The sequence below is a fragment of the Juglans regia genome, chromosome 6, assembly GCF_001411555.2.
Source record: "Juglans regia cultivar Chandler chromosome 6, Walnut 2.0, whole genome shotgun sequence".
NCBI lineage: Eukaryota > Viridiplantae > Streptophyta > Magnoliopsida > Fagales > Juglandaceae > Juglans > Juglans regia.
In genome coordinates, this window is record NC_049906.1 from 8,421,478 (window position 1) to 8,493,566 (window position 72,089).

At 35.3% G+C, this 72,089-nt stretch overlaps 4 protein-coding genes and 1 pseudogene across 5 annotated transcripts in view; 4 read left to right on the forward strand and 1 right to left on the reverse strand.

The window, feature by feature from the left end:
* Positions 1-1,940: 1,940 nt before the first annotated feature.
* LOC108992265 lies at positions 1,941-11,563 on the forward strand (annotated as a pseudogene).
* LOC108992266 (probable serine/threonine-protein kinase At1g01540) lies at positions 4,617-7,806 on the forward strand. 2 transcript variants are annotated; one of them, XM_018966767.2, is made up of 7 exons: positions 4,617-5,466; positions 5,714-5,818; positions 6,199-6,321; positions 6,414-6,584; positions 6,695-6,824; positions 6,922-7,131; positions 7,433-7,806. In XM_018966767.2, the coding sequence occupies exons 1-7, from the start codon at positions 4,775-4,777 to the stop codon at positions 7,583-7,585; spliced, it is 1,584 nt and encodes a 527-aa protein (XP_018822312.1). In that variant the 5' UTR covers positions 4,617-4,774; the 3' UTR covers positions 7,586-7,806. The 2 variants fall into 2 exon arrangements, with proteins under 2 accessions (XP_018822312.1, XP_018822313.1); XM_018966768.2 differs by lacking the exon at positions 6,199-6,321.
* Positions 11,564-14,732: 3,169 nt separating the features above from the next.
* On the forward strand, positions 14,733-16,207 carry LOC108992264. The gene is made up of 3 exons (XM_018966766.2): positions 14,733-15,451; positions 15,550-15,735; positions 15,842-16,207. The coding sequence occupies exons 1-3, from the start codon at positions 14,963-14,965 to the stop codon at positions 16,124-16,126; spliced, it is 960 nt and encodes a 319-aa protein (XP_018822311.1). The 5' UTR covers positions 14,733-14,962; the 3' UTR covers positions 16,127-16,207.
* A 15,528-nt stretch (positions 16,208-31,735) lies between these two features.
* LOC108992254 (heat stress transcription factor B-4-like) lies at positions 31,736-33,466 on the forward strand. The gene is made up of 2 exons (XM_018966750.2): positions 31,736-32,176; positions 32,308-33,466. The coding sequence occupies exons 1-2, from the start codon at positions 31,928-31,930 to the stop codon at positions 33,148-33,150; spliced, it is 1,092 nt and encodes a 363-aa protein (XP_018822295.1). The 5' UTR covers positions 31,736-31,927; the 3' UTR covers positions 33,151-33,466.
* Positions 33,467-71,994: 38,528 nt separating this feature from the next.
* Positions 71,995-72,089, reverse strand: part of LOC109022269 — a 1,122-nt gene continuing 1,027 nt past the window's right edge. Inside the window, exon 1 of the mRNA XM_019005131.1 lies at positions 71,995-72,089. This exon is cut by the window's right edge and continues 1,027 nt beyond it. Within this exon, the coding sequence (XP_018860676.1) occupies positions 71,995-72,089 (95 nt within the window).

Consider the following 72,089-nt stretch of genomic DNA (forward strand, 5'->3'; position numbering starts at 1 on the left):
GTGTGATATCATATTTTTTCATGAGTGTAGAAAATGGTTTGTTACAAAAATGAGAACTCCCATCACTAATGATAGCTTTGGGCATACGAAAGCGAGCAAACAGAGATTGCAAAAATTTTAGGACAAGACGATGGTCATTTGTTTTGCAAGCAACGACCTCCACCCATTTTGAAACATAATCCACAACCAATAAAATAAATGTATTTCCAAATGAAACCGGAAAATGTCTCATGAAGTTTATTCCTCAACAGTCAAAAATTTCTAAAGTAAGAATAGGAGAAATAGGCATCATGTCTCTTTTGCTAATGGATCCCAATTTTTGACAAAACTCACAAGTCTTACCAAAATTATAAGCATCTTTAAATATGGAAGGCCAATAAAAATTGTTTTGTAAAATTTTAGCGACTGTTTTCTTTGCTGAAAAATGACCACCATACGCACCCATATGACAAAATCTCAACTCAGAAGAAAACTCATCATCAGGAATGCATCTTCGAATCAATTAGTCCGAATAATATTTGAAAAGGTATGGATCATCAAAGTAAAAGTGTCGTACCTTAGAGAGAAATCAACGCTTATCTTGGGTGGACAATTCAGAAGACATTCACTCAGTCATCAAATATTGACTATATTAGCATACCAGGGAGCTCTATGAATCACAAAGAGTTGCTCATCCGAGAAACTATCATCAAGAGGAAGGCTGACATTTGAAAAGGAGGATGATGACAATCTAGAGAGGTGGCCAGCTACCACGTTTTCAACTCCTTTCTTATCCTTAATGTTGATGTTAAACCCACTGTGAGCAGTTTAAGCACTTCCTCTTTGACAACTTTCTTCATGGTAGGATTAAGTCTACGTTGAGCATCAAGAACCGGTCTAGCATCGTCTTCAAGATGGATTTTGTGGGTACAAATAGTAGCATCAATACCTTTAATGTCCGCTATTGTCCAACCAATTGCACCTCAATGCTTTCTTAAGAATTCAATCAACTAGACTTAATCCTTCTGATTTAACTTTGAGGAAATCACCACAGGAAAATTGTCATCTTCAGGACCAAGAAATACATACTTTAAATCTTGAGGAAGTGGTTTCAGTTCTAACTAAGGAACTTCTTCCTTTGAAGATTTAAGTATGTTTGGTGGTGGTGGGGTTTCAAACTGTGGTTATTATCTTGCGTCTGCAAATTGTATTTCAAGTGGTAAAGAATAATCTACAAAATAGTCCAAAAATTCAAGAACATTTTCATCAACATGGTCATTTTTTCATCAAGTAAAAATTCATGTGTCCGAAAAATAGAATTATCATCAGAGAAAGGAAAAGTTGAGCAAATAAATTATGTTGGTGACAAACTCTCTATATCATTCAAATCACTTGTGTCATCAAAATGTGCTGGCATCTTGCAAGCATTGAAAATGTTTAACTCAAGTGTCATGTTCCCAAAAGTAAGCTTCAAAATTCCACTTTTGTAATTAATCAAAGCATTTGATGTAGCTAGAAATGGTCTTCTAAGGATGACATGAGCTTGGTAAATTGTGGATGTAGGCTGCTGCATATAAAAAACTATAAAATCCACTGGGTAATAAAATTTGTCTACCTAGACCAGCACATCCTCTACAATACCCCTCGGCACCTTAACTGATCTATCAGCCAACTGTAACATTATGAAGGTCTTTTTCAACTCACTCAATCCCAACTGCTCATACATTGAGAAATGTTGCAAGTTTATACTAGTCTCCAAATCAAGTAAAGTTCTCCCAATGTGTGACTCACAGATCATAATGGAAATGTTGGAAGAGCCAGGATCTCCTAACTTCTGAGGAGTTTCGCTCAATATCAATGTACTGACTTGCCCTGTTAGGAAATCTTTCTTCTTTACATTCAACTTCATTTTCACTGTGCACAAATTCTTTAGAAATTTTGCATATGAAGGAAGTTGATGTATGGCATCCAAGAGGGAAATATTAATCTTTACTTGCTTGAAGATCTCCTGAATCTCAGTGTGGCATTTATTCTTTTGGATAGCTGCCAATCTCTAAGGATAGAGAACCACATGTTGATACCCCTACTAGTTTCAGCATCTGCATTCACAGGCTTCTTCGACTCTGGTCTCACTACCTCTAGTCTCAATATTTCGGTTGCGAAAAATATTGAAGGGCACTAAACTTAGGTTATCAATATGGGTGGGCTTTGACTCCGATTTTGATCAGAGTTCGGAATTGAAATTCGGAACTCTAATCGGAGTAGAAAATGGGCTCGAGCGAATAATCTGTGTGACGTTCGCTCAAGTGTGTTATCAATAGGGGTGGGTTTTGACTCTAACTCTGATCGGAATTCGGAGTCGGAATTTAAAGCTCCAATCAGAGTAGAAAATGGGCTCGAGCGAACAATCTATGTGACATTCGCTCTAGCCACACTCGAGCGAACGTCACCTAAAACAAAAAAAAACTCAAGTTTTTACTAAAAAATGGGAGTTCGGAGACCAAATGTGCTTGTGATCAAAATGTGACTCAAGCTAGTTGTGATTTTTGTCTAGTGCAAATCTAAGCTCTAGTGTTTCTAAAAAAAATGCAAAACTTTGAAAAAAAGAAAGACAAAATCATAAACCATTATACACAAGCTAGGTGACAATAGTAACGATTAAGGCTCCTTTTAGATGTTGAGCTGAATTGAGATGAGTTGAGTTCTTTATAAATAATAGTGAGTTGAGATAGTGGAGTGAGTTTTGTAGGACCCACCTAAAATGAGTTTATATATGTTTAGATGTTAAGATGAGTATATATGTATTTTTGAGAAGTTGAAAAAAGTTATAAGTCTTGTGTGTAAAGAGGTTTTAAGTTAAAAAATGTTGTGTCTCTCTTTCTCTTGTTGTCGCGATATGTTTCTTCTTTGATATGTTTATATCCCAACTTCTTTGCTTTGATGTCTAATTCAACTGGTTTTGTTCTCTGATTGGTTGTAATAAATCAACACATGTTTGTTACGGAATAAACCAAACTAGCAAGACCACATGAAAAAAGGTTGGGATGGATTTTTCCTCAAGTTGATCCTCTCATGCACCAAAGAAAAGGGTTCTATTTACATCCCAAAATTTATTAATTTTTCCTTTATGAGTGTCTTAATTATTATTTTCTTATCATTTTATAATTTGATATCAAATAATTGATTTAGATATAAAAAATCTTTAATTATTTAATATTTTAAATAAAATAATGGGAAAATAATGATGAATGGGACTACGGGTATCATTATTCAAGAATTCTATTTCATGATGCGTATTTTTGTCTGGTTCCCGAACATTTCATGTAAAGAACAAGGCATAGAAAGAGACAATAGTGGAAGATAGTCAAACACTCTTTTCCAGCACATATTAAAACAAACGAAACTGAAGCTCCAATAAGCCAAATTTATAACACTATTCTCACATAATATATGCTTCCATCATCACCAGAAAAATTCATTAAAAAATAACCATTCCCATTAATGGTCAGAAGAATGGACAAAACCCACTGAAGAATATGACACAAGATTTGTTGGGATAGGGAGATGAAGATAAGATAATTTTAAAGAGATAAGTAAAATATTATTTTTTAATATTATTATTATTTTAAGATTTAAAAAAATTAAATTATTTATTATATTTTATATAAAAATTTAATAAATATATAATGATGAGATGATATGTCTAATCATCAAATCAAATCTAGACCGTACCATACATTTAAACATATAATAATAATAATAAATTTTTCTTTTTTTAAATTTGAAAGTTTTTAGTAAAAAAGCTAGATACATATAACAAATTTATAATATTTATTACTATTGCATTAGTTTTTTTTAGAGGAGAAATCTACATAACATTACTTACTAATTTTTTAATTTTCTAATAAAAATAAAAGGTAAGCCAAATTAGCTTGATTATTCGGTATTGTTTGTTTCCACGGTTTATTTGAACTTATCTCATCTAATCATTACAACTTTTTAAAATTTTTACATAATATATAATAAACAATTTAATTTTTTCAAATTTTAAAACAAAAATAATATTAAAAAAATATATTCTGACAATATTTTATTTAACTTAACTTTCATCTCAACTAATTTTATCTCGTCTCATCTTAAAAAACAAACGAGATCATCCTCTCTCAATTAATTTTTGAGAAGTGTATAGAAATTTTGATCCGATATTAATAATATAATTAAAATTACGAGTTATTTTATTTTTAAGTCGGTGTGTAGGGCATACTATTTATTTTAATAAAATATCTTATTATTTAAATAAATAATTTAATAATTTTTTTAAAAAAATTATTTTATTAATAAATTATAAATAAAATATAATAAAGTTTTAAGGGTATCTTTATTATTTATTTTTTTATATTTTTTGAATTAGAATATGAGAGTTTCGAAATTCCAACCTTCATTTTAAAAACTAGAAATTAAGATGCCATTATTCTTTATTAAATATACTTTACTCGCCGCATAAAAATAGAATTTTGGAAATTTTCTAAAACTACCATAGATTCGCATTTAACGTCAATGTCCCAAGTCCCGAAAATATTATATATATATATATATTAGTGGGAGTTTCTGTATTCAAAAAGTCCCATCATGCCAGCTTTATCTGTAGGAGTGTGCACTGTACAGTCCATTTTCCAATTTGACTCATTTACTAATTTTGTTCCTTCTTTCTGCTTCTGCTTGATTTCTATGGTTGTCTCAAAGTAACGACCGATTTGACAGTAAGTTCAGAGGAGGGTGAAGGACCAAAGGAACCATGACTGGCTATCTGTTCTTCAACGATCAACTATCAAAGCGTACGTCGATTTTCGGTCTCCGTTTGTGGGTTGTGCTTGGTATATGCGTAGGAGCAGCCATCGTTCTCATACTTTTCCTTATATCTCTCTGGTTCACGTCCAGACGCAAGAGCTCTTCTCCTTCTCCCGCTTCCAAGTCAGTTAAGAAGGCCTCTCAGAATCCCACCATCCCAAACATCTCTAAAGAAATCCAAGAAGTTCGAGTCGACCCTTCCCGGAAACCAGCTCACCCCCACCCGGACCCCAACACTAATGCCTACCACCACGCTTCTAACCCCGACCCATTGCCGGAATCGGAGCCGTTATGCAGAGCTCAACCCCTGCTTATTCAGCAAGAGGAAGAGAGCCTGGTGGGTGGCCGGAACAGAATTCACATAGAAATCGGGAAAGATCACCGGATTTCGTACCCGGAGCGGGGTGGAGGGTCTTCTCATTGCAGTGGAGAGGCTCGGTCCGGCGACCAGGCGATGATTGTGGCCCCGGAGGTCTCGCATTTGGGCTGGGGGCACTGGTACACGCTCAGAGAGCTTGAAGTCTCCACCAATGGGTTTGCTGACGAGAATGTGATTGGTGAGGGTGGGTATGGGATTGTGTACCGGGGTGTGTTGGAGGATAATAACATGGTTGCTGTCAAGAATTTGCTCAATAACAGGTAATAAACCGTTACCGTTGCATGTCTCTATAACATCCTCAAATTCTTAATTTTTTTTACTTGTTATGTTATTAGTTATGGACCCAGTTGGGAATTTGATGCATTGGGGGGATTTGCTTTTTACTATATTAGTATGTTGTTACAATTCTGTGAAAGGGTGGAGCCTATGTTGACCGAGTGTTGCATGGACTTTCTATTGGGGACTTGTGACAGAGAAAGCTTAATTGGGGCAGTTGTTTTGCTTTAGGGGACAAGCTGAGAAGGAGTTCAAGGTTGAAGTTGAAGCAATTGGACGTGTTCGGCATAAGAATTTAGTGAGGTTGCTCGGTTATTGTGCTGAAGGAGCTCATAGGTATTTTAATCTTCATTGGTTACAGTTTGTCCTTCTGATCTTTAATATTTATGCATAACCCTACAAGTTATATGTTTTCGGACTTTATAAAGTAAAGGAGTGGAAAAAATGATTTAACTAAGGTGGTATGGGCTTCCATTCCCTTCGTTCCTTTAAAAAGCATGGGAATGGTGGGACTTACCATTCCCTTTCCATTCCGTTCACTGCAATCCCTTCGATCCACATGGGAGATGTTGATGTTTATAATTATTGGATTTATTGCCTTCTCATCGTTTTAACTTAAAATATAACTTTTTTTTTTTTTTTCAATTTATCCTTAGAAAAAGGGAACAGAAAATATTGTTGTCTTACATGGGTGTGATGTACTTGAATTGTTATAGGATGCTTGTCTATGAGTATGTTGACAATGGAAACCTAGAACAATGGATTCATGGGGATGTTGGGCCTTGCAGCCCTCTTACTTGGGAGGTTCGAATGAATATAATACTTGGAACTGCAAAAGGGTATGTGTTGAGTTGAACAATTTTATTGAATTAAGCTTCTCTTTGTTGGATTGTCTCTCATCTATCATAACCGAACTTAATTACAAAAATAGGTTGACATACCTGCACGAGGGCCTGGAACCAAAGGTAGTTCACCGTGATATAAAGTCGAGCAATATTTTGCTTGATAAGCAGTGGAATCCAAAGGTGTCTGACTTTGGCCTAGCAAAGCTCTTGGGCTCAGAAATGAGTTATGTGACGACTCGTGTGATGGGAACATTTGGGTCAGTTGAATCTCTGTTAGTTTAAACATGTTATAGTCACATATTTTTCTGACCTTCAGGGTACTAGCTGAGCAAATTAGAATTATATTTTTGTGGGTTCTGTCGTGTAGATATGTGGCTCCAGAATATGCCAGTACTGGCATGTTGAATGAAAGAAGTGATGTATATAGTTTTGGTATTCTTCTTATGGAGATAATCTCAGGAAGAAACCCAGTAGATTATAGCCGCCCTGCTGGAGAGGTATGTATTCATTGATCAAAGTTACTTCACATTGTAGAATGAGCAGCTCAAGATAAGCCTTCTTCTTCTGATATCAACTAGCAAATCAAACTTTCAGGTCAACCTAGTTGAGTGGATTAAAACTATGGTTACGAATCGAAATACTGAGGGGGTTTTGGATCCTAGATTACCAGAGAAACCTTCATCAAGGGCACTGAAGCGAGCTCTGTTAGTAGCTTTGCGCTGTGTGGATCCAAATGCTCAAAAGAGGCCAAAGATGGGGCATGTGATACATATGCTCGAAGCTGACGAGTTCCCCTTCCGCGATGTGAGTTTGCATTTGCTTCTCCCTAATTTATCTTGCTGATTGAATCTTTATCTCCATTCCTTATCTTGCTGATGCAATACAATCAGAGATGATATTATTAGTTCTTGCGACTTTTTAGATTTGGGCTTTGCATAGAGAGATCAAGTGCACATGTTCATATCAGGTTAAAGAAAGTGAGAAAAAAATTACAAATTTTTAATCCCATTTTTTCGCCATGTGAAAAGTGCATCAGTTTATGTTTTACAATGTGTTATGCAACGTTTCCTGTCTGGAATTAACTTCTGGTTGCAATTATTATTAGGACCGTAGAGCTGGACGGGTTCAGCATGATGGTATTATGAGGGACACGTTGATGGAGAAGCAAGTAAATGAATCTGGTGACAGTAGTGGATATGAAAGTGGTGCTCAAATCAATAGATCTTCGTGGAGAAAGCAGGGACCCGAAGAGCAATAGCTTCTCCCTAATAATGTAAAAGGTGAAATGACATACCTTTTCTTTTTCTTTGCCTCTTTATTTCCTTCCAGAACTGGATTGTGCAGTATCATTTACTTTGCCAGCATGTCATTCGTCTAATATGAATTTAGTTTGTAGATTCCATATCATATTGTACCATACACTTTATACCTATTGAATTAATTAGTGTCTGAAACACAATTTGTCCTGATGCCATCCGAATTTTGTAGGGGAAATGCTTTTTATTTGATAGGATTTTCCTTTGTCAATCAATTTTGCTGATCTATTGACATCTTACTAAGAGACTAGGACTTTGTCAAAGTGAAGTGGAAATATTTTTAATCAAGTTTCCGTTCTATGGAAAAACAAAATCAACTCATCTCATATGCCTTGAAAGCCTGAAGGAATTCCCTCATGAATATTATGAAATTAGGGTTCTTTTGCAGAAGCTATGCCATTATAACTCATATTATCATTAAAAGATTTGTTCAATGAGCAAGTAGGAAGTGAAACCCCAATCATCTTTTGCGTGTATATATATATATATATATATATATATATATGTATATATATATTACGTATGTAAGCATGTACATGTTTTAAGTATCTTGCCAATATGACTTTATCACATTTGAAGAATTACAACATTGGTATCCAGTCAATGGCCAAAGATGGAAAGGTCAGGTAAATTATAACCGATTACTTCATGATCCATAAAGCAACATGATTATCATATGCATCAGGATCAAATTCCCTTGATTAAGGGTGGCTAATAAAAAATATTTTTTTCGTGCAAAGTTAGGAAATCATGGGTTTTAAAATTCTCAGGCATCACTACTGCATTCTACCGTAGTTCTTAAAGGTGTGGGTGGGGAAACATTGACAGGAGAATCTTTGGTACAACTCTTCTCTTTTCTGCTTTGCTGTTTCGATTCGAATAGAATTGTTGTAGTAAGGATCTTATCTCTTTCTGCTATTTGCTTTTGACCTTTGGTTCCCTATTAATACATCCACACTCAGCATTCTCAAATCGAAGTTTTGGTGGTTCTGAAATTAGGAGACCGTCTAACGTTTATTAGCTTTTCAGTGATAAATACTCCAAAGCTTTTTTATGTGAAAGATAAGACGAGGTAATATAATTAAGATTAGCCTCTGAAAGTTAAGAGGGCATGACTTTTTACCTTTTGAACTGTTCTTTAAAGTTGCCCCCCACATCCCTAAATCATTGGCATCTAAATATGTCAAAAGCTTGAGCCAGCCAGAGATAAAGAGCACAGCACTGCACAATTTTGGGGGCACTAATTGATGAGATCTAAGACCACCGGCAGGCATGTGAGAGCAGTTTGGTCTTTGCTCTTCTAGATGATGAAAATCTGCATCCCCATGCTGGAATGCCCAGAATGGGACGTACGTTGTTGAGTGTCAACTGTAATTTCAACTTATCGAACTGCACAGCGCATAGATAGATGTATGGTAGGGGAATGAGAATTTGTTATAACCAGCTCGCATTCAAAAATGGGCTCGGAATGCTCAGAATAGTAGGGAAAAGTTGCAAGTTTCCTCTGCTAAAAATAGACGAGTTTGGTCGATAATAATAGGGTGAGTATGTATATATACTAACAAGATTCCCTTCTCATCTTGCAATTTGTGTTCCGAACTATGCCTAGCCACTGCCATAATTCCATGGCTTCTCATGCTATCCCCTTGCATGTGTGCTTTCTCTTTTTCTTCTTTTCCCACCTCAGCTCCACCTTGGAAGCATCTGAAAACTATATCATTCAAATGGATGTATCAGCCATGCCTAAAGCCTTCGCTGCCCACCATAACTGGTATATGTCCACTCTTGCCTCGGCATTCGAAACTTCTAAAATTAGCACCACTGGTACGACCACAACCACAATCAAACCCTCTCCTATTATCTATAGCTATACTCATGCTCTAAATGGTTTCTCTGCAAGTCTTTCTCCATCTGAGCTTGAGGCCCTGAAAAGCTCTTCAGGTTATGTTTCTGCAATTCGGGACTTGCCCATTAAACCTGACACGACTTACTCGACCAGTTTTCTTGGTCTTAACGCCAACTCGGGTGTATGGCCATTGTCATACTATGGCGAGGATGTCATAATTGGGGTGGTGGATTCAGGAATCTGGCCAGAAAGCAAAAGCTTCAATGATAACGGCATGTCCAAAATCCCATTAAGGTGGAAAGGAGAATGTGCAGGTGGCCGCCAGTTCAACTCTTCTTTGTGTAACAAGAAGCTCATTGGAGCTCGGTTCTTTAGTAAAGGTCTAGTTGCTAATGATCCTGATGCGAGAGCAACTATAACTAATTCCGCGCGAGATAGACTAGGACACGGCACCCACACGTCAAGCACAGCTGCCGGAAATTATGTTGATGATGCGTCGTACTTTGGCTACGCCCCAGGAACCGCTAGAGGCGTTGCTCCGCGAGCACGGGTTGCCTCGTACAAGGCAATTTGGGAGGAGGGTGCTTACACATCAGATATTATTGCAGCTATTGATCAAGCAATTATTGATGGTGTGGATGTCTTATCATTATCATTAGGCCTGGATGGTGTTCGTTTGTATGAGGACCCAGTTGCCATAGCCACATTTGCAGCCATAGAGAGAGGTATTTTCGTCTCTACATCAGCAGGAAATGCAGGGCCATTCCTTTGGACCGTACATAATGGTGTGCCATGGGTTCTAACTGTTGGTGCTAGTAACATGGACCGTGACTTTGTTGGAGTTGTTACTCTTGGAAATGGAGTTTCGGTGAATGGTAGGACTCTGTATCCGTTGAATTCATCGTTCAACCAAACCCCAATGGTTTTCATGGGTGCTTGTGACCGCTTGAATGAATTGAAGAAAATTGGGAACAAGATTGTTGTATGCGAAGAAACTAAGAATGCATCCTTGCATGTGCAAATTGATAATGTTAAGCAAACCAAAGTGGCCGCCGGTGTCTTTGTAACGAACACTGCTGACTTGGGATTTAACCTCCAAACCCCAATGCCGACAATGTTTTTGAACTCAACGAACGGAGAAATTATAAAAAACTACATCAAAATCGACTCCAATCCAAAAGCAAACCTGAAGTTTCATAATACAACTCTTGGTTCGAAACAAGCACCAGTGGCTTCTGCCTTCAGTTCCAGAGGACCATCTTCAAGCTACCCATATATCTTGAAGCCTGACCTAATGGCTCCAGGTGATTTCATCTTAGCTGCATGGTCCCCTACATCCCCAGCGACCACGGTGGGGAAGCAGAAACTATATAGTAACTTTACTGTCTTGTCTGGAACATCCATGTCTTGCCCACATGCAACAGGAGTGGCAGCTCTTTTGAAAAAGGTGCACCCTGAATGGAGCCCCGCCGCCATCAGGTCAGCCATGATGACTACATCTGACAACATCGACAACATGCACAGCCCCATCAAAGACATTGGCCGATCTAACACGGTGGCTACTCCTTTGGCCATGGGTGCTGGGCAGATAAACCCCAACAAGGCGATGGACCCTGGACTTATTTACGATGCCAAATCACAAGATTATGTGAATGTTCTGTGTGCACTAAATTACACCAAACAACAAATTCAAACTATCACCAAGTCGGGTTCGAACAACTGTTCCTCCCCGTCCTTAGACCTCAACTACCCTTCTTTTATTGCATTCTTCAACGCAAATGACACGAATCCTGACGCGATAGTAGCACAAGAATTTAAGAGAACATTGACCAACGTTGGGGAAGAGCAGTCAACCTACATTGCAAGCTTGACACCCATTAAAGGGATTCGGGCCAGCGTTGTGCCAAACACATTGGTGTTCACGAAGAAGAATGAGAATCAAAGTTTCAAGCTGAGATTAGAAGGTCCACGAAGGCTGAAACAAGATGAAGTTTTCGGCTATCTCAGTTGGGTTCACACTGCGGGTAAATACATTGTTAGGAGCCCCATAGTGGCCTCAAGGCTTACTCTGTAGCACAGCGAACTAATTGCCAGCGTGAAGCATTATCATTTCCATTTTGTACCTCTGTTTAAGCATATTATCATTATTAATTAGAAGAATAATTATTTCACCAAAACAGCATTGAATTCAACAATTGGTATTTTTTGGATTACATAAAAAATAGGTCGATGAATCTTCTAAATTCGTACTGATTTTTACCATGAAAAATGTCAGTTAGTCCCCTCAAGTATACCGTTCAAAGTTACTACTAATGCATTTTATTTTTGTTTATTAAATTTATTACTAATGAATTTGTGTGTGTTTTTTTAAATGATTAAAAATATTTTTTTAAAAAAGGAAGAATGAATTAGTGGTCACGCCTAGTCGTAAGAGAAATGCGGCCAACTAGCAGGACCCTTTTACAATTTGTTCCTTACAGTCGCATTTCAACAATTGGTATTAGAGCCATTCAATTTGTGATAGCGGAGTTGGGTTGCACTGATCTTCAATTCTAGTTTAAGAATTACCATCTTGCTATAATAAGAATAAGCCTATCCCTCTTTTTTCTTCTTTTTTATGTGATGTATCTGTTGGTTTTAGAATGATTGTAGGAATTTTCACCCCATTGAAAAACTTGTATCATGTAATTCGTTAGTTTATCTATAAAATGCTAAACTTGCCTAGGAGAGAGAGAGAGAGAGAGAGAATGAGCCTATCCAATTTCCTAGAGAAGCGACTCTCACCAAGAAGCATTCAATAAGTAAAGATTAAGAGAAACGCTTAAGGGTTGGATGCAGTGTTGAGTGGAGATTTACACCATCCAATGATATTGTGACATGTATATTTTTTGCCAAAGAATAGAAGATTTTGGTTCAACTTTTGTTCAATGTTTTTATGCGAAGCTTAATATTGATCAGTGTGTGCATGAGAGAGATATCTATCCATTGAAGAAGCATTCTTGCATTAGGAAACTACGTTGGCAGAAACCATAGTCATGAATGAAGATGGGTGCGTATCTCTTTATGTTGTGACGCAGGGCAGAATAAAAATTATTCTGAATACTAGTTAAACAATAAAAACTAGGGATTAAGTATGAAAAAAGATGCAAAATAGAGAGAAAAATCTGAAAACTATTAACGATAAAATTTGAAATTATTATATGAAGCCTACAAGCCAGACTTAAATACCTTCAAAATTCAAAATTATGATAATTTTGACAAAAAGTAAAAATCTAAATTATTGCATGATAATTAAATACATAAGTAAACAAGAATCATACAAAAAAAAGTTAGCCAAAATCGAAATTAGAATCACTTCCAAAACTTGAAATGAAATATTTTCTATGAAGGAAAAAATGAACGTAAATAGATGATTTGGGAAAAAATAATAATTGATATTGCCCAAGTCTAAGAAATATTAAGCTTTCCTTGCCATATTTGTGTAGATTCACATTCTCAAGATAGTTTGGCGCATTTAATATAGAATTTGAACCCGGATATCCTATGTCAGTTTAGGTTTGCATTATTTTCATCGGGTTTGAGAGAATTAGTCCTCAAATTCTAAACTTTCTTATCTCAATCTTTTGAATGTCTAATTAAACCCATATTTATTTTTCTTTTTTGTAGTCTCGTCCCAATGATCATAGCAAAATTGAAATTGATTTGACAAGCTCAAAATAAAATAACATTGAGCACCTTATAGTCCAAAATCAATTCATTCTCACATTTCAAATCCAAAAGCAATATTTTGCATACAAGAAATTGAAAGAAAAATTCTAAACTCCAAGAAAATCAACACAATTAATTGCCTCAAAAGTTATTTCATCTTCAAATTTCAAAATTTTCATCATTATTTTCGTTTTTAAAATTTTCTATGTTTTCAATAAAATAGTTACCTCCTCCACTAAGTTATTCGTCTAGATAGGCATTATAAACTCGTGTTTAGGGGTGATACCGGCATGGTGCCGGGCGGGGGGTGCCCTCCCCCGCTCCCCGCCCCCGGGAGGCGGGGGTGGGGAAAAAAATTCAATCCGCCCCGCCCCCCGCCTAGGCGCCACGTTGTGTTTAAAAAAATTTTTTTTGGTCTAAAAATATTTTCTTAGACCCAAATTATAATATAATTTAAATAATAAATTAAAATATATAAATATAAAAAAAACTTAAACTCATTAGAATTAGATTTTGGATTGATTTGGCCTCCTAAACCAACCTTTATATAAGAGGCCAAGACAATACAATAGTCATCCTTAAGCAATTGGTTAATTGATCTAAAACCTTTTTTCAATCTTTTAGACCAACCTTTATTGGTCTAAAATAGGCTAGAATCGGTCTAAATTGGTTGATTGAAGTAGTTTAGTAAAAGATTGAAAAAATTCACTAAAACCGATTCAATTTCTTATCATTTCAATTCGAATGGGTTGAATCAACCTAATTTCAACCATTTTTTTCGAACCTTCGTTAAACTTGTTTTCCTTGCGAGACTAGGGTTCGTCTAACAATACAACTATTTTCAAGTATTCTGAGATATATCCTTTCCAAACATCACTCAAACACATAATATTTTTCAATTTCAAATCATCAACTTTTTGGTCTAATAATTACCAAATCATTATAATTTTTCTAAACTTCTAAAAAAAAACAAAAACTATTTTTTAAAATTTCAAAACAAAAATAATATATTAAAAAATTTTAATTCAACTTTTCCAATTTTATAATATTTTTACTAATTTTTTTTTTCAAAATCCAATAAAACATTTTAATTCAAGAGTTCTGCTTGTCGACCGCTAGTTCATTTTTCTTTTTTCTTAAAATATATTTTTAAACATAATTTAAACATTTAAAAAAGCGCACACAAATTCTCTAATAGTAATTTTTTCGACATTTAAAAAGAATACACTAGTGATAATTTTAAATGGTATATTTGAAGGAACTAACTAGTATTTTTTTTAATTTAAATAATTTTATTACTATTCATAAATATAGTAAAGTAAGACATTTTAAATATGGAATCATATCCTTAAAAACAAACTTGTTATTGACCTTTAGCAAGGAAGAGAAGTTAAGAATAAAAAAACGTGGATGGTTCCCATCAGACACTGAAAGAGAGGCGGTGATTTTGTTGGTGGACTCTTGAGCTCTTTGCATTGCCAGTCTGTCCATGAGTGTACATTTCTGCTATAAAATAATAATACAAACATGCAAAACGACACACGCAGAAACATATAATTCTGGTACTCCACACGTCGTAGATTTAACCAAATTGCAATTACATTACTTTCTTGCTTAAACTCTACGAGCAAAAAAGCAGCCTTCCGCGAAAGAAAGTCAGCAGCTCAAACACTTTCCAACCCCTGGAGGCCGGAGCAATTTCAATCGGTTCTTTCTCAAATCTGAAGGAAACCCATAAGTGGGAGTGATCTGAGAATACCAGAGAATGCATGCGAAGACGGATTCAGAGGTGACGAGCCTCGCTGCTTCGTCCCCTACCAGATCTCCTCGCCGGCCAGTCTACTATGTACAGAGCCCGTCGCGGGATTCCCACGACGGGGAGAAGACAACGACGTCTTTTCACTCTACGCCGGTCCTTAGCCCCGTCGGATCTCCGCCTCATTCCCACTCGTCCGTCGGCCGGCACTCGAGGGAGTCCTCCACCAGTAGGTTCTCCGGCTCTCTGAAACCTGGATCTCGCAAGATCTTGCCCAAGGACGGGTCCCGTGACGGCCACAGGAAGGGTCAGAAGCCCTGGAAGGAGTGCGATGTGATTGAGGAAGAGGGCCTTCTTGAAGATGAAGAGCGTCGAAGGGGAATCCCTCGTCGCTGCTATGTTCTGGCTTTTGTTCTTGGTTTCGTTGCTCTCTTCTCTGTATTTTCCTTGATACTATGGGGTGCTAGTAAGCCTATGAAACCCGAGATCGTCGTGAAGGTATAGCATTTTACCAAAACATTGTAGTTTCTCCGTTTTTCTATGCAAATCTTGTGAAATGGGTTTTGATTTCCGTATCGATATTCTTCTTCTCGCAGAGTATGACATTTGAGCAATTCAAGATTCAAGCTGGTTCGGATTCTACGGGGGTTGCCACCGAAATGATCTCGGTCAACTCCACGGTGAAACTCACGTATCGGAACACTGGCACATTCTTCGGAGTTCATGTCACTTCAACTCCTTTCGATCTATCTTATTCCCAGCTCACAATCGCTTCAGGAACAGTAAGTAAAAAGACCCTCTCTTTCTCACAGTCACTGCCCAAGATCTTAAGATATTTTGTCTCAAATCCTTGCACTTTCTCTAATCCGGTGAACTGGGTTATTGCAGATTAAGAAGTTTTATCAGTCCAGGAAGAGCCGGAGATCATTCGGTGTGACAGTGAAGGGCGACAAGATTCCAATGTATGGAAGTGGAGCCGATTTGAGCACTTCCACCGGCACATCGATTTTACCGGTGCCGTTGAAGTTGAACTTTGTGATCCGATCGAAAGCCTACGTTCTTGGGAAATTGGTGAAGCCCAAGTTTTACAAGAAGATCGAGTGTTCCGTTACATACAATCCCAAAAAGCTCAACGTCGCAATCTCGCTCAAGAATTCTTGCACGTACGATTGAATCACAGGAGCACGGCGTTGGGCTTAAAAAAAAAAAAGGAATAGTTATTTATTTTTTTAATTAATTGTTGAAATTTTTTCTTGGTTTTTTTTGTTTCAATTATTAAAAATAAGTGTGAGAAACAGCTAAGCGGGGGCAGCTTTTGGGTGTGTTTGTGGGAACATTGGGCAGGGAGGAAACGCGGTTTTGGACTTTTTGACTGCCCAATCTGCCCGAATTGTTGACAACAGGTTGGATTCCATTGTAACTTTTGGAGTTATGCCTTTTGCTTTTTGTGTAATTTTCAATTTATTGTAAAATTAATTTATAATTTATAATTTAAAAGTAATATTTTAATAATATTTTATGATCTTAACTTAACTCAATTCAATTTAACATCTAAACATAATCTTAATCTCATGACACACCATATAACATACTTAATAATGATATTAGATTAATATAAGAGTAATACGAAATATTAAGATATATAAGTTTCACATATTTTTTAAAAATAATTTATTTTTATATAAATTTTATATTTAATTATTTTTTTTAAACGAATACGTAGTGGTTATATACCGTAAAACTGTAATTAGTGTTAGTCAAGATTAATGTTCATATTTTTAGGTTGGGTTGGAACTTTGAGCTTTGAGCCTTCAAAGTGTGAATTAAGATTTTCTAATTTTTAGAATTTTCGTTATGATTTTAAGATTTATAATATTTAATGAGCGTTTAATATTATTAAAAAAAGACTATATAGACATAAGATTATTATTTTTTTTTATGTGTATATCTCTCATAGATCTTAGAGTTTCGACAAAATCTCTTAGAAATCTTACATATCGTCATTTGTAAAAAGAAGTAAAAAAGAAAAAAGAAAATATATTGTTCATGGTTTTCTTATTCATTTAGGTGCTGAATAAATTAAAACCACTTGATCATCTATTATCTAGCAATCTATGATTTCTCAACAATCACTTGTGAGGAAAACTGGACAAAGCAGTACGTACGAACCTTTTTTTTTTTTTAGCCGCCTCCTCTCTCTCTCTCTAAAAAAAAAAATAATAATAAAATATAAAAGGCTCTAAATCCGATTTTCGTCAAAAGGGAGGGAGTCCCTCTCTTTTATCCATTCACTCATCTTGTTTATCAAGATTTCTTTTATTTAGTTTTATTTTACTTTTTTTAAGGTAAAAAAAAATAGATTTATAACTTTTGACAACTCTCGACAGACACATTCAATACAAACAAATTCACAGATCAAAAATTATTTGGAAGAAAGTAATGATTTTACAAAAATCACTACGCATTACCCACATTTGCGCGTGGTTCTCACACATTGCCCACATCTGTGCGTGGTCCTCACTCGTCACCCATTTCGGCAACTCTTCTCAACACGCGCCTGATCACCAAACTCGCCACCACCAAACCTTTCAGATCTAATCTTCGTAGCTGAAAAGAGACAAGTGTGTTGCCTTTACAGGCCATCACAGATTCTGAAGTCTACCGGAGTTAGTCCAAACTGTAATCCATAATTTTTCGCATCTATCTTACTACTTTATTTTTTTATTGTTAATTAAAATAAAAAAAGAGTTCACCTTTCAGACTTTTTTCTGTAGAGGTTGAGTCATCTCTTTCTATAAAGAGTGAGGTTGAGTTTTTGTTTAGGTAGAAAGTATTATCTCTTAGACATTTGTATGTAGAGAGCGTTAGAAATAATGAAGATCAAACCAATCACAAAAGGAAATATGTATTGGTGGAGCTCCAAATTCATTATTTTGGTTTATGATGTCAAGTTTGATATGAGGACATCCTATAATGTATCCGGTCATATATGTAAGTTTTTCTGATGAATAAATGATGATAGTTTTCCTTTAAAAAAAACAATCACTTGTGAGAAAATTAATTAGTAAATATGTTCTTAAAACCGAAGACTTTATTGGTGGATTCATGGGTCCAATAGCAACCAGCTTATCATAATTTTGATGGGCTTTAAAGATCATTAATTAGGTTCACGGACAATGGTGTGTATACCAACCGATTTGTACTTCTAAGATTTATGAAGATTGAAGATAGAATATTACAAGTATCCTTGGGATCATGATTTTATATTTTCACACATTACATTTGTTTCCTTGTCTTTGGTTTGATCATTTATTATCCAAAATTGGTGCACATTGGCAGCACCCCCACAACAAAAATAATGAAAGCTAAGCAATTTATTTGAGTCTAAAATCTAAAGAAACACACCAAGGGTATTGGTTTAGTAGTATTTATGAATACGATACTAAAAAGATGAGATTCATACTCAGTATTTCTATTCGAGTTATGCTATATGTAATCATAGAGTGTGCAAGTACTGTATAATCTTTTTGAAAAAAAGTGGATTTTATTATTAAAAAAATAGTTTTTTTTTTTTTTTTTTCGTGAGGTCCCATATTAACTTACTTTTTTTAAAAAAAGATTACGCGACGCTTGTACACCACAATTACAAATATGATTTCTCTTTTTATTCACTGATTTAACACCCTTTTTCCTTTGTAGGGGTTAGGAGAAACTAGTTCAAGTCCATTTGATAGAATGTTTGCGACAATTTGTTTATTATGATCTTAATGTAGACTCTACAATATATATATATATATATAGAATGCTACTATATATAGCTATATCCAAATATAATGCGTCAATCTTTACTCTTACCATTACTTTTGAAAAAAAAAGGACCTCTAAAAACCCGGGACTCATGATGATTGAGATATGATAATTGAAGTTGTTAGTTCGTAAGTACGTGCAATCACTTTGAAAAAAAAATAAATAAATAAGAGATTTATCTAAAAAGAAATTAATTTTTTAATAATAAATTTTATTCTTTTTTAAAATAACTATATAATATTTATATATTTCACAACTGTACGTAACTTCATAAGATTATGGCACAAATTAGCAAACAAGGGTTGGCAATTATCAGGCCTGGCTGAGAGAAAAAGTGTGTCGAACTGGACCATGCTTTGTCAGTGCAGTCAAGTCCATTTTTCTCACTAAGAACCTAACAATAGAGGCCACCCAAAAAGGCAGCCCAACTTGAATATATATTCGTTCCAGGATCTTTATACTTTAAAGCCCAAAGGCATATCCAACTTCAATTTGGGTTGCCTTTCGGGTTCTCTGCATTGGCGGACTATTTTTAAGGAAACTTTTGGGATTTGAACATTGCATCATAAATATGGAGAGTTACTATTTATTTTTAAATTATTTTTTGTTAATATTTTATTTAACAAACAAAACAAACTCTTTTTTTAATTTTCTATATTTTTTCTCATGCTAAAATTTGTTATAGTTGAAGTTTGGCAAAAATGTCACCATTGAGATAATCTAATTTTCCTAAAAACAATTTGACCATTTATGCAAATATGATGTTTTTAAATATTGTTATTACAAAAGCATTGATTTTGAAAATATTACCGTTTAGAGAGATAAATAATTTAAAAAAATCTCATTACAAATGAAAAGTCGAAAACACGGGTACAACAAATAATTAAATAATTACAAAAATGTGAAAAAAATAAATTCAAGAATTTTCTTCTGATCTTTTTCCCAAAAGAAAAAAAAAAAATTGAATAGTTAAAGATGTACAAAGAAATGAGTAAAAAAAATAATAAAAAAAGAATAGAGAAAAATTATTTTAATAGAATAAAAAAAGAATAGGGAGTAAAATGTAGGAGATTTTGAAAAGATGAGCAGATAAAATAGGGAAAGATGATTTTTGGGTAAAATTTAGGAAAAAATTTGGTCATCCCAATGTGGATACTCTTAATGAGAAAAATGGACTGAATGATAAATACATGTTTTAGAATGTGCAAGTTACAGGCAAATACTTTAAAAAAAGTGAGATCTATTATGAAAAATTGAGTTTCTTCATAGTGGGTTCCATTTTTTCTTAATGGGTCTCACATTTTCTCAAGGGGACTGCACGAGACTTGCACCCAGCGGCCTAGGTCTATACAAATAATTTTCCTGTCAATACTAGATGTCTATATAATTTGAAAAAGAGAGGCAGTAGAAATGACCAGTACTCGGTTGAAATTCGCATTCTAGTTCTCCTTTGTTAAAAAATAAAAGATGCCTTACCATTAGGGTGATCGAAAAGCTAGAAGGGCAAAGGAAGTTGAATAGGAAAAACCGTAAAAATCCATTTTAATAGAGTAACAATGCAGAGAGAATCGTAATGCCATTATTACAGTGAAATATTAGACCATACTCAATCATCAGTGATTGATCGACTCTAGGATTATTAATGCAATCTTATACCCTTTGAGCATAACCAATAGAGAAATGATACTTGCAGTCGTGAGCGTGCAGTCACCGTGCAGTCGCTTTGAAAAAAGTGAATAAATAAGGGACCCACCTGAAAAGAAATTAATTTTTTAATAGTAGATCCCACTCTTTTTCAAAGCGACTGCACGGCGTTTGCGCATTCCACGACTGTATGTAGCATTACTCTAACCAATATATATATGATATTTCTTGCCGATGTTTACTATAACGTCTTGATGACATTTGTCAAGGGATGTTTGGGGATCGAACATGTCACACCAGCCAATATGTCATATTTTAAGTGATTATTATTTGTTTAAGTGGTTATTGAATTCATTTAAAATATTCAACATTAATTAATCGGTGTAATTAAAGACGATAAAATTAGAAAGTAAAAAGTAGTATGGCTAACTACAATATTAGAATTCGAGAAGTGTTATATGCATAAAAAGATTTCATAAAAGTAAATTCACAAACTGACGTGATTTCATGTGAGATGTGAGATGTATATTTATATAATAAATTAAGTACTTTACATTAATATGACATACAATATCTCAAAGCTAGGTCAATTTGTAAATTTATTTTTATAAAATTTCTTTGTAGATAAAGTATTTCTTAGCTTAAAATTCACCTATAAAGTTTCTCGATCTCCTCTACTGATCAATATTATATTTAGTGCGGTAGAAGTCTTGGGAAGCAAGCTTTTGTTTTGGTGTTGTATTGAAGAAAGTGATCAATAACATGAGGGTGTGATATGGGAAATGCTTTTCTTTTAGGGGAGGGAGAAGATTGATGAACTTTTTTCTAATCATGCCTTAGAAAGTGATGACAAAGAGGAAAGTGAATATGCTTCCCCCATGATTACAAACTCTCTTGCAATCCACTATATATTATGATTATAATTATAATTATTTTTATTTTTATTTTGTATTCCAATGCCACCATGCACCCTCCACTTTCACCTTCCACTGCAAAATCCAGCCGATCGATCTAAGTCATGTCATACTCATACCGGCCTTTGCCTTTTTCTGCTCATGATCTCTTTTCTTTCTTAAAAGGAACCATCGAAAAAACCCTATTCCATAAAAATATATATATATATATATATAAATATATAAATAATTTTATTCCCCAATCAATAAAATTTGATCAAGGAAAGGATCAAGAGTATAAGTTTACTTCAGTTCAATCATCCAAAACTCCCCTCCATATTCCCTATAAAGCTGTTTTCTCCTTTCCTTTCTCTTTGTGGGGTCTTTGGCCCGCCATGCATCTCAAAGGCTTCCTTCCACTTTGTATCTCTTTTGCGTGCTTTTCTTAGATATTGCATGTACATCATGATCATGATCGGTGAATATATAATTTGGTACTCCTCCAATAATATATTTTCTTTTTCCATACTCTTTTTTAATCAAATTCAACATGATATTCATGTGATCACTTCTGTTAGTTTTTCAGTAGTATTTTTTTCTGCCATTCTCTTCTCTTGGTTTTGTAATATCTTATTCAAAAATATTATATAAATATATAATATTATATTTGTGACAGATTATTTACGACAATAACGACTATTTACAATAAAAATAAACTCATTTTGATAAAAAATAACCAGTAACAATTAAATAATTTTCTTGTAATAATATATGTAGTACGTACGTACCTTAATAAGAAATTCAAATACATAAGCACTTTTTCCATTTTCTCTTTCAGTACAGAAATTAGAATTGGTAGCATTTATCTTGCAAGTACTACTTCTGCTGTTAGTTTTGGAATCTGATCCAAAACTTCAGCAGCTAGCTAGCTGATCTCTATATATATAATATAATATTAATAGACATATATGCCAACTAATTAATGGTCCAACTCATTAAAAAAAACGATAATTCTCCGATCTCTGCATGCATAAATCTTCACGATCTAATTAATAATAATTCATCCACTCATATATATTATATATAGAGTACTTTTGAGTGCCCCAATTAAACTTCAATCAGCTCCCTGAGACGGTTTGTCTCATTTGCTTGTATGTATCGTGTGTTGATCTATAGATCTTTTTTGCTTTTTACTATTAGTATATATATTATTACAAACGTATGATCCATTCGATGATCTTCTGGGTGGGACGTGATCGATCAGAATATATAGCTTCTTCATGATCGATCGATCCTTCTTGTGTAAATAAAGCCAACAGCACACGAGAAGCATGAGTCGTATACCCATAGGCGTACTTGGTTCCACTTTTGGCAAACAGTGGTACTGGTGGCCCTAGAATTAGAAAACCCACCACCTTAACTTTCACGTCCTTGACCCAGCTTTAGTCCTCCAATTCTGATCACTTTCCTAGAAGATCAGTACTGGTCATATGTATTAAATCACTGATCTTGAATGACTAGAAGCACGGTAACATGAGTTGTGTGTGTGTATATATATATATATAGGCCGGGTAGTGGGGCTATCTGTTAGTTAATTATATTATATAGTTCTTCTACTTGAATGTCGGTGTATATCAAAACATTGATATTAGGGTAATGCTAGGCTACCGCCCAGCAATGACCGCTCGGCATGCCTTCTAGCTAGGCAAAGCCAATCCTTTTTTTTTTTTTTCATTTTTTCTTTTCATATTTTTTGAACATCTTTAAACACTTTTAAAAGATAAGAAAAAATATCAATACACTAATTATAATCACTTCCTTAATCAATAAATAAAAAAAAATTAAATATATGAGCGGTCAAAATGATAGGACAAGATGAGAGGACAAAGTAGCATTTCTCAATATGATGATATATATATCATGTAAACCACACCGACTTGTAAATAGAAGAATGATAATCATTGTTTCCTTCACGATCTCGATCGATCGATATATATATCATGATGAACTACTGAGTGTTTGGTGAGGGATGAACACCTAAAAGGTTAGTCTTGAGTTAAAAACAAAAGCATGGTAATATCATGTAGTTAATCCTATTGATGTAAAATCGTCTTACAATATGATTGGAAAACAAGAGAAATAATAATAGTTGTTCCCCTGTAATTGGGGAATCCTTAAAATTACACCCTAGCTCTCCCCCTAAAAAAAATATCATACTATTGGGGAATGATATCCTAATTAATTAGCACCTCTGTTAAGGGGCGCGTGAGAAGAAAACATGATTAATGGGAAAGGATCCATTGTGGACCTTTCAATATTCTGCAAGCTCTAGTTGAATGATCAGCATCAGATCATGACTTGCAGAACTTTATGCTTGACATGATTGAGTAGCCAAAAGGGGTTTTCTTAGTGGATAATTAGTTGGCAATAATATTAGTATGATTATGGAAATTATATGTAAAACTAAAATCAATGAAAACTAGGCAAGCACATGAGTCGGTATCAACCCTGCAAACAAATGCAAATAGTTTTACGAAAAAGGCATATATGCATGGTAATAAACCGATGATCAGTACTCATAATTGTGATAATTTGCACCGAATTTCGAGGAATTCTATCGATCTAAGGGATTGCCATGCATTTTTATATATCTTGCATTATTGGCTGTCATCAGAACCGAAAAATTGCAACTTTAAGAGCATTTGCTTTGTAAGTAATGGGCGTGAGAGGTGGGTCTTCTATATATGCATGAAATGATGGTGAAGATGATGGAGGGACCCAGATTGGCTTGATCATCACACGCAATCCCTTGGATTATGCAGCGCAGCTAGCTAGCCTTGAACATTGGGACCCTTTTTTTTTTTTTTTTTCAAAAAACACTTTTTTCTTTCTTTCTTTCTTTCTTTCTTTAACGTTCATCAGCCACAGTATAAAAAGAAGAGAAGAGAAGGAGAAAAAGAATGTGATGTGCATGTGATCCAACAGCCTTTATGTTCCCCTGATCTTCTTTCTAACCAAAATACATGAGGCACGAAACCACCATTAATCCTTCTTCTGTCTTTTTTGACATTCGGTGACTAAATACTACTTTTCTTGATTAATCATGTTTTAGGTCATATATAGATGTCTATGCTTTGTACTAAAAACTTCATTTTTGGGTCCCATCTTTAGACATGCGAGGTCGGCCATGGTGTGATCTGATCATCGACCACACCGATTAAAAAGCATGTTATTAGTGGAATTCAAAGGCCCCAAATATCACATCAAGATCAGGATTATATCATGTTTATATATAAAACTTCTTTATTTTGGAGCAAGAGTACTCCTTATACATTTCTTCTTGTAGAATATACTACTGTATTGATTGCAAAGATTCTGATATTTATAGAATTAAGGATATCCTTATAATTTTTCACGTCGAAGTTTGAATTGGTACTACTCATGTCTTTAACAAAGACAGAGAGGAAAGGAAAAGGGGATCATCGAGGGAAAAGAAGAAAGAAAGTGAAGAAAGATAATGGAGGAAAGACATCTCTTGTTGTTCTCTCCTTTTAATGCAACTCTAAAGTGAGTTAAAATGTGCTTTATTTATTGACATGAAACCATATCCTGCCATGCAAGTGATGATCTACAATATTATTTTTCTTTAATATTATGGAAACCCTTTCGGACCTAAGGTTTGGGGTAATTAGCTACCTAGCTAGATATTATACTTTGAGGAAGGAAGCTGCTTTTGAACGTCTTTTTTTAGGGGGGAAAAAAAATATACTTTTGCATGGAAACAAGATCCTCCATTTGTAAATAATCTATTCTTAATTTGAAAAGATGCCTTCGAATTATATAATTAATTAATACCCTCTGCTTTTTACTTCATTTGAGACAATGACTTTGTCAAAAGTGATAGCTAATAATTAATTATAACTTGCAAGAAAATTTGATCTGATCTGGAAATGGAAAATGCTAAATGTACTTAAGAAAAACTTATAAAAAATTTATTCCTCCACATGTCAGTTATTGATATGCTGAAAATCATGAAATTTGAAATTCAAATTTGAAATTAAAAAAAAAAACTAATAAAATAAATCTTGTAAGTAAAAGTGTAAGTAAAATTGTAAGTACTATATGTAGAGCACTACTCTTTGAAAATTATTTTGTGGGAAGAACAATTAATTACGTAGACAACATATTTATAAGGTAATTAAAGCCACAAATTTATAAGTACATGTACGTGTGTGCAACCTCTCATTATGAGCTTCTAATTCATGATCATGAGTAAACTTGCACACAAGTGTGGACATTATCATTGGTGTAAACATTTAATTAATTAGTCTATAATAATTAATTAATTAGTGATTAGAGAATGGTTTTGTTTCAGTTTCTTCTTCTTTCGGTTTTGAAGGAAAGCAACTTTTTTCTTCTTTTTGCTTTATTTGATTGAAGGTAACTAATAGGGTAAGTAGGAGCTATATACCCTTATCTTTCGGTCAACCTCCTCCTCATTAATTACAATGATCACTTTATTGAGAAATGCATGCATGTCCTTGAAGTACTCTAACTCACATGGAGGAATTGGGTTCATTTACAGACAATGTATGAACATAAATACCTCTTTTGCCGATTGAATCAGATCAAACTTTGCTTAGAAAATAATAAAAAAATTATAAAAATTATAATGAACATGTGAATATTTTCACATTTTTGCATGTATAAAATGCATGCAGCTAGCTGCCTTTCCTCAATGGGACTGGAAGAGGATTGGCTGATCATCTAGAAGTACAGAGATGCCAATCTCATGCACATTGGACAAAACCTGGAGCTGGGTACATTAGTGCACACAAGAAAGACAAACAGGTATCTTGTCCCGTCCATTATTACCAGATGCCATTTCCTCATGTATGTGGGATCCAAAACTCAAATCCCCTCGTGAACCCTTAATGACGTTGTTTCTCTTACTTTCTTACACTCAAAAAGTTAAAAGCTCCCCTGAAGAATTTGAAAATCTCTTTGACTCGCCCCCCACTAATTTCTTCCCTGCCTACATAGCTATCTCCATTAATATAAGTACCATAACCACGATGAATATATATTTATATATATATATATATATATATATCTATATAGCTAGCATTGCTTTTGATCCTCAGTTTAATTAACTATATATATATAACAGATCATGAGAATCCGAGAAGAAAGAAAAAAAAATAGAGCAAGAAAAGATCGATGTTTGTGTTTCTGGTATTGCAGAAAAGGGTCCAATGAAACGGACAAAAGGGATTGCAAGAAGAGACAGAAGAAAGAACCTTGTAGCTTGTCGTACGTGTAGAATACTTGATTCTTTGATCACTTTAGAAAGAGTGAGAGATCATAAAGAAAGTGTAAGCTGTGTAATATAATATATATCTGCCAATATATACTCATTTAGGTCACCGATTGTTTTTTTAATCAGTATTCGCTCTATGTTTCAAGCTGTCTCTCCTTGAAATTCTCATTCATATTATAAAAATACAGTAAAGCTGGGTGCCTACATGCAGTTGATTTATTAGTAGAGAGAGAGAGAGAGAGAGAGTGAGAGAGGTGCATTTTTCGAAAGAAAGGTATCGGCGGTGGTCATGTGAGGGGGGAAGGGGGAGGTGTGTGGGGTTTGGTTTTCACTTTCACTGCGTTTTAGAAATTAGAATAGAATCTTCTTGGCTCTCAACCCTGTGCATGGGAAAGAGAAAACAGGGAAGGGTTTTTTTTTTTGTGTTGTTTTGGGTGATTTTGCTTGTGATCATCATGGTGGTGTGGGGCTCTTCAGGATCTGTGTGAGCTGCATACTGACAAGATCAAGCTGTGAGGGAAATCAGCCTTTGTTTCTAGATTTCCATACTCTCATCTGGACCCCTCCATCACACTCCAACACAGATGTCTTGCATTATTCAGGCAAAAAACACTTCATAAAAATTAATTACTACTCGACCGCTAGCTTCTGATCATGCTTGCTAGCTGATCATCATCATCATCATCAACTGTATATTCATGCTTATTTTACGCGCACCACGCTTGCTTGCTTGCTTGCTTTCTCTGGTCACCATCAATATTGAGATGATCATCATGTATAGAATATGATCTTTTCTTTCTCCCTCTCATGATTAATATATAATGGAGTACTATATATGATCCATGCAGCTTACATAATGGTTATTAATTCGGCTTCGGAGCAAAACCAGAATATTATAGATTATAATTAGTCTTGTTTTTTTATAGTAATTTTGTACGAATGTAAAAAAATATTTATACGTACTTTTATAGAATGCATGCATCTCTTCTAAGAAATATTAATTAGATGGTACTGGTGGAAATAAATATACGTGTCGTTTTGGAAGAAAAAAACAAAACAAGAATCACGAGAAGGGCATAGCTGCAGATCCGTAAAAATTTAAAGGACTAGGACTAGTACCACTACACCATACTGCCTCCTCGAAAGCCGCTGCAATTACTCTGTAGTACTGCATGCATGCAGATTGCTAAGGGCCGTGTGAGTCGAGGAGTTAATAGGGAAGGAAAAAGAAAGTAATCTAAATAAACCAATAGACATATATATTAATTAGGAGAGATTATATAAAACATTAATCTATAATTAAATAATTTTATATGATCCGGCCGTTAGATATATATTATAATAAAAATTTTGTAAGATCTTCTATTTTATAATAAAAATATAATCTTACCCATCGCATCAAATTGTCAATTTATAAATTTATTTTTATTTAATTTTTCTATTAGTAAAGTATTTCATATATATATATATATATAACTGTTATAGACATGGATTTACGTAATACGTTAGATCTATTTTACATTAAAAGTAATTTTATAATCTGACGTATTGCATCAAACTACGTCAGTTTGTAGATTTACTTTTGTGTAATTCTTTTATGATTAAAGAATTTATCAATATATATATATATAGGAAAATTTTATACATCATACTACTATCTTACTTTCATCCCACTAAGTATAATGTGACACATTTATCATCATTAAATGATTATTTATTGCATGCTTCTTTATCATCTGATGGTGATGAATGTGCCACATACTACTTAGTATGATCAAAATAAGATGAGAGTGTGGTGTATAACATTACTTATATATATAAGAAAATTCTATACACCATACTACCATCTCACTTTCATCCTATTAAGTAAGATGTGACACATTTATCATCATTAAATGATCATTCATTACATGCTTCTGTATCATCTAATGGTGATAAATGTGTCACATACTATTTAATATGATCAAAATAGGATAAAAATGTAGTGTGTAATATATATATATACACACATCCATGCATGCATGTACGTATCATGTCTTCTCCATTTTCCGCTCCTATAAGTGAATATCGGAACTTAAAGCTGACAGTGGTGTAACTTAAATATTCGTGCTAGCTTCTAATTTCTCTCTTCAATTTTTTCCCCAAGGAAAAAAAATGTTACCTGTTAATGCTAATTTCCTGATTGAATTTTATAATTTTGCTCAAGGATTATTTATGCAATTTCTGGCTTAATATTAATTGAACAAATATATTGCTTTAGAAATTTCCTTAATGATTGGAAGGAAACCAAAAAACTTAAACGTTTTACATTTATATATAGGAATGATATTATAGCATTTTGGAATCATTATATTCTATATATCAAATACATATTTGCATATCATATTGATTGAGAAATAATATTGCTATCATTTTCTGTAATAATATATATTATACGTTACTGTTTCTTTAACCACTTATCATTATTATTGTTAAGGTAAAGAAAAGTCTGGGATGATCAGTACTACTATATATGCATGGGTTTAAATTGGAGACTTTAATTGGGATATAATTACTAATACCAATATCATTCCAAGTTTGATTTTTGAATATGGAAAAAGTGAAGAGAACATGTAAAAAAGTGCGAAATTTTATGGTGGGGAACCAGCCGGACAGTTTAACTTTGTTCTTCCAATAATGAGAATCACAGGCATGATCAAAATAATCAGTTCAGTATCTGTGTGAAATAATTAGTCATCATTTTCAGCTTATTCTTTTCACTCAGCTGGCTTGCTTCTCATGTCCCTACGTACCCCCATGGCTGGCAGGCAGGCCTCTTACTGTTACTCACTTATCACTCAATGAAATCCATGATCTCCTGCTTTTAAAATTGGATCATCCCTCATTAATTAATCAGTACTACTTATTGCAATGGTTTTCATGCAATCTTGTTCAAATTCTGCCACCTGTTGCATTTCTAAAGCAGAAGTAGCGGACCTTAATATACTACATATGTACTTACAGTTTTACTTATAAGATTCATTTTATTAATTTTTTTTCGAAATTTAAATTTCATGATTTTCAGCATATCAATAACTAACACGTAGAAAAAAAAGTAATTTTTTATAAATTTTTCTTAAATACATTTAATATTTTTCTATATATATTATGTTTCCATGATCTCTTTCTCATGCATAATCTGTCGTTATATGATCATTAGAAGCATGCATGGCTGCACTGCCTCATATACAGGGAAGAAGATGAGAGAGATGGGGTTGAGTCATGAGGATCGATATATGTAATGTGTACTTATATAAAACCAATTAATACTTCTTGGGCCATTAAAAAAAAAAAAAAAGTTGTAAAATTTTTTACTGTCATTGGGAAAAAAATAAACTTTTGAGGCCAATAATTCAATCACCTGGCAGACACGTCAGCATAAAAGAAGCCAAGCCGAGGAAGAGCCAGATCTAGCTAGTGCAGTAAGAGGCAGGCTTAAAAGGGTTAGAGAGAGAGAGAGAGAGAGAGGTATTGTAAGTTTGTGAGTAAAGGTAGTACTGGTGGCCAGTGAGCATGACCCTATCCCATATATGATATTGAAGTTTGGAATATTGCGAGAGAAAGAAGTAGAAGAAAGATGGAGAAGAAAAGTTCAGAGAGAGAGAAGCAATGGAAGAGAAGCATTAGAAGGTGGAAATGTCGTCACTGAGAATTACAGGCTTTAAATCCCATCACGTGGTTCGATGTATTTTCATATTGATATTTTATCTTATTTAATTATTATAATTTTTTTTAATTTTTATTTAAAATAAAATAAATAATTTAATTTTTTTTAAATATAAAAATAAAAATAATATTAAAAAAATATATTTTAATAATATTTTATTTAATTTTTAATCTCATTCTTTATCGTTCAAAACAAACGAGACTATTGAGGTAGAGAGGATTTGTAAGAATAATAATTTTATATACAGTCATGAAATATATAAATATTATATAATTATTTAAAAAAAAAATAAGATCTATTATTTAAAAAATTAATTTTTTTATATAAATTTTATATTTATTTATTTATTTTTAAATAACTATACGATACGTATATATTTACAATTATAAATATCATCACTCTTATTTGTTAGAATAGTAGAAAATGATAGGGATTCGAAGTTGGAGACTGTGTTGGTTGGTGACAATAAACAACAAAGGTAAAGCCACAAATTAGAAAAGAGGACACTCGTTTGACGCGAAGTGAAACCAACTCTCTCTCTCTCTCTCTCTCTCACTTGATTTCTGATCAGAGTATTCACTTGTCAAAGACACACCATTTCCTTGACAGAAATACCCTTTTCCAGGTTTCTTAATTTATGTGCAGCATGAGCATGTTCATGAGCTATATATATATATATATATATGAACTTTGTTATTTATAAGTCTTATATATCATATATTATAATTTTTTTTATTTTTTTAAAATTTTTATTTGATTTTATTATTTTTAAAATAATTTAATTTTTCTACTCATCATTTATATAATATATATTTAATAAAAAAAATTAAAAAAAAATAAGAGGATTATTAATAAAATTTTTGGATGAAAATTATATGTTGACAGTTATCCATTAATATTACAATTAATGCTAAGATCTCGAGACTGCAAACAGATGGATCTGTGCTAAAAGAAGGTGTTGTTCTAGCTTCCAAAGATGCAGAATTTTGAAAAGAAAAGAAAAGACTACGATGAATGTGGGAACAGTAGTATTGAATCGTTTGACTATTTAGTATCTATCATAAGATAAAAAAAAGCATAAAGGAAAAGATCAGGCGAAGGAAGCTGGGGGGTTGCAATGTCAATTTCCAAAAACAGTGTGCTTCCCTGCACTACACTGCACCGCACCATCCTCCTCATGTGGTTGATTTTAAGTGGGTGTGCGCGCGCGGGATCCATGTCAGGACCCGAGAGAGAGAGAGAGAGAGAGGGAGGGAAGGGGGGTTCACGGGTTTGTCTTGAAAGGCCCTTATTTCACAGTCCTAGACAGACAGACACATATTCTTTCCTACGAAACCGAGGAAGGAAACAAAGTTATATTTATATATATCAGATAAAAAAAAAAGTTAAACAATAACGTACAGTTTAAAAAACAAAAAAACAGGAAAAAAACAACCGCATTAATATACAGTAGTACCACACCCCCTTCTTCTTCTCCTTCTCCAACATTTTTATCCAACGACAGTCTTACTCATTCAGTACTCAACCCAACTGTTTTCTTCTCCTCCATCTCTGTCTCTCTCTGATCTGCTTGTGTGGAAAAAGAGGTTGTTCTTGAGCTTTCGATGGCTCTTATGTTAGATAATTGTGAGGGTATCTTACTCTCTTTAGACTCCCACAAATCAGTCCCAGCTCCATTCCTCACCAAAACCTACCAACTTGTAGACGATCCCAACACAGACCACATAGTTTCTTGGGGCGAAGATGACACTACCTTTGTGGTTTGGCGGCCGCCTGAGTTCGCTCGCGACCTCCTCCCCAACTACTTCAAGCACAACAACTTCTCCAGTTTCGTCCGACAGCTCAATACCTATGTGCGTTTATATCTATATATAGCTTGAGTCTCCCACGCACTATTAGTACAGAAATCCGTTTTTGACGTATATCTTGTGTTTTCGCTAAATGGGTTTTCCTTGTTTTATTTTTCTGGTTTCGAAAAATCTAGGGTTTTCGAAAGATCGTACCAGACAGATGGGAGTTTGCGAACGAGTTTTTCAAGAAAGGGGAGAAGCACTTGTTATGCGAGATCCATAGAAGGAAAACTGCTCAGCCACAAGTAGCCCTCAACCAGCATCATCATCATCAACACCACCCGCATTCTCCACTCGGCGTCAATGTCCCTAGTTTCTTCCCCTTTCAAGGCCGAGTTAGCATATCCTCCTCCGATTCGGACGAGCAAGCCAATTGGTGCGACTCGCCCCCACTCTCTTCCCCAAGAGGAGGAAGCACCGCCGGAGTCTCATTCGTTGGTGCTAACTACAACAGCACGGTGACGGCGCTCTCGGAGGACAATGAAAGACTCAGACGAAGTAACTCTATGCTAATGTCCGAGCTCGCGCACATGAGGAAGCTTTACAACGATATCATATATTTTGTGCAAAATCATGTAAAGCCTGTAGCTCCAAGCAATTCTTACCCTTCCTCTTTACATCTTTGCAACCCACCCGCAGCAACTGCCACTCCTATTACTACAAATAGTCCAATGGTGCAAAAGCCTTTGAACCAGATTCTTGGGTACTATCCGACTAACCCTAAGCAAGCCCCTTACAGTACCCATGCTATCAACTCTCCAAGCAGTACTACCTCAAAGAGTTCTGTGACGATTCTTGAAGAACCCAACAGCAATAGCTGCAAGACTAAGCTGTTTGGGGTGCCTCTTCAATCGAAGAAACGATTGCACCCTGAGTATGGTGCTAACCCAACGAACATGGAAACTAGTATTAAGGCTCGTTTAGTCTTGGAAAAGGATGATTTAGGCTTAAATCTCATGCCTCCTTCAGCATGTTAGCTAGCTTCCTCGAATCTAGGCCCTTTATTCACTTTCTTTTCCCTTGTTTGATTTATTTTATTTTTAATTTTTTTGCTTAATTTCGAGTCTGAAAGTCTGGGGATATTAATATTTGATGATATGTGTGTGTGCGCGTGCGTGTGGGTGTTTGTGAGTGAGTTCGTGTATATAACTTTAGTGCCGGTATTATCTTTGTTCCCCCCCAACCATGAATGCAGGTGGGTTTTGGTTAGAGTGAAAGATCAAAGAGATCACCAATGCCATCTTTTTCTTTTGGGCATTCTTCATTTTCAGCGGTGCAATTTATTGCTGTCCATTATCGGATCTCTTCTGCTGCTTCTCCTTCTGTTTCTTTTTCTGATTTTGATCTTTAAGTGTTCAGTTCATTAACGCACGAGACACAGAGAGAGAGAGAGAGAGAGAGAGGGTAGGCATTATCCTCAGTTTTATTAAAAGGAAAGAAAAAAAGGCTGAGAAAGTTGCAGGCTGGTTCATTGACAATTTACTCTAGGGCTTTCTCTGATTAATCCATAAATGGTTGGTACGTACACGCATGAAGGAGAAGATACACTTCGTCTAAATTCAAAGACGAATACAAAAAATATATTATAAAACCAAAAAGCAGCTGACACCAGATGTCCATGCGTCCCTCAAAATTCTATATTAGCTAGCAGAGTCATTATTGTTTTTATCATCCCTATTATTGTCATAAAAAGAGGGTATACTATGATTTACTGAAAAGAAGGCTATCATGTTGTATAATCAATAATGAAGGTTATAAACTCTATTTCTCGTTTCTATGAACTGTCAGTCAAGAGAAAGAGAGAGAGAGAGAGAGAGAGAGAGAGAGAGTGGGTTATTCGATGAAAGCGAAATGTAAGAAAAGAACTGACTAAACGTGTGGTTTGAAAATGTTACCATCAAGGCTTCTATGCTTCTTCTTCTGATCAGGACCAGAAACCTTTGCCTTTTCCTACTTTGAGTACCTGATCAGCATCTTAAAACTATCTTTGGATCCTATATATCCTGATGAGTATCCACCACTTTCCTTTCCCCTTCTTTCACCAATTCCGAGCTCTTTCTCCGCCTGCAGCGTCCAATCTAAAATCGGAAAAAAAGCTATAAGAGAGCGCGCGAGAAAGTCTTGAAATATGGTAGATAAACAATTTACTTTTACTGATCCAGAACCCCATCTCCTTTACTGCTTTGTGCTTGTCCATTGTCCAACATCTCTATTCGACTAAAGTTTCATATAAAGTTTGGCTACTCATTTCCACTGGTTTTTTTCCCCTTTTCTTGACTCTTGTTGATAAAAGATCTTTATATATAGGGGGATTGTCCCACATCGGCTAGTAGTGATCCTGCTAGTGACTATATATTGAGAAAGGCACCATCTCCTTCACAAGCGCTTTTGTGGGATTCAATAAGATTTAATAGTTAACTGATCATGGAAGAGTAATTGTTTTGTTCAACAATTTTCTTTGTTTCAGTAAAAGTAGTAGAAGGAGAATCATTTATATCCGTTCATTTATGATTGTCTGGGTAACTAGATCTTATGATTGACAAAATTTATTTTAACAATATTCAAACTATTTTTTAAAATATAATAAATTTCAACGAAGTCAAAGAATAATATATTCTTTTGTAAGGCATACATTTTGTTTAACACGTAATTTTTCTGAATTAGAGAAAGTAGTATGACAAGATTTTCTCTTATCATGAATTTTAATAGAACTATATTCATAATTATACAAAGCAATCAAATCAATTTCAAAGTCTCTATTGATCACAGTTAATTGGCTGTGATGAATATGAACGATCAAATCTGAAGCTGTTGGGTATAAGGAGGAAGCATCTTCTTCTTCTTTATCGGCTTCTTCATTTATGGCTTTACTTTTGGATACTTTTGTTTATTTGGTAGTGCGGTAAGTAGAAGTAACTTGAGAAGATGTAGAAACACCTTTCAATTTTAAATCAAGTTTAACAGTTTTGACTAAATCTTCCGTAAAGTTTATGAGATTTTGGTCTCTTCTTTCGGGAATGTCAGCAATAGGTCCAACAAAGGAACTTCCACAGATGAAGAATAGTAAGAAAGCCAAATATGAAATGGAAAACTTCTATAAACAATTTGACATTTCTCCTATTGCTCATTCTAGACCGAAGCACAATCATTTTGATAAATCTGCTAAAACTCACGCCAAGAAAAGATGATATAGTGATGATTTTTATAAAAAACTTTTTGATTTTTATACGAAAAAATCTTTTTATCGGAAAAAGACTTTTCAAAATCCTTCAAAAGGAAAGTATTTTAATTAATTGTGGCAAGTATGATCATTTCTCCAAAGAATGCACCAAAAAACCCACTAAATTTATGTTTGGCAAGTGAGAGTACCTCAAGTACTCTCACTACTATTCTTTATTTTATTATTACTTTTTACCTACTTTTCTACTATTCATTACTTTTCACCTACTTTTTACTACTATTCAATATTTTATTATTACTTTTTCATTATTTTTTCACTACTATTCACAAACATTCACAACACTTCTCACTACCCAAACGTACCATAATCAATTAAAATTTGATAACAATGATCGTGAGGAACTGATTCGAATTTTAGAATCAAAATCATTTGAATTATCTGATATCAATGAGTTCAGTTCAAGTGTTTCTAATTATCACTCAGAGAGTACCGAACTATCTAATTTTCCAAATATTAAGTTTGGATGTAATGATTCTTGTTGTAAACAATTAGGAAAATCAATCAATGTTTTAACCAAGGTTGAAGAACAAGAAAATCTTTTATTAACTTTGATTGACCAAATTACTAATTTAGCTTAAAGAAGAGTATGTTCAGAAGCTCAAGAAAACTATGGTTCACCAAGAACTTGATATTTCTAAATCCAAAATTAGTTTTCAAGAAACTTTAGAAAGATTTGAAAGAAAAAAATCTAAAGAAATTTCTACTAATGATCTATAACGAGAAATCGTTTATATTAAAAAAGAAATTGCTGATCTCAAAACTAGATAAACAATATCAAATCCAAAAATAATTCTTTTAAACAAGAAATATTATGTTTAAGAATTGATAAACATTTTTATCAGATGCTCTTTCTGATAATGATGAGCAATAAAATGATGATTCTGATTCAAGTCCAAAAAATATATATTCATAAGGTGTTTTCAAAACTATGTGACCAGACACGGTTTGAAAGCAAGCTAACAAAGGTAAACAGTTTTCAACGAGTAAAGTTATAAGGAATATATTATAGAATGAGAATATCTTTTTCCTGCAAGATTTTCGTCTCAGATCATGCCATAAAAAAGACCAAACCCAATATAGTTTGACACCAGGGGTTGTCCTATGGCCCTCCCTAAGCTTTTGTCCCTTTCGAAGAGTCGCACGTGATTTCAAAAGCACATGTTTGAAGTAGGATTTGCACCCAGTTTGATCCAAATCAAAGGGTAGTAGTAGAAAAGTGGGTATATTAATGGGCTTCAAAAGTGGATACGAATCCTGGTAAAAATGCCTTCGGAAAGCCATTTGTATCATTGTATGCGTACGTGTTGCTTCCTGAGCAGCTACAATATTGAACCACGCAATATAATTAGTTCTTTTTTTTTTTTTTAAATGTGTAGAATGTATAACTTAGAAATGATATGTATTATGAAAATAAATTTATAAATTGATCACATAATTTCACATGATATATTAAATTTATTTTATAATAAACATAATTTTATAATTTAATGTATCACAATAAAATTATCATTTACGTGTTTACTTGTCTAAAATAGTTTTTTATATAATTATTTATAAGAAAGGGAAAAGAAAGAAATTTGATTTTCTTTTTACAAAGATAACATGCATCATGCATTTTCGCTACAATTTTTTTTTTTTTGAGTCGGGGAGAGGGTCAAACCCAAGACCTCTATTTTAGAGGTTTGGGTGTTATGCCATCAGACCATATGCCTTTAGCTACATTTTCGCTACATTTTGAAATATACTTTTGCCGATGTTTTTGTTCCTTGCATTTCTTTCCGGTACGTAAGGCATGACTTTAAATTTTAACGAGTATTTTATATGCATATCGGTAATGGTCTAGTCAAAGTCAAAGTCAAAATCAAAATAAATGTTTTGCCTAGAGCCAAAGCCATTCAACATATAACCCCACATTAGATTATTTATGTATTAGCCAAAATATTAATATAATATTATTTTTTGAATAATAATATTTTTTATTTTTTTTTTCATATTTTGCAACTACACTAATCATATGTTAATAACTAATTAGAGATAGCAATAATATTAATAAACATGCACAAAATCAATTAATTAATATTATTATTGACAATGTTAATTAATTATTGGAGATAGCAATATTTTGAAATAAAATATGTGTTTTGGCTATGAACAATGTCTAGCCAAAGATGGAGAAATGTTTGGCTTTACTATAGCTCATAGTCTTACTTGAAGGACTTTAGCTAGTCTAACGCAGCCAATTTAATTAAAAATTAGCCATATTTTTGGCTTCATTGGCATTTAGCTAGTCTAATGCCAATACTCTAATGCGGTACCACAAGCATGTAGGAAGTAATTACAAGTCTATGTGGCAAAATGTTTAGATTAGATGCATGCATGATTTTAGACAGCTACTAGAGACACAAAATGATCCCACACACACTGATGATCAGTGTGCCACGTGTCCATTTTTCCTAATCCTTCAATACCCCCTTTCCCTCTCTCTCCTCTTTCCCCCTTACGCTTCAGCCGTGCGCCTCACCCAACTCGGTCTCTCAGCCACAGCAGCGCCACCGCCACCGCTCGCCGGCCACTGCTAGTGGCCATTCCCCCTCACTGGTGACCTCCCGACCTGACCTAGCCCCCCACTGTGCAGCCCCTCTCCCTCTCCTCCTCTGAAAATCGAGCTCCTCTCACACGACTTCTACCTCTCGTTGTTGCCAGCACTGTCGTCGCAACCCAACTGCACCATTGCACCCAGCCCCTCGTCGGCATACTCTTCTCCCTCAGCTACCGTAGCCCTTCTACTCCCTTCTCCTGGAGCAGTCTCCCTCTCTCAGTAAAGCGCCTCCCTCTCTCCCTTATCGACGCTCCACACCGACGGTGCCTCTTGGACAACCGGCGTCTTCTGTCCACCATGAGGTGGTCCCCGACCACCATGGCCGGTGCAGGGAGATGGCAAGGGGTGAGAACTGGGGGAGGGGGGAGAAAGGAAAAGAAAAAAAAAATAGGGGAGACGTGGCACACTAGTAATATGCCACATCATTGTGTGGGATTCCTTTGTGGAATCCCTTTGTGTCTATAATATTTTCCATGATTTTATGCATGCATGAGAATTGGTACAACCCTTTTGCTTTTTTTTTTCACTTGGAAAATGTTAAGATTATTATAATAGTAAAAACTGTAACTACTACATAGTACATGAGATTGACCGATAAGGCTAAAACCCAGGAGATGATAATGGTGGACAAATGTATTCAGCCCTTAAGTATATTCATGGATGTGATTTCCAATATTGAAATGATAAGAGTAAGTAGTGTAAGTGATTTCATATTGATTAGTAAAGAGAAATTTTTGCTCTTTATAACAGTTTCAATTGAGCTTTAATTATATCATTGACTAATATTTTTATATTAGAATAGACCCATTATATATGTGGCTTGGGCATTTTTGGAGCATTAGAAATAGCATAAGAACTTATTCTAACTAGAAATGTGGAATTTGAGACTTTGAATGTATAGATAATAGTAGATAGTATAAGAGATTCTATATTCCTTGAGAAAGTTGCTTTATAATGGTCCACGACCCATTGTATTTTGAGATCATTTTTGTTCAGAGTATTGTAAAAATTGTTTTTAATTTCTATCTATTATGAAAGGGAAAAGCTTGCAATTTGATGGGTATAAATTTTTTTTTTCACACAGGCTAATCATAACACGACACGTAAGGCATCCATGTAACGCCCCGACCCCGAAGGTCCGTAGAGTTAGCTCATAATACCTAATATCAACTTCAATAACACAACTATAAAATTTCGAAAACTCCATAAAATGTTATTCCATTTAATCAACCCAAATATCTATGTTCCTTCATGGGGATTCTCAATAACATAAATTAAAAACTCTCCAAAACTTGAAATTATCCTTAACTCATCAAATCAAAATAACAAAAAATAAATCAGTTTACTAATTACGACTCTCAAATAAGCACTTGTACCATCGGAAACTTATTTCACTACAGACGTCACACCTTGCTAAAACTTCATACACTTGTTCTCCAGCTGAATCATCAAAATTATCTGAAAAATAATTGGAGATAAGGGGTGAGTTATCAACAACTCAGTAAGCAGAGAACATATACTAGTGTGTAAATATGAGCATTTATAGAGTTTAGAATGCAGAATAAAATATTTTCTTTCAGAATGCAGAATCAGAATAATGTTTTAAAAATGCAGTGTCAGAACATATTATAAAAAATATCAGAGCGAAAATTCAAAAATATTCATAATCAAAATCTTTTTGGCATCGCATAAACTGAAACATCACATCTTATCTTATCATATCAGAACAAATACCATGTTTAATTCCTTTGGTAGGGTTTTGTGCAAACCCCGGTAGCTAACCGAGCAGAAACAGAATGTGAATCTTCCCCTTAATCATTCTCGGAGCCACGAGTTTCATATTGGAAAGACCACGCAGAAAACCACTTTGTTTCCAAAGTGGATGCACCAGAAACAGAAAAGTTGGTACCAACCCGAACAGAGGCCATAGTTTTACACCCTTGGTAAGGTCAGAACGGAACATAAACAGAAATAGAATGTTATGCTAGAGGTTTTCAGAAATCACATCAGATCGTATCAAAGTACAGAAAATCTTCAGAACATAACAAAATCATATCACAACATAATTTATGCACAAATTTCATATTCGCTCGCTTTTTTCAAGGTTCAGACAGAATGTCAAAAATAAGCTCATGTCTACACCAGTCATGATAGAAAATAATTTCTTCTTAAATAGAATCTCATGAGTAATACAGAACAAATAACTGAGGTAATTCAAATTTATTTGCATAATCAAATATGAATATTTTTCAAAAATAAACTCAGCTCATTTTATTTTAATGCAAAGTCTAGCATAGGAACCCCGTTTACCTGAACTTTTTAGCCCTTTCAGAATTTTCCTAAAAAATGTCGAACAATTAACAATCGTCACCTATAAAATAGTCAAGTAATTCCCGTAAATTTCCAATCAACTACGTATTTCGATATTTAAACCTAAAATACTAAAAGAACCTATTTTAAATCCACAAAACCTAAAATTCTCAAAATTTCTAAAATATCATCATTTTCTAAAACCATCAATATCCACTTAATTCCTCTCACTATAATACTCTAAGTCATTTCTAAATTGCATAATAATATTATACTAAATACTACTATGCCACATAAATACATCCCTAGTTAAAAAAAAAATTCTCTTAACATAATTATAACAAAACTGATTAAAAGTTAGAAAGTAAAAATTTCATTTAATAAAAATAGAGTAATTAGTACTAATAATATCTCAAATCTTTCTCTATTTCCTTTATAAAATTTCTCTATTTCCTTTATAAAATATTGTAAAACAAAACCTACTAATATATATAGACCAAAACATGATAAACCGATAATTAGTTTGATGATAAGGGTATTTTAGGGATTAAACAAAACACATAAGGACCCTTTCAGAAAGGACAAGTTCATATATATCATAGTATAAGTTTGTATGGAGCCATACTCATCGAGCGATGGAGGGCACGAAGGTGGATTGCTGGGCGGTTGTTTACGGTGGTTGGGGCGGCGGCAGAACACTGGTTAGAGAGAGAGACCAACTAATGAGAGAGAGAGAGATAGAGATAGAGAGAGAGAGAGAGAGAGGAACCTTACGTAGAAAATGAGAAAAAGACGAAGAGAGAGCTTGGCGCGAGAGAGAATGAAGCTCTCTGTGAGCCTAAGGTGGCGCACGGCAGACCAAAGGACTAGGCGGAGGTCGACAATGGTGAGCTCAAACGCTGGGCAGTGATGTTGCTTGAGGCTGAGGCAACCAGCGTGGAGGAGTTGCTGTATGTGGATTGCTCTGTTTTTGGGAGATAAAACAGAGGATTTTGACTTGGTAGAAGTGGTGGGTTGCTGTTTCCCTTGGCTGTGGAACGCGGTTTTGGTGGTTGGTCTGGGCGGATGCTTACGAGGGGTGGTTGAATTGGACGACAACTATGTGGAGCAGTGGAGGTGCTGGGGTGGCATGGCAATGCGCGGTGCGGCTTCGTGTAAGTACGGGTTGCGTCGATTTTGTATCGGGGCAGCGTGAATTCTGGACTGTGCAACGGCTGCAACTTGGTGGAGGGTTGACGGAGGCTGAGCCAGAGTTTGTCAAAAGTGGTGGTCTGGTTTATGGGTGTAAAGTTGACGAGCGTTGAGCCGAGAACGTGGAGAGGCTGTGAACGAAAAGGAGTTACGCTTGGGTTGTTGAGGCTACTACTTTTCAGGAGAGGAGTACAAGTATATATATAGGATACGGAAAAATCCTAGAGAAATGAGGGAGATGTGCGTGCGAATGAAAAATAGAGTCGTGCGTGTGCATGGAGTGGATAAAAATACACTAGAGATGTGCAAGACCATGCATGCCGTGGACGAGAGGAAGACTTAGGGGTGAAAAAGAAAATAGACAGAAAAAAATAAAACGTGTGGGGAAGTTAACGTGTGAAAAAAATAAAAAAAATTTGAACTTGATTGGGTCCGAGTGTTACAATCCAACAAAAGAGAACCTACATCTCAAAACACTCGATCCCCTCTTCTACTTCATTTCTCCTCACGTAAACGTCTCTCCCTCCCTCCCATTCTTTCCCTCTCGCTGCACCAAACTTGGTCCTGCACCAAAGAAGCGACTACATCTCCCTCTCCCTTCCTCTCCGACGGAACGCTACTAACCCAGAAAAGAATATGTGAAAAACCTCTCCCTTCCTCAAGCCGATGAACCCAGACGCATCGTCGGCTTTGAAGTCGAGTGCAGGTGGGGCTCGTTTTTTTCCCAATATTTGCCTTAGAAGCTGATGTAGTACTGGTTTAGAAACAAAAGTTGTTTGGTTTATGAGAAAATGAAGGAAGAAAATGAAGAATAAAGCTAGGTCCAAGCTCGATCAGTTTTTTAAAAATGAGGCCATCTAAAAAAAGTTTTTTTACCCTTAAGGATTTAAAGGTATGGTCACCTTTTTTACAATGTAATTCGGTGAGGATTTGTCTAGAAATAATCTCTCAAATAAATTAGGATTGAGTAAAGAAATGAAATTGTCACTCATGGAGAGTGTGTGGCTATTTGTTAGTCATGAATTCATGTGCTTATTTCACTCAGTATATAACACTTTTTATATGGACTAATTTTTATGCTTTGGTGTTCTTAGTCTGTATTGGGTTAAGATGATTCATAACTTTCTGAATTTTGCTTGCTATATGTCTTAACTAATCTATTGTCTGCCGGAAACTTGTATGTGCCCTCTAACTAGTTATATATATAGGCAGGTAGGCTCAGGCCAGCTTTAAGTTTTCGTGAAGAACATTAATAGCAAAGCACGATGATGGATAAGGAAAAGCTTTAGAAGCAGGTGGATTGAGTTCGAGCCCAAGTCCGGCTTCATCTAGGAAGCGAAGAAAGACTTGTTGTTTAGCGGTGATCGACACTACAATCGGCTTCGTGATATTGATTTTCATATTGGCTTTCATAGTGTTCAAAGACAAGCATCCGGTGACCACTTTCAACGACTTGAGCATCAAAGACCTCAACTTTTCCATCGACATTGCCAGGCTCACCGTGTGCTTGAACGTCACTTCTTTGGTGCAGGACCAAGTTTGGTGCAGTGAGAGGGAAAGAACGGGAGGGAGGGAGAGACGTTTATGTGTAGAGAAAGGAAGTAGAAGAGGGATCAGGTGTTTTGAGATGCAGGTTCTCTTTTGTTGGATGCCTTACGTGTCAAGTTGTGATTGACCGGTGTAAAAAAGTGATTTATACCCTTCCGGTTGCAAGCTTTTCCCATTATGAAAACCAAGAGAAATACTTTTATGAATATTGATCTAAAAAAATCGTGGACACGGGAAGAAGAGAATATCTTGAAAAATTTACAAAAATTCTTTGCTCCCAACTATATATAGCCTAACGCCTACCCTAATTTTGTTGCATGAACGAACGACATGATAAGTTATGCATGTAGATATTGGAGGGGATTGGACGCGTTTGGTGCTCTAGAACTTTGACACATGTCGATAAAGATTTCCAAATAGGAAGCTTGGGGCCCCATGAATTTTAAACTTCTATAGAATTAAGGGATATTAAAGGGATCAAGCTCTAGGAAGTGATTAATCACTAGCATTATTGGTCCAACTTGTATGCACACTCACTGCGAACTAAGCTAATTTGGCTTTAGGATAATGGGAGAGTTTGAAGCTAGAATGTATACGTGCATTGTTCAATATACTGTTTGGAGGGATCATGAGTAGTACATGTGAGGAAAAGATGGCCTAGCAATGGAAAATGGAAGATTATGGTACTACTGGTGGGAAGGGAAGAGCAAAGTTCAGTCGATGGCTTGGGAAAATAGAGAATATTAGAGCTTCATTGGCGTGCGATGCGAAAGAAATGGAGCTCAGAGTCTTCATGCATGGCATGCAAGAAATGCGTGCAAGGGAAATATGGGTTAAGGGGTGGATATATGAGAAGTGTTACAGGCACAAAAAGATTCTACAAAAGTAAATCCACAAACTAACATGACATTAAATATATATGTTAGATCTACATTATTATGTACAATAAAACTAATTTTATAATCTAATATACCATATCAAATCGCATTTGTAGCACCTAGCCTGTAAGGCCAAGCTCATTTAAGCCAACTTCTGTTTAAGCCATTAGGCCCAAGAGGGGTGGGCGAAAAGCTGCTAAACGCACCGTTTAGCCCATAGAGTTCAGTCACCCCCACTTAAACTTCCCTTGCAGCGATGCCTTTCTTCCCCTTCCCCTCAGTTAGTTTCACACATTCCCCTATTTTCCCTCACTCATGCTCCTCATGTCTCTCAACGGTTTGCTCTCTCTCTCTCTCTCTCTCTCTCATTCCCTTTGTCTGCAAACAACCATCTCAGTTTCTCCTACACACCATGAGCTTCATCCTCCAAAAATCAACCCTCCCCACACGGCAGGCCCCATTGTAGCTAGCCGAAAACAACCATCCACCACGACCTCATTGTCATAAACGGTGAAGTGCAACAACACCACCAGCCGCAACTCTTTGGTCTTAGCCAAACCAAAAGCACTATCATCACACACCTCGTCGAACTAGCTGCTTACAACCTCTTGTTGGCCAGTTACTACACTGGATGTATTGAAGATTGATACAATTTTCTCTACAAGATATATTTAGTTTTCTACTATTATTAGTCATTTGATTTATTACTCTACTTTGGAACAATGTGCTATTAATTGTTGTTATTCTCAAGATGGCATATAAGATGTATTTTGGTGAATTGTAAACGACAGAACAATAGAATCAATCAAAGAATTGTTGGTTGAAGTTCTCCCTTGTTTTTCCCCTCTGGTTTCACTATTTTTCTGTAATTTGGTTTCTAAAACCATCAATTGGCATCAGAGCACGCCTCGATCTTCTTGGGAAAAATGGCTGCCCTTGGTTCATCCACATTAATTCCTATTTTTTCTGGTGAAAATTATGACTACTGGAGCATAAAAATGAAGACTTTGTTCTTATCTCTTGATCGATGGGATTTCATCAAGACTGGAGTTGCAACAGCCAGTGAAAGCTCAAGTGGTGGTGGTTCAGATTCAAGTCAAGTCAAGCTAGAAAAATAGAAGGATGCAAAGGCATTATTCACTTTGCAACAAGCTGTAAGCGAATCTATATTTCCAAGACTAATGAGAGCTACAACGTCTAAACAAGCATGGCAAATTTTACAACTTGAGTTTCAAGGAAATAGTAAAGTTAAGACTATTAAGCTTCAAGGGTTGAGAAGGGAGCTTGAGAATCTCAAAATGAATGGAGAGGACATAACTGATGAGAGAATCGTACGAAAGATCCTCATTAGTTTAACTGAGAAATATGACTCGATGGTTGCTGCAATTGAAGAATCTTGGGATCTCTCTACACTTTTAGTTACTGAACTGATGGGTTCTCTGCAAGCACATGAACAAAGGCTTGATAGGAGGAATGAACCTACTCTTGAAAATTCATTTCAGTTGAAAGTCAATCTCAGAAATCAGAAGAAAAAAGATTTCAAAAAGGGGTATAAGGGCAAGGCAAAAGATGGAGAGAGTCATCAGAAAAAGTATGCTACAAAAGGTAATTTCCAACCTTGTGGTATTTGCAAGAAAACTAATCACTTGGAGAAAAATTGTTTTCATTGTGGTAAACCTAGTGTACCAATTGCAAAAATTTTGGCCATGAAGAAAAGGATTGTAGGTTTAAAGACAAGAATCGACAAGCAAATTTCACAGAGGATAAGGAAGAGCAGTTGTTTTATGCTTGTCAAGTGGCTGCTGAACAAAAAAAGGAATGGTTTCTCGACAGTGGTTGTAGCAACCACATGACACCAAATTCAAGTCCATTTTCTCGGATTGATAATTCTGTTAGGTAAAAATCAAACTAATAAATGGTGATCTGGTGGAGGCAAGAGGGAAAGGCATAATAGTTTTGGAAACCAAAAGGGGAGCCAAATTTATAAATGATGTGTTGTTAGTTCCAAGCCTTGATCAAAGTCTACTAAGTGTTGGACAAATGATGCAAAATGGATACTCCCTTCACTTTGAAGATAATCAGTGCACTATTTATGATATAAAGAACAACAATCATGTGGTGGCTGAAGTGAAGATGAGAAATGGGAGAAATTTTCCTATTTATTGGCAATACCCGAAAGCTCTTGTGGATTAAAAATGATGAAACTACCTTATGGCATCAAAGGTTTGGACATTATAACCTTAATGCACTAAGGTTGTTAAATCAAAACAATATGATGAGAAACTTACCTCTTTTTTATTAGAATATGGCCGTGTGTGAAGGTTGCATGTTAAGGAAACAACATAGAGAATCATTTCCAAAAGGAGAAGCATGGAGAGCCAAAAAAGTTTTGGAACTTGTGCATACAGAATTATGTGGTCCTATGAGAACTCCTTCACAAAGTCAAAACAGGTACTTCATCTTGTTTATTGATGCTCTTTCTAGGATGACTTGAGTGTACTTTCTCAAAGAAAAATCAGAACCATTTGAAATTTTTAAGAAATTTAAATTGCTTGTCGAGAACCAAAGTGGTAGAAAACTCAAAACTTTGAGAAGTGATAGAGGCACTGAGTTTAACTCTAAAAAGTTTGATGAGTTTTGCAAAAATGAAGGGTTGGAACACCAGTTGACTATTGCCTATACTCCACAACAAAATGGAGTATTGGAGAGGAAAAATAGGACTGTCATGGAGATGGCCAGGTCTATGCTAATGACAAAAGGACTTCCTAAAAAGTTTTGGACTGAGGCTGTTAACATAGCTATGTATCTCTTGAATAGATGTCCTACAAAAGCTGTGAAAAATTTAACTCCCATTGAAACTTGGAGTGGGATCAAACCTACTGCTGAGCATCTAAAAGTTTTTGGATGCATTTGTTATATGCATATCCCTAAGCAACAAAGGCACAAGTTGGAAGAAAAGTCAGCAAAAAGCGTCTTCCTTGGATATAGCTCTGAATCCAAAGGATATAGGGTCTTCAACTTAAAATCACAGCAGCTGGTTACAAGTAGGGATGTGGTGTTTGATGAGTATTCAAATTGAAATTGAGAGAAAGATGAAGAATTAACTCAGCCACTTACCATAACAATAATTGAAGAACCCGAGACAAGAATGGAAATGATGATGACAGTCAACCAACAACTCCAACTTCAGAACAAAGGGTTGACAGTAACCTTGAGTTCTTAGATTAGTCTACTCCTGAAACAACTCCAAGAAGGCTGAGACCTTTGAGTGAAATATATGAATCTTGCAACTATATGTCATTAGAGCCCGAAAGCTTTACAACAACTATAAAAGAATCAGTTTGGGTTGATGCAATGAAGGAGGAGATTAAGATGATTGAAAAGAGCAATACCTGGGAGCTTGTTGCTTGTCTTGACAGCAAAGAAATCATTGGAGTTAAATGGATTTACGAAAGGAAGCTTAATCATGATGGTTCATTAAAGAAATGCAAAGCAAGGTTAGTTGCTAAAGGGTACTTACAACAGGCTAGAATCGATTTCAATGAAACTTATGCTCCTGTGGCAAGATTAGATACCATAAGAACTTTTTGTGCACTTGCAGCTCAAAAAAGTTGGAAGATCTCTCAACTTGATGTTAAATCAGCTTTCCTTAATGGAGAACTTGAAGAGGAAGTGTATGTGGAGCAACCCGAGGGTTTTAACAAGGAAGATGACCGGGTGCTTAAATTAAAAAAGGCTCTATATGGGCTTAAATAAGCACCTAGAGCATGGTATAGCAAGATTGATGGTTACTTTGGTGAACAAGGCTTCAAGAAAAGTGTGAGTGAACCTACACTTTATGTTCAAATCAAAGGTAAAAATCTGCTCATAGTCTCCTTATATGTTGATGATTTAATCATAATTGGAAATGACTTAAAGATGATTGAAGAATTCAAGCAAGAGATGATGATGTCTTTTGAAATGAGTGACTTGGGTTTAATGCATTATTTTCTTGGTATGGAAGTATGTCAAGATGATGGCATCTTCATTTCTCAAAAGAAGTAAGCTGAAGATGTACTTAAGAGGTTCAATATGGCTGATTGCAAACCAGTGGCAACTCCTCTAATTTCAAATGAAAAACTTAAGAAAGAATATGGGGGAAAATTAACTGATGGGGCTACATATAGACGCTTGATTGGCAGCTTACTATACCTCACTTCTACTCGACCTAATCTCATGTTTGCTACAAGCATGTTGTCTAGGTTCATGCAAAATCCCAGTCAAGTGCATTTTGGTGCTGTAAAAAGAGTGTTGAGATATGTTCAAGGAACTTTGAAGTATGGTATTTCTTTCAAACCGTGAATCTACAGCAGAAGCAGAGTATGTTACAGCTGCCAATGCTGTAAATCAAACTATATGGCTGACCATAATACTTGGAAGACATGGGAGCAAAGCAAAAACTTCTAGTTGAGATCTTCTGTGATAGTAAATTAGCAATTACAATGGAAAAAAATCCAGTTTATCATAGTCGAACCAAGCACATTGCTATTAAGTATCATTATCTTAGAGAAGTAATTGCTAACGGAGATGTTGAGTTGAAATATTGCAAATCAGAAGAACAATTGGCTGATATCTTTACGAAGGCACTTCCTCGAGACAAATTTCAGAAGTTGCATTTGATGCTTGGAGTTGAAGAAAATGCATCAAGGAGGAGTGTTGAAGACTGATGTTGTTTTCTATACAAGCTATATTTAGTTTTATGCTATTATTAGTTATCTGATTTATTACTCTGCTTTGGAACAATATGTTATTAATTGTTGTTATTCTCAAGATGGCATATAAGATTTATTTTGGCGAATTGTAAACGACAGAGCAATAGAATCAATCAAAGAATTGTTGGTTGAAGTTCTCCCCTGTTTTTCTCCTTTGGTTTCACTATTTTTCTGTAATCTGGTTTCTAAAACCAACAAGATGTCACCCCTAAGCCACCACTACCACCCTACATTGGAAGCAGAAACGCAAACAACCATTGTCTCAGCCAACTACAAGTGGACGTCCAGACCAGTTCAAGCGAACCAATTCGAGCCCTTTTGTCCAGCTGTTACACCACGAGCTGCAGCAACCTCCACTTGCAGCGCCATCGATGCCCACCTTGATCCACCCAGTCTTGGACCTTCCTTGTCGTACGGCTAGTTTCTTCCACAAGTGAGGCTTCTATAAGGATAATACTAATTTACTTTATTACCCTTGGTCTGAAGGGCAACAACAATTTTGAAGATTCTTTCACGTGCAACATATTTAAGTTGGGCTTCATTTTTACCTTGGCTTACTAGTGGTGGGTTTGATTTTTAAATCTTTGAATTTATACATAAAATGTTAAGGGTTTAAATTATATTACTATATATTAGTTTTAAAAACTAAAATTTTAGTAATAAATAATAAAAGTAAAATTTATTCTTAACACTTTAAATATGAATAAGCCTATTTTATGAAATGAGTTTTTCACTATTATTTAATATATTTAAATACAATATTTTAAGCGTGTCAATCTCTCTAGTGAGTTAGAGTTTTAAGCTGGACTAGTTTATAATTATGGCAGAACAACACTATAAAATTTTGTAGCGAGCTAGGCTGAAAAGAGAATTTTAGGTTTAGAATTTATGCTTATTTGAGCATTTTAGGTTTTTAATTGTAAAGTACATGCTTAGTTAGAAAGTCACTCGTGATTGGAAGTTGATGCAAGTTACATGCATATTTATAGGTGATAATTGATATTTGCTTGGCACTGTTGTAAGAAAATTCAGATAAGTTAAATAGTTAAGGTAAATGGGGTTTCTATTCTAGACTTCACATAAAAAAGAAAATGAACGAATCTGTTTTGATATGTGAAAATGATATGAATTTGTTTAGTACTCTGTTCGATATGATATGGCATTTGAAAAACCTTTGGCATTACATTCTGATTCATCTCATTTTGATTATGGTTATGATATGTTGATTATGATTATGTTATATGGCTGGTACCAACATCTTTGATATGAGTGCACCCACTTTAGAAACAAAGTGATTTTTCTGCACGGTCTTTCTTGTGTGCACACTTGGGGCTCTGAGAATGAATAAGGAAAATTTTCACATTCTGATATTGTCTGGTTTAGCCACCGGGGACAGCATAACTCTACCACGGCGGTTAAATATGGTATATGATATGACATAGTGATACAATATGATATGATACGATATGATAAGATGAAGATGTTCACTCATGTTATGCTAAAGGGTCCTTAAATATGAACAATTGATTTTTGAATATGAACAGTTTGAAATGTTGTTCTGATTTTCTGATAATATGTTTTGAGATTTGCATATTGAAATTGATTTTTTTTTGTTCTGCATTTTGAACTCTGTAAAAAGACTCATATTTACATACTAATAAATGTTTTTTGCTTATTGAGTTGCTGATAACTTATCTCTTATGTATACAATATTTTCAGATGTTTTGGATGCTTCAACTGAAGTTCAAAAATGGGGAGCATGAGAAAGGCTATGAGAGCATAGTGGATTAAGTACAAAGAGTGTATTTTGGTTATTGGAGAATTTTATTTAATAGTTTTGTTTGTTGTGTTGACTTGATATTTTGGAACGTTGACATTTATTTTGAGGCTTGGTGGCATTCTTAGTCAATTACTTTGGGAGTAGTTGGTTGAAAACAATGTGATTTATGTGTAATTGAGAAAATTTGAGTTTATATCTGTATTGTGAGATACAATTTTAAGTGACAAAAAGTAACTTTCCTACACATCCGAGACCGAACCGTTAAAACATCAGTTTGACGGTTTACTTTTATGAAATATCTTTGTGACTAAAGCATTTATGTGGATTTATATACAATATATAAAGAGTTAGATGACTAGTTGTAGTCATCTGATTCAGGAAATTAAACTGTTGTTGTATACTTTCCCATCTTTTGAGGTTCTTCATGTTGGTAGGCATGTGAATGAGGTAACCCATCTTTTAGCCCAACATGCACGTTTGGTGGATGATACTCTTCAATGGTGGCATGTACCTCCAAATTTTATTGTGGGCAATTTTGAAATGGATGTAGCTGGTGTATTCTGGTATGCAATTTTATCTGTTGATTATGTATTTTGAATGCTCATTATCCTGTATAGTTGATATGTTTATTGAATAAAAATATGTTTTTCTTCTCAAAAAAAAAAAAAAAAAGGGGATAAGGTGGTAAAATCGATTGTTGTATGAGGATTTCATAAGACTTTTATATTTATTCTTTCTCATCCAATTATCTTAGATCTACATTAGTGGAGATTTTTCTAGATAGTATTTAGGTAAGGTATTACTTTGTACGTCTTTCTCTTGAAGAAGATTTTGTTACTCCAACAGTTTGAAGAAATAATTACCATTAAGAGATCGAGGTGGTAATTATAGATCGAGTTTGATTGTCTTCGATTATAATTAGGGTTGGTAATTCGTGTTGTCATGTCAGATTTGAATCTTATATGAGTCAATCCTAATCAAATAAATTTAATTAATTAAATGTATAAGATTTTCTAGTCCTAATTAGCCCTCTATTATATGATCGAAACTCAATTTGACATAAACGTTCTAGCCTAGCATGGAATATACCGAGTTAGACAAATTTTGTTACGACCTTCAAATTCTTTATAACCATAATTTCATGTTGGATTACTGTCGGGTTTACAAGTTGTATAAAAAATTGTTTTTTCTTTTTTTTTGGTTTTGACAACCTACTTCGATCATTGATGTCAAGTCATGAAGAAAACTACATAACCTTTGTATCCATTATTAAACAATTTATTTTCCTTTTTATTTATTTATCATTAATCTTAATTTTCCAGAAAAAATAATGTAGAACTTTTCATGTTGGCCCAACAACTGAAGCAAAGAAATTCGTAAAGTCATTCTTTTTGTCCTTTTATTTATTCTTTTGATAATTTTATGCTTGTTTTAGACTTAGCCAATAATTGGTTTCTATAAAATGGTTGTTGATATCTTATATGGCGATCAAAAGGTAAAAAAAAAGAAATATCATAACTTCTGAAATTTCTGTAAAAATAATTATTTGAACTTTTTGGAAGTTTCAAAATTAATTTGTAATAATTTTGCAAAATGAATTTTAAGAATTAGCCAATTATATATATATATATATATATATATATATATGAGAAGCTTTACATATATAAATAAATCTCACAAAAGTAAGCTTAGAATTAACTGACGTGATTTTCAAACAGGTCGAGACCAATGCGGACTGGTCGTTAGAGTACAGAATCGACTGAAACCGACAGAGAACCGGTCGACCAGCAGTAGAAATAGGTTGCAACCGACGTCAGTCGGTTCGGTTCCAGTTTGAACATGGTTCAAACCAGGAAACCAGCTGATTGTATATATAGATATATATTTTTTATATTATATGTGTATTAAACGACGCCATGTTGTTTTAAATCAAGTGTTTTGAAAAAAAATATATGAAACAACGCCATTTTGGATTAGAGCTTCAATCCTAACACCTGACTCCCCCCTTCCCCTCTCATTTTAACGCTGTTTCCCTCTCATATCTCTCTCTCTCTCTCTCTCTCTCTCTCTCTCTCTCTCCCCTCTCATCTCTCTCATCTCCTTCTCAGATCTCTCTCTCTCTCTCTCTCTCTCCGATGCAATCTCCCTCTCAGGCTGTTAGCTTTCTCATCTCCCTCTTAGCTCTGATAGGACGACACATGCACAGAAGGCTGATGAAGGGCTACCTCCTTTTTTGATTCATTTTTCTATTTTTTTGTTGTGATATTTGATTATTTGTTGGAAGATTTGCTGATATTTGTTCTGAGTTCTCAGATTTGTGAAATTTTTTTGATGGGAGTGAAACCAACAGGGACACCAATGAACTGAGGGTAACCAGCCGAAACAACACCGACCGGTTTTACCCCCTTCATCGGTAGGTTTCGGTCGGTATTACCCCTTGAAAAACATGTCGGTGCGGTTTCGATTTTAGACTGAAACTACATCGATATGATTGGTTTTCACCCCTAATCTAGTTTGTAGTAAAAATAACTTTACAATTTGATGTATCATATTAAACGACATAAGTTTGTATACAAAGGAAATAGAGGATGAAAAAGACTTAAAAAAGACTATTTTTTAAAATAGTTAAAAAAATAGGATATAGAGGATGAAAAAGACTATTTTACCTATGCTTAAAAAATAGGTAAAATAGTTTATCAGAAAATAAAAAATAGTTAAAAACTTAAATTAAATTCCAAAGAAGTATCAAGTTACATGTTATGGGCCCCATGTTAAAACCCTTACAACAATGCAAAACCCAAACAATTCACAAGTTCACAGAACGGACTCCCTACGAGTAACGGTAACCTAGTAATGTTGATTGAGCGTTTCGATAATGCTCTCGAGAACATAACTCCCTGTACGTTTCTCTCTCCCTCCTACCACTTGAGCCTCACTCCCAATGCCAACCCATTGGATTATGGAGCTAGCGGTGGTGGTGGTAGTGGCAGTGGCAGCTTGGCCTTCGGTTGACAGCATTATCGGCTTGGGAACTATGAACTAACATGAAGCAACTTCGATACAAATCTTGTGCATGTCCAACGCACGGCCTCGTCTGCATCGGCCAACGTTCCTCGCCTCTTCTCAACTCCGCAAACCCTATGCCTCCTCCTTCAGATGATCTCTATCGGTCCTAGTACAAGGTAGTCTTATTTTATATTCCCAACTACTTCCTCTTTAGTCCTAATTATGATGCCCGTATGTTCGACAATAGGCCACTATGAATTATGGAATTAGAAGCCTCTTTCATTTGTCTTAATAGATTTTGTGATTTTGTGTTTGGTTGTACAACCTCAAGTTGAAGTTTACAACTTTAAAGCTTTCCAGCGGAAACGTGTAAGCCTCTTTGTGACCCTCCCAGATTCTGCTTGGGATTGGACGGACATCTGAAGCGTTGAGACATGCAACAAAATGTTACCTGCCCCCATTCATGACATATAAAGATGTAACGTTCCTAACATGCATCTAGCATTATGTAATATTCGCAGCGAATAATATTTTTCTTGAGCAATACTTTGCACCAAACTAAAGATATCCCAAATACTCAAAACATAATTCATAAACATTAAAGTGGTAGACCTTTTCTATTACATCATGAGTACAAAAGGTCTATAATCATAAGCGTACTGGAGACTGAGCTCCATTAGTACAAGTAGGAACTAAAGCAACTACCAGGCTAATCCATTGAGTAACTCGCACAACTCAGTCAAGGATGCCATAATACTAACGATAAATGGGAGCATTGAGCCTATGAGCTTTGCATCGTGTCGTCGTTGTTAAATCGATCGTCTCCAGTCGATCGTGAAACGGCTCCTGATCCTGGCACACGATTTACCATTCTAGGAGGAATGGTAGTTGGGACTACCATGGTTATTCATGTATAATCATAATCATAAATAAGTTTGACGTGACTTGACATATAACATGGCATGAACTGACATGACTTGAAGTTAACTGAGACTTGACTTCTCATGACATGAAATTGAACGTGAACTGACTTGGACATGAACTTAAACATGAACATGAAGATAAACTGAACTTGACCTGAAACTGAATATGAGCTTAGCGTGAATTGAAATCTAAACTGAGTGTGAACTTAAAACATGAACTGAACGTGTACTTGAAACATAAACTAAACGTGAACTTGAAACATGAACTAAACGTGAACTTGAAACATGAACTAAACGTGTACTTGAGATTGAAATGTATTCTTGTCTCATGGAGTTACCACGATTTTCTTGTCTCATGTGATCACCATAAGGATATTCTTGTCTCATGGGGTTACCATAATGATAGAATAATCTTGTCTTATGGGGTTTCCATAATAGAGTAATCTTGTCTCATGGAGTTACCATAATAAGGTAATGTTGTTCATTAAACGTGATAACTAACATGTGAGACAATGTAATGAACAAGGTAACTAACATTAAACCTTTCAAGGACACCCATAATGATGAGTTATCTCAAGTTTGTGTCCTATCCTGTGTTATGGGTGCTACATGAGTCTCCTTGAGACATGTGTCCCTACCAATTACCATATCACAACACAAATATCCACACTTGCTGTTGACACACGTATTGTACGTTCTAGTTCACAGGTATATGCATTTACTATGGACACACACGTATCCCGTGTTAGGTATTTACCCCTGCACGAGCACGTATAAAATGAAATTGTGGGTGGCACCATCGATGTTAGTGCCAGTGGTGCTCCGGTGACCAGTTAATTAGGTTTCATTTGCAAATTGTTGACCTTACTTTGTCAACCCAGAAAATTTCACACTAATTTAAACACTCCAGCGTGAACAAAGAAATTCCACTAGGATATTACCTCATCCTAACACTTATGGTAGTGATAGAATTAAACAGAATTGACATAACTTGAAAGGTTGTTCCCAAGATACACAAATTATACTTGAGAGGAAACGTGACATGAAACGAAAGGACAGAAGCCCTGGTGTAACGTAACATGACATAAACGTGAGACGAAAGACATGACGTACAATGAGACAGAAAATATTTTATAGCATGTAACAAACAATATTTCGTAGCATGTTATAATAAACAACATTTCATAACATGACATAACATGTAACGTACAATATTTTGTAACATGACATAACATGTAATGTACAACATTTCATAACATGACATAATGACATAACATGTCACAGATAATATTATGTAACATGACATAACATGTAAGGTACAATATTTTATAACGTGACATAACATGTAATAGACAATATTTTGTAACATGACATAAAATGGCAGCTTATAAAATGGCATGCTCACTACAGTTCTGTTATGAATTGCTTGGTATTTTCTGATGATGATTTGCTGCTAATTTTTGGTTCAGAAGATGGATATGTTAGAGCTTAATTTCTTTACATTCACTTCTCTTTCTTTTCTTGTTTTCTTCTAGTTCCTATTATATTGGTTGATTTTTTTTTATTGCGTAGAAGTTCATTATGTTTGATGCTTTAGGATATTCAATGATAGTAGACAACTAGCTAATAATCTATATGAGCACAATTAGCACAACAATGCTAATATAGTATCGCCTTATGAGGACCGAACCTGTAAGGTTTGACATTCTCATGATACATTATAGTTTACAATTTCCATTTATTTTGAATTATGAGCGATGCGGTTTATAGCTTAGGAAATTAAAATAGAAGGGAACATCTATATAAGCTGGAGTTCATTTGTATTTCACAAATGTTACAAATCAAGCATTTAGTTTTAGTGAGTCATAGTTTTTCTTAATATTTATGTACACGTGTTAGTTGTATTTTACATGTATATAAGCTGGAGTTCATTTGTATGTACAGTACACTTTGTAACTCGAGATCAATACACAACTTTACATTTTTTCCTATTTTCTCTCATTCAACCCTAATACTTGATTCTTTATTTCTGTTATGGTATCAGGCGTAAATTGAAAGAAGCTTCATCTATGGTTGCTTCGTCAACTTCCGCTTTGCCTCTTCCTACCGAGGATGCCTCCAGTCTACATTTCTTACATCATGGCGATATTCTAGGTGCTTAACTTGTTTCTCAACCTTTTTCTGATGAAAATTACCACACATGGAATCGGTCAATGACCATGGCTTTAATTGCCAAGAATAAAATTTTTTTTGGTCGATGGTACTCTGTTGAAACCTCCCGAGAATGATCCTTTCGATGTAACACAATGGTTCTTTCTTGGATCTTGAATTCTTTAACCAAAGAAATTGCTGCTAGTGCTATTTTCATTGAATTTGCTGCTGATGTATGGAAACATCTTCGAGAGTGATTTCTCAAAGCAATGGCCTTCGTATATTTCAACTTCACAAGGCCATCTATAGTTTGAATCAAGAACAATTATTTGTCAGTGCTTATTTTACTCATTTGAAAACCTTATGGGATGAAATGCAGAATTATTGCCCCTTTACTGACATGTTCTTGTGGTGTCATCAAAACTGTGGTGGATTTTCACCATCAAGAATATGTTTTACAATTCCTAATGGGCCTTAATGAGTCTTATGCTAACATGTGAGGTCAGATCTTGTTATCTAATCCTCTCCCTCCCATTAACAAAGTTTTCTCACTTCTGCTCCAAGAAGAAAGACAACGCCAGATCAGTCAGTCTATCCTTAGTAATTTTGCTTCTGAACCCATGGCCATGGTCACCCAATCCCAACCAATAAAGTTCCAAAATAAATTCACCGGAAAATAGAGCACTTCACGCAAAGATAAACCTTATTGTAGTGGCCTTGAGGATTATGTATATTATATAATATGTATAAAGCAATTCTATACATGGAAATAAATCAATATGTGCCTAATTCTAGCCCTATACATGGAAGTTACAATCTGTCAAATATTGACTAAAGAAATAAGGAAAGAATAATGAACAATAATGGCAGCATTGCTATCCATTGACAGCCCCCCTCAAATTGATGCGGGTTGATCAACAAGCATCAATTTGCTACTTAAGAAGCAATGTCGATGGCAAGTGAGAGCTTTGGCGAAGATATCAACAATTTGAAGTTCAGTAGAAACATGTGGAAAAGTGATAACACGAGCTTCAAATGCTTCATGGATAGAGTGCAGTTGACTTCAATATGCTTTGTGTTCTCATGATAGATAGTATTGGCCGAGATCTGAATAGCACTTGTATTTTCAGCATCTAGAGGTGTAGGATCAGTCTCAAAAAAATCTAGCTCAACAAGCAAACCTTGAAGGCAAATAATTTCAGAACAAGCAAAAGACATCACCCGATACTCAAATCGGTAGATGACTTAGAGACACTTTCTTGCTTCTTACTCTTCCAGGAGATCAATGCATCACCTAAGAATACACACACACCAACCAGTGACAGAATGACATGCATCCGCACAACCGGCCCAATCAGCTTCGCTATAAGCAGTAAAACAAGGAGAAGTGCCTAAAGGAAAGAATAAGCCACGTGCAGAAGTAGCTCGATCATAGCATATGATCCTATGGACTGCAGCCAAATGAAGATGACGAGGAGTCTAAAAAAACTGAGACTTGCTATACTGCAAAGGAAATGTCTGGTCTAGTAATGGTGAGATAGACAAGGCTACCCACCAACTTCCGGTATAAACTGGGATTAGCAAGTAAGTCACTCTCTTCTTTGCGAAACTTGACATTCAATTCCATGGAAGTATCAATAGAGGTGGCCTCCTACAGGCCGGCTGTAGCCATCAGATCACTAGCATACTTATGTTGGCTGAGAGAAATACTAGATGGACTACGATGCACCTCAAGACCAAGACAATATGTGAGAGACCCAAGGTCTTTCTTATAAAAGGACTAAAAGAGATGAGTCTTGAGCTGACCAAGTAAACAGAATCGGAACTAGTAATCACAATATCATCAACATAAACCAAAAGAACAACAATACCCATGTCTAATTTTTGAAGAAACAAGGAAGTGTCATACTTGCTCTGCTTGAATGAGAATTAAAATAAAGTGGTTCAAAATTTATCAAAATAGGCCCTCGAAGCTTGTTTTAGACCATAAAGGGAGCGACGAAGCTTACACACATGTGAAGTCGAAGAAAAAACAATCCTGGGGGTGGCTTCATATAAATACACTCTTCAAGATCCCTGTGAAGAAAAACATTCTTGACATCCATCTAATATACGTAAAGAGCAATCATTGGAAGTAGCAAGAGCTAGAATCGTATGAACAGTAGTAATCTTAGCCACAAGAACAAAGGTTACTTCATAATTAACACAATATTTTTTATTATTCCCAAGTGCAACGATCCAAACTTCCATCAGACCGAACCTTGGCTGCGTAAACCCATTTGCAAACCCGGAGGAACAATTGTTGGAGGACATGGCTCAATGTCCCAGGTGTGATTGGCCTCTAGAGCGGAAATTTCTTCCTACATAGCTTGTGGTCAACAGTCATGCTTGGCAGCTTGTGAGTAGGATGTGGGAGTATCAAAATTGGACAATGCAGCAGTAAGAGTTGAAATAGAATTGCCAGAATTGGAAGAACTAAACCCATACCTATCCAGGGGTACCGACACTTGAGGAGAGCCAAGTACCAAAGGCGCTAGAGGCATTGTAATTGACTGATTTAGGAGCATGGTAGGATCAGATATCGGGTGAGTCATTGGAAGAGACTGTGGGCGGGAGCGTCTTGTATACACAATACTTGGTTTAAAGTGAGAGCTGACTTGATGAGGATCTGAGAACTGCTGCTCAAAGGTGGGAAGGACCGCAATAGAAGAGGAGGGTACAAAGGACACAGGAAATAAATGTTGATTTTCAAATAAAATAACATTCTTAAAAATGCGTGTACGATGTAATATAGGATCATAGTAAACAAATCCCTTTTGACACACATTATATCTCAAGAATGCACATCTAATAGATTGAGTAGATAAGTTATGTCACTCACGAGGAGGTAAATGAACAAAACATACACAACCAAAAGTACGAAGATTATCGTAACTAGGTTATTTAGCAAACAAGCAGAAGTAGGGAGACTCCATGTGTAAGACTTGAGAAGGCAAACGATTAATTAAGTGAGTAGCAGTTTTCAGGTCCTTGACCTAGAACATGGATGAAACAGATGATTCTAACAGGAGAGTACGTACCACATCTAGGAGATGACAATTTTTACGTTTGGCTACTCTATTTTGTTGTGGAGTAGCAGGACACAAGCATTGATGAATAATACATTTGGAAGCCAAGAATGCCTAAAACTCATTAGATAAATATTCACCACCAAAATCTGTGTGTAATGTCTTAATAGAAGCAAAAAATTGATTGTCAACATACGCTAAAAATCAGTGAAAGTACGAAAAATCTCAGATTTAGAGCGAAGAAAATAAACAAAAGTAAATCTGCTATGATCATCAATGAAAGTCACATAATTTAAATTTTTCATGTGACCTAACCGGGGAGGGTCCCCAAACATCACTATGAATAAGATCAAAGCAGTTAGAAGCTATACTAGCATGCAAAGGAAATAGAAAAGTTTTGCTTTTACCAAGTTTGCAAGAATCACACTCGAGAGATAATGAAGGGTGTTCTTTATTACCAAGAAAACCAGAGGTCAATACATGAGATAAGATCTAAGTATTGAGATGGCCTAAACGACGATGTCATACCATACTAAGAGTTAGAACATTATTACAAGCAAAAGACTGAATAGAAGAAAGTGAAGAAAGTGATGGAACAGGCAAAAGTAGTGGAAACAAGCGCCCCACTTTAGGTCCCTTCGCGATCAGCTTCCCCGTTACTTGGTCTTGCACAACACAACCATCACGAAAAAAATTAACAGCACAATTATAAACTAATTTACCAACAAAAATAAGATTCCTAGAAAGCTGAGCAGTAAGAAACACATCAGTGAACTTAGAAGAGGCATCTCCGATAGCAGTTATGGGCAAAGAATTGCCATTGGAAGTCTGAATGGAAAATTGACCATCATAGGGCCGAACATGACATAGAGCGATGAGATTATTCACCATGTGATTAGGGCCCTCGAGTCCACATACCAGAGTTTAGTAAAATTTTTACCGTGGAACTCCATTGCCGATAATGCCGAAATGACCATTTGTTGCCCCATTTCTGGTGTGAAGTAATTTGCTACAAGAGGTACAGAAACAAAGGAAGCACTTGAAGGAAAGCTATGTGTTGTAGAAGCTACTGCTGGAGGAGCAATAACAAAAGTATGAAATGCTTGGGCCTGGCGATTCTGGGGACGGATATGACATTCTTTGATAATGTGACCAGTCTTTTTGCAATAAGAATAGTATTTCTTAGGACAATTGGCAGCAATATGCCATATTCCTTGCAGCAGAAACACTTCAAGTTTTTAGAATTCATAGGTGGTCCTCATCCCTGGGCAGCATAAGCCATAGTTGTCGTCCCAGAACTGCCATGAGATTGCTCCAGAATAGTTTGAGTACTTAGATGTTGTTCTTTGCAAAGTAACTCACCAAAACAAATATTAAGAGAGGGAACAAGAGATCTGTTCACTAGAGAGGAGCGAACAAATTCATATTCTAGTCATAGTTTCATAAGAAACTGATCATGCCAGTTAGTCTCGTGAAGGGTCTGAATAGTCGAAAGAGCGACAACAAGAACATCCACTGTAACCAAATCAATATATTCATGCCAGAGAGTAAAAAATGCCGAGTAGTAGTCTTGGATGGAAAGACTACCATGTTGAAACATGGCAATCGCATGTTCCAACTGAAAGCTACGAGCATCATTAGCTTGATGATAAACCTTCTTCAAGTAATTCCATATGGATTGAGCAGAGTGATGAGCCCGCAAGTTGGTGACAATAGGTGGCTCCACCAAACCAAGAAGCCAGGACATGATCCGAGCATTAAGAACAGCCCATGAAGGAGAAGCCTCGGTTCCCTTGGATTTGTTAGTATTGGATATTTGGGCAACATTCTTGCCATCAATATGACCCCAAAGATATTTTCCTTTGAGGAAAAGTTCAAACTGAAATGCCCAAGTAAAGTAATTTGTGCCCGTAAACTTGACACACACAAGTGCATATTCCATCGCTAATAAATGAATCCAAAAAAAAAAAAAAAACACGAAACAAACAGTAACGGATATCAACAAAGACCAAAAACTAAGCCAAGAGCCACAAAATATTCAGATGACACAGAAAAAAGAAACACTCAAACCATGGTTCAGATGCTAGTTGGGATAGTTTTGTAGCTAGATATGAACTGAGGTTGCCAAAAAGTGCCAAGATGCTTCTATGATAATAGGAAGGCACATAAGTGCTGAGATGCTCACTAGAAGGATGTTGCTGCCGAGACTTAAATAGACGCTGCCGAGAAGACTCAAAGAAGGAAAATAAGATGACAAGAACACCAACCTAGAGAAAACAGACCCAAGAGAAGGAAACTTTCACGTGGTTCACTGAGAACCACCCAGAAAATGCCGACACACTAAACCGAGAAATCCACACGGGCAAGAACAGCCTAGAACACGCCAAGAAAACAAAACTGAGAAGAAGGAAAAAAAATTCAAGCGGCTCTTGATACCATGTCAAAGTAAGGTGAAAAACTATATGAATGGTCGAATCAAGTGGCCTTGAGGATTCTGTATATTATATAATCTGTACAAAGCAATTCTATACATGAAAATAAATCGGTATGCGCCTAAATCTAGCCCTAGACATGGAAGTTACAATCCGTCAAATATTAACTTGAGAAATAAGGAAAGATTTGAATAAGGAAAGAATAATTAACAATAATGGGCAGCGTTGTTGTCCATTGACAAGGGTCACGCAGTTGAAAAATGTTATCGAATTCATGGGTTCCTGCCTAGTTTCAAATTCACCAAGACCAAGTAAGTATCTGATAAATTTGGACCTCACTCAACCAATCAAGTTTGCACTGATGGTTCTACAACCAGTTTCTAGTCCAATCATGCATTTTTCTCAAGAGCAGTGTCAACAGCTCATTTCAATGCTTCAATCTCAACCTTTTTCCATAATTCATCCCTTTTTCCACAAAACCAACCATCTGCTAATCATGTAGGTATTGTTTCGTCACTTGACAATACTTCATGTTCCAATGTTCCATCTAGGTAGAAATTGTTCACTTCTTCCATATTCGTCTATATATTCTATTAATCAAGATCTTCATATAGAATCCCTCATTAATTCTTGGATTTTTGACACGGGTGCTATTGATCATATGATTAGCTCCCTTCATTTGCTCACATTTGTTCCTTTCTCCATTAATATTTAACTTCAATTATCAAATGGTAATTTTGTTCCAGTCACTCATATTGGTAATGTTCAAATTTCTGCATCTTTAATACCTAAAGATGTTCTCTATGTTCCCTCTTTTCATTGTAACCTCATCTCAGTTAGCAAATTCGTGTCTCAACTCCCTTATTGTCTCATATTTCTTCACAATTTCTGTTTCTTAGAGGAGCTCTCTAGCTGGAAGATGATTGGAGTGGGTAAAGAAGCTTGAGTCCTCTATTATTTACTGCAAGGTTCACAAAAGACTGTTGATGATTCTTCAATTTCTTTTTCCTATTGTAATTCCAGTTCTAATGTTAATAATGCCTTTGAAATATGGCATCATAGATTAGGACATGTCTCTCCTTTTCAAATGCAGTTTTTGCTTCATGAATTTCCTAAGGAATTTCCTACTTCAGTTTCAAATAACTCCTTTTGTAAGATTTGTCCTCGTGCAAAACAAAAGCGATTGCCTTTTCCTACTAGTACTTCAGCTTCTTCTTCTATATTTGATTTGGCGCATTATGATATTTGGGGACCTTACTCTATAATTTCATATGATGGTTTCCGTTATTTTCTCACTCTAGTATATGATTTTAGTAGATGTACATGGGCTTATCTCATGAAGTCTTAAGTTTGGGTAGTGAGGTATTCTTAGATATTTTGAAAATATCTCACTACTATTTATTATTTTATTATTACTTTTTACATATTTTTCTCTACTATTTAATATTCTATTATTTCTTTTTCACTACTATTCACAAAATAACTTAAAATACGTCACTACCCAAATGTATAATCTTTCTTCAAATTTGTTCAAACTCAATATCAATGCACCATCAAGGTCATTAGATTTGATAATGGACTTGAGTTTGACATGAAATAATTATTTAACTCTCATGGTGTTTTACTTCAAAAGAGTTGTCCTTATTTTACTCAACAAAATGTTGTTGTAGAATCAGCATATTCTTAACATTGCTCGAGCTCTTATGTTCCAATCATCTTTGCCATCAAAATTCTGGAGTGACAATATTCTAACTGCACTCCATATTAGTAATGTGCTTCCTACACCCCTTTTACCAAATCACAAATCTCCTTATGAAGTTCTATTCTCTGTTAAACCATCTTATAGCTACTTGAAAACTTTTGGCTGCCTTTGTTATGCTTCTATTCTAACACATAAAACAAAATTTGATCCTCGAGCTTAGCCCTGTATATTCCTTGGTTATTCCACTGAAGTGAAAGGTTACAAAGTTTATAACCTTCTCCACCATACTGTTCATATTTCCAAAGATGTCATCTTCCATGAAAATACCTTTCCTTTTCAATCTAATAATTCAGATTCCTCATTCATTTCTATCCCTTCCAAACCTTCAATATCTAATCTTGTTCTTCCTACTCCTATTTCAATTCCACCACCTTTTCTTGCTGCTTCTCATACACATGCAGATGATTCTACTTTCCATCTAAATAATTCCTCAACTACTTACGGTTCCTTCACATAACCTTCAAAGGTCATCAAGCTCTCATAAGCAACCTCAATACTTGTAAGATTATCATTGTAACTTGGCCTCATTTCAGCATTCACTCCACCAGTCTTCCATGGATGATGGTACCATTTATGCATTCAAAGGTATAAAATATCCTCTCTCTTCTTGTATCTTTTACTCTAAGCTCTCTCCATCACATTTAGCATTCACCTTAGCTACTTCCTCTCACTTTGAACCTAAAACTTTTTTCCAAGCCATTAAATTTCCTCATTGGAAAGAAGCAATGCAAGCTGATATTTCTGCTCTTGAAGCAAATAATACTTGGACCTTAACTGAACTTCCTCTTGGAAAATATCCAATTTGATGTAAATGGGTTTATAAGTGTAAACTTAGGTCAGATGGATCTTTGGAGCGATATAAGGCTATATTAGTAGCTAAGGGCTACACTCAACAAGAGGGAATTAATTGTTTTGATACTTTTTCACTTGTAGCAAAACTCACTACTGTTAGATGTTTGCTTGCTCTAGCTGCCTCTCAGAATTGGTGTTTACAACAACTTGATGTTAATCATGCATTTCTTCATGGAGATTTACATGAAGAAGTGTATATCATGAACTTTTATATAAAAAAAAAGTGTATATGAGTTTGTAAGCTCAATAAGTCCCTATATGGCTTAAAACAAGCATCTAGGCAGTGGTTTTCTAAATTTTCCACTACCTTACTTGCCTATGGTTTTATACAATCAAAGTCAAGATTATTTCTTCTTCACCAAGGTCTCGTGTTCTTCTTTCATGGCTCTCTTGGTGTATGTGGACGATATTGTAATTGCTAGCAATGATCCTTCTTCAGTTTATGCACTTAATTCCTTTCTTGATTCTAAATTCAAGCTTAAAGATCTAGGGAATCTCAAATATTTCCTAGGGCTTGAAGTTGCTAGATCATCCACTGGTATATCCCTTTGTCAGTGCAAATATGCTTTAGAACTTCTCTTAGATTCAGGTTTATTGGCTGCTAAACCTGTTCAATCCCCCCATTGACCAAAACTACATGCTGTCCAAGGTTGATACTGCTTTATTGGCTAATCCCTGTTCATATAGAAGGCTTATCGGTCGTCTCATTTACTTGACAATAACCAGACCAAACATCTCTTATGTTGTAAATACACTAAGTCAATTCCTACACAACCCATCCTAGTCCCATCTTGATGCAGCCAACCGTGTACTCAAATATGTGAAGTTAAATTAAATCCTGGCGAAGGGCTTTTCTTTTTCAGATCCTCCTCTCTTCAACTAAAAGCTTTTTATGACTCAGATTGGGCTAGCTGCCCTGATGCTAGAAGATCAGTTACTTGATTTGTATTTTTATTGGTGATTCTCTTGTTGTTTGGAAATCAAAGAAGCATGTGACAATCGTTGTTTGGAAATCAAAGAAGCATGTGACAATCTCATTCATCTGCTGAAACTGAATATCGCTCAATAGCTGCTACATGTTGTGAAATTAAATGGCTTACAGCTTTACTTCAAGCATTTCCCATTTCAGTTAAATCCCTTGTTGTTCTTTACTGTGACAATAAGGCTGCTATACATATTGCTGAAAATCTTGTTTTCATAAGAGAACAAAGTATATTGAGATCGATTGACATCTAGTTCGTGATATGCTTCAAGCTGGTTTCATAAAGACTTTATATGTATATACATAGTTTCAGCTAGCTGATATTCTTACTAAGTCTCTTACTCATGACAGATTTCAGTTCTTGTTTGCATGTTGGGACTCCTTAGTTTGTATAGTCCAACTTGAGGGGAAGTCTTAATATTTATGTACACGTGTTAGTTGTATTTTACATGTATATAAGTTGGAATTCATTTGTATGTACATTACACTTTATAACACGAGATCAATACACAACTTTACTTTTTCCCTCTTTTGTCTCTTTCCTCCCTAATTCTTGATTCTTGATTTCTGTTAGTTTTTACGAGCTATTTATTTACAGAAGTAGGGTTGTTTTGGTGATTTTTGTGATTTCTTGTTGCTACGTATCCAAGTAAACTCCTGAATGACTCTCACCTTCTTTTTTTTATTTGACGGGCCGGAAGGGGACTTGAACGTGTTCTCACCCCAAGAAACTGGATTCAGAGCACATTCATCATTCACCTACTGATTCTTAATATCTTAGTGTGTGGATGTTACACTATCTCTGGAACATCTTTTCCACCTCTTAGGTGGTATTGACATAAACCTGGGTTGCATTCATGATCAGATTACTCATATCCATTGGGGCTGTACCAATGCATCCGATTGGATTGTATATATCTCTGTGAAATCATACTTACAAAAGAGTCAAAGTAATATTGTGAAAATATGAAGTAAATCAGTTTCTAAGACAAATTATGCACAATCGTCGTGATAGATAGCATCAGTACCAATATCATGCACATATTTTAGATACATGAAAGTGAATGCTTTGAAAAGCATTTGAATGAGTGTCTTACGTACGTACGTGATGGTTTCTCATTTGAAAAAGTGTCCTACAAAATATAGGTTGTCCTCCCCTAGTTTTGATAGAAGTTTTCTTTTATTTATTAGAGTCGGGCTACTCTATTGTCCAGAGTAGTCCGCTTAACTTTACCACCTTTGATTTTTGGATTTTTTTTTTTACATTTTTTTAATATATTTAAATACTTTAAAAAAATTAAAAAAAATCACAATACACTTAAAATCACTTTCTTAATGATTACTAGGTTAAAAAAATATAAAAAAAAATAAGAATTTTACTAGGCAGTCAAATGGAGCGATACAAATGGAACGATAAAGTAGTGTTTTCCTATTTATTAATTGGTTGGGCAAAACATTGTATGACTCGCGACAAGCCCAGCTGGAATATAACTCACCACAATCATTACTGCATAATTACTCTTTTGCCAATTATATGGTTGCATACTACTTAGAAGGGACTGTTGTGTCGAATGTTTGGAACACCTACATGCATGTTTCATATCAATTATGCATTTTAACAAACTAAGAAAGATTTTTATAGAACAAGAAGACGAGACCTTTTCAATATACTTGGTTACTATTATCGATATTAATATATATAATATTTTTACTTACAAGTAAAAAAAAAAGAATATTAATGGACCTTTTATGCTCTATCCAGGTTGATCAGTTCAGGCAACTATGAAGACTGCTGTGTTTCTAGCCTAATTTAATCTTGTGGGATTTTGATTTATGAATCCCCTGAACAATATGGTTTTTTTTTCTGGGTGGCCAAGATTGAGGCTGTGCTGGCATGCATAGTAGTTGTGAAAACTTCAGTGCCAGCTCATGCTTCTAAGTGTTTTTCGTAAGTTGGGGCGGAACCGGTACTTTTCATTGCTAGATTACGTGATAATGTTTAATGAATAATGTTACATGTAGTCATGGAGTGTGCAAACGTTATACAGTCATTTTAAAAAAGAATAAGGTTCAGTACTATTAAAAAATTAATTTTTTTTATGTGGGTCTTATATTTATGTATTTTTTTAAAATAATTACACAATATTTATACATTCATGACTACAACTATCATTTCTCATATTTAATTAATAGAATTCTTTAGAAGTTTTGAGCCATATTACAATGGCAAAGAAAAAGTAAACTGGGAAGGATTTGGTGCAGTACTGAGGAATGCATGCATGGATAGTTTGGCAAATTTCTAGATGGCGGTGAAGTTCAGTTCTCAATAATTTTTTTTGTCGTGGCAGATTAATTTCATTCTAATTTTCATGTTTCATCACTTTTTATGCATGCAGTGCTCTACCGCCCCCTCCGTATTAAAGAAGCATTACACAGGATCACATGATAGAGTGTCAATAGAATTGTTTGGATGGCAGTAGGGATGGCACGATATTATACATTGCTGCAGTTAATGCTGAAAGCACCTCTAAGGACAGTATAGGACGTTGCATATCATAAAATAGACAGTTAAAATATGTCTATTTTCGTTGCAAAAAATGGTCACAAATACCCATTTTTCTTGTAGGTAACTTGTTGAAAAAAATTCGTAAACTCTACCTAAGACTTTGCTGTTGATCTATTTTCCCTATGGCATCCTTAATGGATTAGTCAAAGCTAAAGGAAACTTTTGATGAATGTGAAATGAATTTGACTTTTGGCTATTCCATTTACATAAGCCCTCACATTAGAATAACTATTTTTTATTTATATAACATTAAAATTATATAAGATGAATTTGACTTTAGCTATTCAAATCAAATTCCCACATTAGATTATTCATTTATTCATTATATAATAATGAGTAATTAATAATTAAAAATAATATTTAATTTTTTAATTATTAATTTATTTAATTTTATCATATTTTACCATTCTACCTATTACATATTAATTAGTCATCATATTCTAAACAAAAAAGAGGACTAGTACCATGCGAGGAGGCCCCCTAGCACATGACCCGTGCTTTAATGGTTTTTTTGTTTTTTTTAAACTGAAGCAGTGCATTAATAGTTACTTAGAAAATATAGACAATTACTTTTTTTTTTTAATTAAAGAGTTAGGGTCACCTGTCCAAGAGTGACCCCTCCCCAATTTTATTAATAACCCTCACTTATGGCGGAGGAAAACCGTGGTTACAAAAAACAAGCATCTGGGGTACAGTAAAAAATCCCAGCATACCAAAGAAAACCAAAAACCAGAAAAAGTAGTTCAACAAGAAACGACAAAAACCACAAGCAAAAATCCTAGCATACGAAGCGAAGGTATCCCGGAATAATCCATGCGAATAAGGCCACGCAAAATTCAGGGAGTCTCCATCAAATGGGAGAAGGCTGAATCACTACCAGAAGCCCCATTTTTGGCTAACCAATATGCAACTTTATTTCTTTCTCGAAAAATATCGTGAATAGAACAGGTCATAGAATTCATGATTTCAAGAACTTCTTCCCAGAAGTCCTCCAAATACCAAACCCCACATCTTTTACTACGCCACCAAGAAATAATAGTCATAGAATCAAGTTCAATTTCAACATAATTGAGAGATAAAGACCTACAAACCTGGAGTCCATGAAGGAGGGCTACAAGCTCAGCCTGATTATTTGAACCTGTGCCAGTAAATGCAGAGAAAGCATGAATTAACTTACCATGATCATTTCTAATAATCCCACCTATGCCAGAGGCTCCTGGATTGCCCAAACTACTACCATCTGTATTCAATTTAACCCAACCCGCCGGAGGCCTTTGCCATTTAATAACTTTGCAACTCCGAACAGGAGGGAAACTAGGCTAAACCTGCAAACTCTCAAGTACCTGCAAATCAAAACCAGAGATGTGAGAACTAGTGTGTATATCACGGCAAATAATACTAATCCACCATCGGACAGAGTGAATGATGTCAAAGGCCGTTTCAAATTGACCATCCATACGCGCCAGACAACGCCTTCGCTAGAGTCGCCAAGTAATAACCACCGGAAGAAAACTTACAATAATGCCAATTTGAGATGCTAATTTCGCAAGGCGAAACCAAGTCTGAACCGTATCTTTCCAATTACGTTCGTTAACAATACCAAGATTAGCCCCAAAATGATGCCAAACAGTGCTAGCAATATCACCTGCAAACAAAACATGATTCTGGTCTTCATAATGACCATTAGCACAACAGTCACAACGAGAAGTAATAGGAATGCCAATGCGGCGAAGGTGATGATCAACGCTCAGGGCCATATACTAGGTTTTCCACATATTGATGGACATCTTCAAAGGAAGACTTTTATGCCACATCCAAGAATGCCCTTCCAGAGAGCCACCTCTAATACGAACACAATCCCAAGCCGACTTGGTAGAAAACAATCCATTATCATTTTTAGTCTATATCAACACGTCCAACCCTGGTTTAGCTTTACAAATGTCCTCTAAGATACCGTCCAGATTTGCCGGGCCCACTAACTGGAGAATAAAATCCACATCCCAGTTATTAGATAATTTACAGTCTTTAACTTTCAGGAGAGAGTTACCCACAATAGGCATCTCATTAGCTAAAGGACCTCTCTCCCGCCATTTATCATACCAGAATAAAATATTTCATTCTTTTAAACGCCATTTAGTGTTATCCAAAACCAAAGGAAGAGATTTAGCAATCATTTTCCAAAATTTAGTACCCTTAGTAGGGTCAATAAGAGACCAAGGTTTGGTACCCACGTATTTACCCTTAAAAAAATTGGTCCATAAAGAATTACCTTGAATGAGATTCCAAGCAAAACGGGTGTGAAGAGCTTGTTGCATATCATCAAGATTTCTTAATGCCAAGCCACCTTCATCCACGGGACGACAGATAGAATTCCAGGCCACCCATTTTTTTTTTTACTTTTACCATTAAACTCCCCCCAGAAAAAGGTACTTATCATACAATGAAGAGTTTTGATAATGGCTTGCGGAACCTGAAGGATTGCAAAAAGGTGGAGAGCCATACTAGAAAGAACATGTCTCAATAAGATAAGTCTACCACCAGTTGAAAGAATTTTCATTTTCCAACCAGAGATTTTCTTTTGGACTTTAGCCACCATATCTTCCAAATACACCTGTTTAAGACGACCCAAAATAATAGGCACACCAATATAGTTGAAAGGGAAAGATCCTTCTGAAAATCCAGTCATTCTTAGTAATAGACTCTTACGAGTTGAGGGGATTTTTTTAGAACAATAAATGGCAGATTTAGAATGATTAATGCATTGGGTCGACCAACTTGCATATTTATGAAGCACATCCAAAATTTCCTTGATAGCTTTAGAACTACCATTAGAAAAAAGTATCACATCATCAGCATACATAAGATGAGAGATTATAGGCGTACCTCGGGCTTGTGAGAATTGACCAAATTACCAAGCCTCCACACTTTGCTTGATGAGACGAGAGAGTATTTCTTGGAGAATAATAAATAGATAAGGAGAGAGGGGATCGCCCTACCGTAAACCACGACCTCCTTGGAAAAAGCCTTTAGTAGTACCATTCATCATAATAGAATACCAATGAGTCGAAATACAGGTTCTGATGAGATCACAAAAATTAGAAGAGAATTCAAAGCAGCGAAGAACCTCTATAAGAAAAGACCAGTCCACTCGATCATAAGCCTTAGCCATATCCAGCTTAATCATGATATTACCACCATGTGCCTTCTTATTAATAGAGTGAACCATTTCTTGTGTAATGCTAATATTTTCAAAAATACTTCTTCCCGAAATGAAGGCACCTTGTTCCCAAGATATTATTCAAGAGAGAAAACCTATCAAGCGATTAACAATGATTTTGAAACATATTTTATAAAATACCGAACATAGACTGATAGGCCTGAACTTATCAAACCCAGAAGGATTATCAACCTTTGGAATGAGGACAAGAAAAGAGGCCGTAAAAAATCTTGGGAGCTGTTTAGAAGCAAAGAATTCAGATATGGCTTCCAAAACATCCTCTTTCACAACCTCCCAACAACTTTTGAAAAAACCCGAACCAAAACCATCAAGTCCCGGAGCACTATTAGACGGGATAGAAGAGAGAGCTGAGAAAACCTCATTCAATGTAGGAACAGAGCACAGAATTGCGCTATCAGCATCTGAAATAACAGGAGAAATAAGAGTTGACAGATTCGGAAGAGATCTGTTCGGCATGCCCTGCAGAAAATTAGAAAAAAAATCCACTGCCCCTTGATGAAGACTCTCCGGTGAATTGAAAACCATCCCATTCAAACATCTCATTTACACCACTCTTTTGCGCCGTTTATTGGCAAGGCACGCATGGAAAAACTTCGTATTCCGATCCCCTTCCATTTGCCATTTTAATTTAGACATCT

Coding starts and splice junctions, on each gene's coding strand:
- LOC108992266 (XM_018966767.2), top strand. CDS start 4,775: ATGACTGGCTATCTGTTCTTCAACGATCAACTATCAAAGCGTACGTCG. Junction 5,467..5,713: donor AAGAATTTGCTCAATAACAG/GTAATAAACCGT, acceptor GTTTTGCTTTAG/GGGACAAGCTGAGAAGGAGT. Junction 6,322..6,413: donor ATACTTGGAACTGCAAAAGG/GTATGTGTTGAG, acceptor TTACAAAAATAG/GTTGACATACCTGCACGAGG.
- LOC108992254 (XM_018966750.2), top strand. CDS start 31,928: ATGGCTCTTATGTTAGATAATTGTGAGGGTATCTTACTCTCTTTAGAC. Junction 32,177..32,307: donor TCCGACAGCTCAATACCTAT/GTGCGTTTATAT, acceptor CGAAAAATCTAG/GGTTTTCGAAAGATCGTACC.
- LOC108992264 (XM_018966766.2), top strand. CDS start 14,963: ATGCATGCGAAGACGGATTCAGAGGTGACGAGCCTCGCTGCTTCGTCC. Junction 15,452..15,549: donor AACCCGAGATCGTCGTGAAG/GTATAGCATTTT, acceptor TTCTTCTCGCAG/AGTATGACATTTGAGCAATT. Junction 15,736..15,841: donor TCACAATCGCTTCAGGAACA/GTAAGTAAAAAG, acceptor GGGTTATTGCAG/ATTAAGAAGTTTTATCAGTC.